General features: G+C 38.3%; 1 protein-coding gene and 1 long non-coding RNA gene across 4 annotated transcripts in view; both read left to right on the forward strand.

The window, feature by feature from the left end:
* The first annotated feature begins 716 nt into the window (after positions 1-716).
* ahr1b (aryl hydrocarbon receptor 1b) lies at positions 717-50,767 on the forward strand. The gene is made up of 11 exons (XM_056265868.1): positions 717-1,482; positions 3,255-3,442; positions 30,149-30,264; positions 40,071-40,160; positions 41,824-41,950; positions 42,530-42,663; positions 44,998-45,200; positions 45,338-45,447; positions 46,039-46,180; positions 46,352-47,861; positions 50,416-50,767. The coding sequence occupies exons 1-11, from the start codon at positions 1,442-1,444 to the stop codon at positions 50,575-50,577; spliced, it is 2,823 nt and encodes a 940-aa protein (XP_056121843.1). The 5' UTR covers positions 717-1,441; the 3' UTR covers positions 50,578-50,767.
* A 9,465-nt stretch (positions 50,768-60,232) lies between these two features.
* The window catches only part of LOC130100416 (uncharacterized), an 8,831-nt gene continuing 3,296 nt past the window's right edge, over positions 60,233-65,767 (forward strand). Inside the window, exons 1-2 of one of the 3 annotated variants that reach the window (XR_008808873.1) lie at positions 60,233-60,299; positions 63,876-63,951. This is a non-coding gene — a long non-coding RNA (uncharacterized LOC130100416). Of the gene's footprint in view, positions 60,300-63,255; positions 63,952-65,767 lie in introns of those variants that run through there. The other 2 variants (XR_008808872.1, XR_008808871.1) reach the window with 2 other exon arrangements.

Genomic DNA, 65,767 nt, shown 5'->3' on the forward strand with positions numbered 1-65,767 from the left:
TTCGAAGTGTGGATCCGCGCACACTCTAAACAAAGGCTAATGCCTGAATATTGCAAACAACCCACGCGCTTTGGAGGAGGAACTACAAACACGAGTAAAAGGTGTTTTTAAAAAAAACATGGCAGATATGCGCGACCGACGGTGAGAGGTTTAGATAAAGGTTTGAGTGACTAATCAAAGTTTAACCTGGTAGCAAAATATTAATTTATTTTTATCCGTGCTATATTTCATCAGCAACAAAAATGTGGACTTTTCTAAAGATTCGTTTGGCCCTTAACTTTTACCGGTAGGCTAATTCATTATGGCCATCATTATGCATTAATATGAGGAGAGTTCTCTGCATGAAAGACCCGCAACTGCAGATCAAAGTGCTTCTGCATTTCTCTCCGATACGATAGGGAATGAAATGTGGAGGATTTTATCTTTGACAAGATGATTGACAGGTCTTCGCGACGGGATGCGTGTAACTTAACTAAGCGACAGAGTAACCGTTAAAGACGCAATTGTATGACGTGATAGTCCCAAAGCTTGTCTAGCTTCTGCTACACACTTAAAAGTATGCACTTTTTCTTCACAAAAAGAGTACATACTTTCAGGGCGTAGTATAAGTAGGCGAATTGAGACGCAGTAATCTCATTAATATTCATAAACAAGTCGTTGCGCCTAATTACAAACGTATGCCTTTTTCAGCAAATCCATTACGCTTATGACCAGACCACGCGTCACTATTCACGAGCGAGAAATCGTAATTTTGAACTCCGTTGACCAATCACGGGAGACGTCTGACGTCCTGTATCCTAGGAGATTTTTCCCCTTTGCCTTTAATGCCTTGGCCTCTGATGCTCTGCGCGCGCTCCTGCGCAAATCTGTGCCGGTTGCCTGGTCAACCAAATGCGCGTGCCCCTGCAAGCTGATGTCGGGGGCGCGCAGTTGGAGGACTTAGTGGAGCAGCTCGGCCAAAAAAAAAAAAAAATGAATTAGACACGAAGCCTGGAACAAATTATGATTCTGGGTTTGATTTATTTTGCCCGTTCTGTGTAAATACAGATTATAATGTATTATTTTAACCAAGTAAATGACTTTGGAGAGCTGTTTACACAAACTCGGCCGCACTGAGGATGAAGAATATGATATCGAGGACCTGCTGTCACTTCTCGTATGAACGCTGAAATATATTTGAAGAGGAATTACACTTTTTGCATCTCTTTTTTGGCGTTTTAAGTTTATAGGACTGATATTAATTGCAGTTTGGTCATGTTGTAGCAGTAGCTTTGGGTGCCTTTTTGCACAATTGATAAAATATAATATTTATTTTAGAATTGTAACACTCATTGCCTGTACAAGAACGAGTGGGTCTTCGGGATTTTACTATCTGTTAGAAATCGTGGGTTGAATTTATTGGACCCGAAGAGTTGGATTATAGCCTACTGACGCCTTAAACATGTATGCAGGACGAAAAAGAAGAAAACCAGTGCAAAGAGCGTAAGTGATACAAATAAATGTGTGTGTGTGTGTGTGTGTGTGTGTTTGTGTGTAGGCGTAGTGAACACTGTGGTCCATAATTAGATCATACAAACAAATAATTAGTGTCATACAATTTTCATTGAAAATTGCTGTTGTTGAAGTTTTTGTTGGTCTTTCTGACTCAAAAAAACTCAACAGTAACGTTGGCTATAGTAAAATATACGTCTGACCCACATCGCATGTGTAATCTTCTCTCTAGGCCCATCTGTCTAAAGTAAATATTTATATTTACAGTTATTATTCTATTTAAGGTCATCAACGCATCACTGGTATGAGTTTTACAACCCAGTGCTGCGATATTTGTTTTAATGTACAGTAGCCTGCTATGTCCGTAATGATATAGTTTTCATGCACTCTTGCTCATTTAGTCAACTTATATACGTGTTTTTTCCTTTTCGTTTTCAATTTTTGATAAAATGAAACTATCAGGTAGACCTACAAAAAATAGAAATACATTACATTTCGTGAAATTAAATTAAGTTAAACCCCAAATTATGTTGTGAACATTGCTGCACGCAAATATTTTATTATAATGCACTGTATATGTTATATATTTTATATAATGCAGTATGTTGTATTTGTTATTTTATCTTGCATAATATTTTATTAAAATTATTATTGTTTATTTTATTGTGTATTGGAATTTTGCGTATAAATATAGGCCACATAAATAAAGTCACATTTTTATTAGAACATGATTTTTTTGAAAAAGATTGTTTACTAGATTTAACCTAGAATGTATATTGCTAACAATTATATTTACTGGTAAATATTTCTTTTAATAATTGTAATAAAACACCTTAATTAGCCAATATATAATTCTGCCACCTTTTATTGAGTTTAAAATCACTTCATTGCTGAAGTGTAAACCAAATAGATATCATAATCTTATATTACATTTTGCATACCGTTCTTATTTTATACTCTTAAATAATAGATTCACAAATTATAGCTATTTGTTTAATATTTTAAAAATATTTAAAAAATATTTTGTTTATTTTTAAGATTTCAATTAGCCAATCACTTTAGTGTCTGCATTGATTGTTTCCTTACAATTTCCCCTTTTTGAATTCATATATCTTTAAAATGATCTATTGACGTCTTGTGTTTATTATGATACATTTTGATTAGAATGAAATCTATAATGTAAATCATATTTAGAGTAACAGGCAAATTATGTTTTATAACAGCCCGTTGTGTGTGGTTCAGGTAAACCATACGAAGATGGCAATATCTAAAATATTTGGACAGTCTTTGGTCACCGTGAGGAAAACAGCTTATAAATCATACAGAATTATTATTTTTTTAAATGTAAAAATGCAGAAAGTTTTCTGTGATGGGTAGGTTTAGGGTTACTGGATAGAATATACAGTTTGTACAGTATACAAATCATTATGTCTGTAAATTCCTCATAAAACATGGAAACCCAACGTGTGTGTGTGTGTGTGTGTGGCTTTTACGTTGGGGTGGTGGTGACCCAATTCGTGATTATTCGTACAAACTAAGATACACACACATTTCCTTAAAATCAAACACCGAGAACAGCACAGACCCAACAATAGAGTAGGAAAGTTGACAATTGAGTCAATTTAGTAAAAACAGCTTGTGGGACACTCTGAATGTGGCTTCAGTATTTTCATGTTGTCCGTGATTTTGTCCAAACAGACCGGGTCATGAAAAACGCTGTTGCATGTGATTTTAAGAGTTGGTTCTCGTGCTCTCGTACTCAGGGTGAAGCAGCCCCCAACTGAAGGGGGGAAGTCTAACCCGTCCAAACGCCATCGAGACCGGCTAAACTCCGAGTTGGACCGGCTGGCCAGTCTCCTTCCGTTTCCCGAGGAGGTCACGAGCAGCCTGGACAAACTCTCCATCCTGCGTCTGAGTGTCAGTTACCTGCGTGCTAAGAACTTCTTCTCTGGTGAGTTCACGTGGAGCTTGATGACTTTGTGTGTTTATTGGACGAGGTGTGGGTGGATGTGTGTAGCTGAGACTGACAGTGATTGTTGTAGCACTTTACAGGACAAATTTGTAGCACTTGACAGGATTGTGTGTAGCACCATAATAATACGGGGTCAGGCATAACAGTCTGCTGTTTAGACACAGTGGGAAAGATCATCATTTGAGTTAAGCTGAGGACAAATGAAAATAAAAACGACTTAAATGCCTTAATTAATTATAGACTGACACGTCATACACTTACTGAATACCTAAACAACTCAAATAGATAGATTGATAGACAGACAGGTGGACAGAGAGATAAATTAACAGATAGACTGGAAAACAGACAAACGGATAGATAGATAGATAATTAAATGAACATACAGATAGATAGATAGATAGATAGATAGATAGATAGATAGATAGATAGATAGATAGATAGATAGATAGATAGATAGATAGATAGATAGATAGATAGATAGACAGATAGATAGACAGACAGACAGACAGATAGATATAGAGAGATAGAGATAGATAGATAGATAGATAGATAGATAGATAGATAGATAGATAGATAGATAGATAGATAGATAGATAGATAGATAGATAGATAGATAGATAGACATACAGATATAGATAGACAGACAGAGATAGATAGATAGATAGATAGATAGATAGATAGATAGATAGATAGATAGATAGATAGATAGATAGATAGATAGATAGACAGACAGACAGACAGACAGACAGACAGACAGACTGACAGACAGACAGACAGACAGACAGACAGACAGACAGACAGACAGACAGACAGACAGACAGACAGACAGACAGATAGATAGATAGATAGATAGACAGACAGACAGACAGACAGACAGACAGACAGACAGGTATAGATATATTGATAGATAGATAGATAGATAGATAGATAGATAGATAGATAGATAGATAGATAGATAGATAGATAGACAGACAGACAGACAGACAGACAGACAGACAGACAGACAGACAGGTATAGATATATTGATAGATAGATAGATAGATAGATAGATAGATAGATAGATAGATAGATAGATAGATAGATAGATAGATAGATAGATAGATAGATAGATAGATAGATAGATAGATAGATAGATAGACAGAGAGACAGATATAGATAGATAGATAGATAGATAGATAGATAGATAGATAGATAGATAGATAGATAGATAGATAGATAGATAGACAGATATAGATAGATAGATAGATAGATAGATAGATAGATAGATAGATAGATAGATAGACAGAAAGACAGATATAGATATATTTATAGATAGATAGATAGATAGATAGATAGATAGATAGATAGATAGATAGATAGATAGATAGATAGATAGATAGATAGATAGATAGATAGATAGATAGATAGATAGATACTGTAGATAGATAGAAAAGTTAACCTTAAGAAAAATAAACAACAAATATGTAAATTAATAAATGAACAGATATATAGAGAGACAGGTGGGCTGAAAGATAAACGAACAAATACATAAACAAATTATTATATAGATTCATGAATAGATAGACACAAACAGACAGACAGAGTGAACAAATACATGAACAGGTCAACAAACAAGCAGATATTTAGGTAGTAAACATTGTCTTTTTTCCCCCCTAAATGTGTATTTCTGTTCGCATATTTACATACCTAAGCTGATTGGATTTGTTTTGTTATTCTGCTTGTTAGTGTCACGTCTGTGAAGCTCCGTCTCCCTCAGCAGTATCATTTGTTTGGTTTGGGGGTTTGAGCGTAGAAAAGCGCCAGCATCAGCACTTTAACCTTCGTTTTCTGTATTCACACACCAAGCTTTTGGCCGAAGCTGCTGTTGCCCGGTTTGTCCATCTTATGAAGGGAACGTCATAACAATACGTCAACATCGTGTGGGTTCTGCAGCTCAAGGATAACTCTTTCTTTCCGTTCAGACAACAAATGACAAACTCGGAGCAAATTTGCGTCTGTAATCGCAGTGTTATTATATGTCATTGTCTCTGTGACTCTGGAATGGAGCGTGGACGTGCTGCGCTGCACTGCGGGAACGGGCCTCCTCTGAGGCATGAATAATTAAACATAACGAGCTTAAAGAATTTATAAAATGGAGGGGTGTGTTTATTTAAGGAAGTGGGGTTTAAAATGGCTGTTCAGGTGAACGCGAACGCATGATTGAGTGATATAGCGTGTAGCTGCGCTTATGAATCATCTTCTGTTGGTGCTTTATAACAATGGCTGATTGTTCAATGATGCCACTGACAATTACAGTCGTTGCGACATCAATGACGAGGTTGTTGATGTTATTGCAAGGATAATTATTATATGAATTGTCATTCGATTTACTTTCAAGCATTATTATTGCTATCCAACAAGAGTTTGATGTCTCGAAGTAAACAGGCACTACATTATTTAATAAACATTACTGAAAACTGCTTAAGAGCTTTTTTATGTTCAAATATTTTCACATAAAAAACATTCATGGGTTGATTTCCAAGTGAAACAAATATAAGACTTGATTTTATTCATCAGAACTGATTGGATTGTGAAATAAAGTCTCTATATGACAGGAAGTTGGAAGGGAGGACTTGGTGATGTCATCAGAATAAGGAAAGTTGTTTTAGAAGCGGAGCAAGTTCAATTTAAATGAAAAATTACAAAGAAAAAATACTTTATTTTATTTTTAGGATGTTGTGTTCTGTCATAAAAAAATTCCCGCCATTTTGAATTGTTCGAACTCGTCCTACACTCTTCGGGCCCTAATTTAACGATCTAAGCGCGTGGTCTAAAGCGCATGGCGCAAGTGCACTTAGGGCGAGTCCGAGCCTACGTTCCAGTCCAAAATTGTCATGCCCTTCACTCGATTACTTCCCTCCGTCTCGTTCACTCGGATGTACGTCATTGCGTTTTACAACTTGCGAGTGCCCACTACGGGCGGAAACTGCAATGGGCTGAATTGGAACGTCCTACCTAGGCCCTTGATCACTTGGAATCAGCTATGGAGTTGATTTATTATTTACAAGAATTTGTTTAATGCAGCATACAAATGTATATAGATGTGTTTGGGCTGTTTTAAATAAAAAATATATATAATTAATATATCATAGAGTTGTTTGTGGTGGTGGTGGTGATTAGACGAGATGTGCGGTGACGTCACAACAATCGTGTTGCATTATGGTATATGGAGATGCCTGAAGTGTACATGTGAAGTAGACTCTGTCCATATAAACTTCACAAAGTGGAACGCACTTCAAAATGGTGGCAGGGATTCCCCCGAGGGGAAGTGCTGAGGGAAGTTCACAAGTGCGTGTCTAAGGCCCGGTCCACACTACTGCGTTTTCGTTTAAAAACAGAGACCTTTTGCTACGTTTGCACCTCCTGTCAAGACTAAAACGGAAAAAACGAAGACCAAAAACGGAGAAGTTTAGAAACGCTGCAGCTCCGTTTTGCGTTTTGAATCTCCGGAGGGCGTTTTAGTGAAGACGGGACAAAACGGTGGACTTTAGAAACGATGACGAAGAGGCTCACGCTCGGCTCTATGATTGGGTGTCATCAGTCATGACGTATCCTTCCCTGATTCGTCAGCCACCCATCACATGTCAATCCGTTTCCTGTTTACACCGGCACGCGCATGCCCAGTGTTTGTGAATGGTCACGTGATCCGCGTTTTCAGGCGTTTTAATCAAGGGGGTAATCCATCAGCCGGAAGTTGAAGCCTCGCGGGAGCCGCCATTGTAGCAGACCATCACCTGCTGTTAGCATCCCATTGACTCCCATTCATTTTGGCGTCACTTTGACAGCGAATAACTTTACATCTGAGGCGTCCAAAGACTTCAATTGTCCATTATTCATTTCTAAAGAAACACGACAATGTATAAAATGTTCCATTACTTTGTATCTTACGTTATAGCCCCGTAGAAGCAGTTTTTTTTTAAAATAGGCTAAAGATTGCGTCATAACCACGGGACTTTCTGTCGCACAATAGAGACATTACCGTATAGACAGGAGGAGAAGCTCGCAGGCAATCTTTAACTGTCTATGAGGCAATCAGGAGGACATGGAGGCACAAAGTCAAGGTAGAAGCCCATACATAGAGAGTCTATAAAAGCAATGGGACAAAATATTTCAACAACGTTTTTGAGGAATTAGGTGATTCAGATTTGTCTTGGCACAGCTACTATAAGATTTTCAACTGTCAGACTGTCGTCACGCTCAGTTTGAGCCTGCGCAGTCGCTCAGAGATCAGACAGGAAGTGCAATAATCGGGCTTCAAGTCTTCTCCGTTGAAATCAATGGGGTCGCTCTGTCCATTTCTTTTACTGTCTATGGTTTTAATGTGGACGGAGATCAATTCTAATACGCAGCTAAAACGCTGGTGTGGACGGAGATCGTATTCGTTTTAATTCTCCGTTTTTAAACGAAAACGCAGTAGTGTGGACGGGGCCTAAAAGTGGACTGGAACGCAGCCCTAATGCACTTTTGCTAGTTTAATAACGGAAAAAAATGGTTGCACTCGCTAATGGTGGATGGTGGATTCGCTATTTACATGGTGGATTTTGCCAGCAGGAAAGCTGAACGCTTCTCCAGAGAGGAAACGGATCTGCTCGTTCGCGCAGGTTAAAACATCTACGGGACAAAGTGTACGCGCGTTGCGGACCTGCCTATAGGCACACATTACTAACGCGTTCTTTAAATAACAAAAAAAGTATTGCACCATTGACTTTAGACCAGGTTTCAGTTGATCAATGGCGCAGTCTATTTCAGTTGCCTCAAAATAGCAATGTGCCAACAATGCGCACAAATGGGCGCAAATGCATTTGCTATTTAAACAACGTGGCACAGGACGTGAAAATGATAACTGCGTCAGGCTATCACAAACTAGCAAAAAACACTTGCGGCACCATGCGCGGGGTGTATGATAGGGCCCTTCGTCTGATTTTCACCAAAATTGCCTCAGATCATCATCAGATCCCTCTAGCAAAAAGTTATAAAATGATTTTTGATAGACTAAACCAATCTTGTAGCTCTTCAATGAATTTGGCGAAGAACACGGAAAAATGCTTTGGCTTATATTAAATGACGATACTTGGTATCCGTCATTACAATCATGTACAATATCACTGAGAAATTGAACCTTTTTGTGAAATAGTCGGATAAATATGCTTAGCGACTGACTCTGGATCAGCGTAAACGCTTTCTGATGGCCTCATCTGGGAGGGAGGGAGTTTTGTATGACTGAATGTAGGTCAGTGTTTGCAGCACTTATAATGCCTCAGGAAGCTTTCTGTGTTATCGGAGAGACGGCGACTAAAACAAGACCCCAATTAGACTCGCTCATCTTCTTAGTGCACTTCTTAGTGTTGTTTTTTCTCTCTCTTTCAGTCTCTATTTATAGTCTTCAACTCGGGGTCATGGAGCCAGCTGTAACATTCCCCCTCTCTCTTCTATCCTTCAGAGAAACATAACATAATTTGTTATGCGTAAATAAAACATTATTTGTTATGAGTAAACAGACCAAATGCTATCTGACGTGTGAATATTACATTCAAGCTTTCTGTAAAATGCCTGTAAAAATTGGGAAATTAAGCTAGATTCTGGAGTTTACTATATATATCTTTAATTCTCTGGTTTTCTGTCTTCACGTGCTCTCAATTGGTTTTAGGAATAGTAATACTTCGGACAAATTAGCTTTGATTTTTTGTTATCTTGGGGAGTTTTCTGTTTGTTTGTTTTTAGTTTGTTTTGGTTTCCCACTAATGGATTTGAAATGTATGAAAATTATTATTATTATAAAAAAAAAAAATAATAATATACAAAAAGAAAATACTTCTGTGACCAACATTTGTCATTCTGCCAATAAATAAATAAATATTAAACAAATAAATAATACTTCTGCTGCCAACAATCATCATTCTGGGAATTAATGAATGAATACATACATACTTTTGTGGCCAACATTTATCATTCTGGTAATAAATGAATGAATGAATAAATAAAACTTCTGTGTCCATACTGTCCAACAATCATCATTCTAGGGGTAAATAAATAAATCATTCTGGCGATTTCAAAAATGAGTGAACATTTAAAAAAAAAGATTAGACTTAGAATGACCCATGAAAGCTTAATTCTAATGCCACATTGGGATTCCGATTTCCGCCTAGAAGATATTTTCCCCATTTTTTGTGATTATTTGTATAGCCAGGTTAACGCGGGGCAATCCTTAATCTTTGTATGCACGACGGATACCTAAGAATTAGGACTGAGAACCAGATGGCATCAGAGGAGCTCTTCATTTTGATCAACTTTAGCCACTGAAAAGTGCTTTTTTTTACCCTATCTCTCTGTTTATTTCTTTATCTCTCCTCATCCAAGGTTCTTAGCATTTTTGCCTGTTTTTTAATAATCCTATTTTTAATTCCAGAAGGATATCTGGGGAAAGAAATGTGACATACAATGGTAGGGTGTGATTTAGCTAGGATGTTACATCTCCAGTTTTGGTTCATTTGTGAATTAATTTAGCAAGCAAGGCTAGCGTAGGCCTACTGCAAAATATGCACATGAATCAAATGGGTTCACTCAGTTTGCACACTGTACAACTGCAAAAGTGGGTATGATTTTGGTCATTTTGAAGAGCATAAAAGACCCCCCAAAAAAATGCCTCTCCCTGGTCCGTCTCAGAAGGGCTGCATCATGGGAAGTCTGACTCATATGAAAGCACAGGAGATGAGCTAGCGAGACATTAATTACGCCATGATGGATAGTGGATTGTGAACTCCATCTTGGCAGGTCTCTACTGATTTATGGAAAGCTTATGGTTATGACATTTATTAAACAGGCAAATAAAAACACGTGAATTTATTCCCTCGTTTTATTGCCTCGTCGATGTCTTGCCAGCATTCATTAGTCAAGCACTGATTAGAATGATTCATTGTGTCATTAGACATTCCCAGAGAATCATATGCCTGCGGTTTGTTTAGTTCAATGCCGCAACAACAGTGTTGTGTTGTTTTAATATTTGGCTTAAAATACACTTAGATGTGAACAACGCTGTGATTGTAAGCGTATTAAAGGGATTATCACATTTATGTGTATGGTTTCGATTGCGGACATAGTTTTTCAGAGTTACTTATTTTTGGTTTAGATAGTTCTCATCATCCGAGATCAAGATATTGTAGTCCTAAACTCTTATGCCCATATGTCAAGGGAAAACGTATCACAATATATGTGTTTTATTGATTTTGTGGCATTTTTTGTTTACACAGTAGCTCGTTGTTGGGGTTGCATGGCCGAAATGTGTTTATCCTCAGTTGAGCTTGGCGATGAATATTGGCAGGCATTTAAAAACAAAATAATAATAACATTGGCAGGCATTTCTTCGTTTTGTTTCGTTTGAACACTGGCAGGCATTTCTTTTGTTTTATGTTTTTTGTTTTGTTTTGTTTTGTTTTGTTTTGTTTGAACACTGGCAGGCATTTCTTTGTTTTGTTTTGTTTGAACACTGGCAGGCATTTCTTTGTTTTGTTTTGTTTGAACACTGGCAGGCATTTCTTTGTTTTGTTTTGTTTTGTTTTGTTTAAACACTGGGAGGCATTTCTTTTGTTTTATGTTTGGTTTTTTGTTTTGTTTTGTTTTGTTTTGTTTTGTTTGAACACTGGGAGGCATTTCTTTTGTTTTATGTTTTGTTTTTTGTTTTGTTTTGTTTTGTTTGAAAACGAAGGCATTTCTTTGTTTTGTTTTGTTTGAACACTGGCAGGCATTTCTTTTGTTTTGTGTTTTGTTCTTTATTTTATTTGAACACTGGCAGGCATTTTTTTTGTTTTGTTTTGTTTTGTTTTGTTTTGTTTGAACACTGGCAGGCATTTCTTTTGTTTTGTGTTTTGTTTTGTTTGAACATTGTCAGGCATTTGTTTTTTGTTTTGTTTGAACGCTGGCTGGCATTTCTTTTGTTTTGTGTTTTGTTCTTTATTTTATTTGAACACTGGCAGGCATTTTTTTTGTTTTGTTTTGTTTTGTTTTGTTTTGTTTTGTTTGAACACTGGCAGGTATTTCTGTGATTTATATTATACTTTATATGCCAAGTTCATTAATTCATATTCTCTCATTAGGCACAGCAATATTAAATATAATAATATTTTTTATTATTTATTATTGTTACTATTATTATTATTTTATATCATTGAAGTGTATTGTAGTTAATATGAAATATTGTGACTAGTCTCACTGAATGACTAACGCTTCGCCCACTCTTTCTTAGTAAAGTAATCATCCGTAGTGAAAAGGGATGTTTTGGAGTAAGACAGAAATCCCTGCTAAGCGTAAACATTAGTCCAGTCTGGCCAGTGTATTAGCACAATTAGTAGCTTTACAAGATCTCTCCTCTAATCATCAGCCTCCTTGCCAAAACTGACCTCTGATCGCATTTTCCACAAAACGTCTTCTTCACTGAAAAAAATGATTCTGACCCCTTGTAAATGTTACATGTTTTTATCTGGTTAATTTCACTGATTTTAATGTGTTATTTAATCCTACTTATTTTTTATTATTAATTTTCAAATTCACTGCCCTTGTTTAAAACAAGCTAATTTTATTAAATTAAAAGTAATTAGAAAAAAAATATGTTTAATTTAAAATTGTGGCAACAGATTACAGGTAATATGATTAATTAAATTGAACACATTAGAATTGAGTAATAATTAATCAAAATAATTCCTTAAAAGTTAACCATTTTCAAACTGAGAGACTGATTGGTTGTCTGAGTAAAATGAGCCCGCCCCCTCGTCTCTATTACACTGCGATCCAGTTCAATACAAAATCCCTATGCATTTTAAACAAAAATATCTGATTAACAGACAGACGTCAAAGAAGAAGTAAGAAGTCTTTATTTTTATTGCCAACATTGAAGACACCTGATGTAAACAAGCAGAATCACTGAAGGAGAAAACCGTAATTTTGTGTTACCATTATGGAGATTAGTGTTTGTTTTAGTTGGCCTCTTGACCCTAAAAATCATATACTTTAGATTTTATTTGACTGCTGTACCTGAGTCAGCAACGACTTCTGAATCTCAGCAATGGTGACAAACTGATCAACTCTGATCATAAGTTCATTATGTATTCATGAAGCAATGCATGATGGGAGCTGTGAATGTCTTTTGATTGGTGCACCCAGAAAAACTGCAACATGCTTTATAATTGTCACTGTTGTTGAGATTCACAGGCTGATTCTTGAAAAAATTGAGTAAATTCAATTCAAAACAGTTTAGCTAATCTTATGAACATAATTAATCTGAAATTACTTATAAAATTTAAGTACAACCAATTTACAAAATATAAGTACACTCAACTTAAAAAATATATCTGGATTTAGATACATTTATTTCGTGCAACCCCTTGACATAATAAAATTAAGTAAATTCAACATAACATTTTTTTTCAGTGTGCAAAGATCTCTTCTTAACTAGTTGTCACTGCTTTTACAGCAGATTATGTCACACTTTACGCAAATACTGTTTCACTAACTTGAATACACAGGAAAATCCATAATATTATATAACTGTGACATCCGAACATCACTTGCAGCGACATTTTGTCGACCATGACAAAGATTGACCATGACAACCTGATTTTCAAAAAAGGAAAATCAGATGTTCCTAATTCATTTTAGTTTGGAACTGCAAATAAAACCAAATAAATAAGGCTGTAAATTGATTAAAAAAATACTAAAATGAAAATGTAATGCTGATTCATATAATTAATTAAAATTAAACACACGTGTATATATGTTTAATCGTAACTCATATATTATCATTTATTAATTTATATTTTGTATATATATATATATATATATATATATATATATATATAGCCTATATATATATGAAAATTTTTTAATTCATAAATGATGATAATATATGAGATACGATTAAACATATATACACGTGTGTTTAATTTTAATTAATTATATGATTCAGTATTACATTTTCATTTTTTAAATTGTTTTTTATATATATATATATATATATATATATATAATTAAATTAATAAATTATGATAATAAAACCATACAAATAATATAATAATTAACATAACAATGTTATTATTGTTGTTTATTTTTTATGATTTTTAAATTATATTGGATAGATAGATAGATAGATAGATAGATAGATAGATAGATAGATAGATAGATAGATAGATAGATAGATAGATAGATAGATAGATAGATAGATTTGTGTTATTATTATTTTTTTAATTTTAAGACAAATTTGTAATAATTTACATTAGCGTTTATAAGATCTCTTGCCATCATGCCCAAAGCTTTCTTTCTTTTTCTCTCATGAATTGACTGAATTGGCACACTTTTTCTTCTTTGTCCTTTTCTATTTCCCCCGTCGCTGGTTGCTAGGCGCCCCATTCATACAATAACAAGAATTTTCTCCGCAGTGAGAGACAATTAGACACTCTCTTCAGTTCAAGAAAGTGTGTCTGTTTCCTTTCACCGTGGTGGTCCGATCCGATGCCTTTTAGGAGAGTCTTTATCTTGGATTAGTGTTTGTGTATCAGGAAACGCTCTACTGTTCACCAAAACACACTTGCATTGACTCATTGGGGCTACTAAAAGGGTGAATTGCACAAAGAACCGCTAACAAAGCTGGCTTTTGTTCAGAGATGGTGGAGTTTAACCTCTCTTAGGACTCAGAATAGCCTAATTGACATCCTGGTGTTAAAAGGTTAGAGAGTTAAAAGATGAGAAGCTCCTTTGCCTTTAAATTGGATTTGATAGACTTAACTGAACTCAGTGACCAGAGTTCAGGCAGAAAGCATGATCTGTGCGAAAAAAAGATGGAGATATTTTGTATTTTAATTACATTAAATTTCTTGTCTATCTATCGATCTATCTATCTGTCTGTCTGTCTATTTGTCTGCCTATCTATCGTCTATCTATCATCTGTCTACCTCTCTCTCTTTCTGTCTGTCTGCCTATCTATCTGTCTATCTATCTATCTATCTATCTCTGTATGTCTGTCTGCCTATCTATCTGTCTATCTATCTATTATCTATCTATCTATCTCTGTATGTCTGTCTGCCTATCTATCTGTCTATCTATCTATTATCTATCTATCTATCTCTGTATGTCTGTCTGCCTATCTATCTGTCTATCTATCTATCATCTATCTATCTATCTCTGTATGTCTGTCTGCCTATCTATCGTCTATCATCTGTCTATCTACCTCTCTCTCTCTCTTTCTGTCTATCTGTCTGTCTATCTATCACCTGTCTATCTACCTCTCTGTCTGTCTGTCTATCTATGTCTGTCTGCCTATCTATCGTCTATCATCTATCTACCTCTCTAAATTCAATTCAATTCAATTCAATTCAAATAGCTTTATTGGCATGGTGAAAGAAATCTTTACATTGCCAAAGCACTCATAACACTATACAATACAAACAAATAAATAAATAATTATAAATAAAAATTAAAATAAATAAATAATAATAATAATATTAAAAATCTTCAATCTTCTAGTATCTATCTCAGTGTCTCTAGGCGTACAGTCGGTAGCTCTGTCCTGCCGGAGGCTCTTTCTTCGTGACAGGACCTCATATATCTGGCAGCCAGGTTTGAGCTCGCTGGGCTTTCTCCTAGCAGGAGTGGGAGTTTGTCCATATTAGATTTTTGGGGGAAGTCCTTCTGGTAGGTTGTGAAAAGGGGATAGAAAGTGTCTCTAATGTTTTTATATTTGGGGCAGGATGTCAAGAAGTGTAGTTCTGTTTCCATCTGATTCTCTGTGCAGTGAGGGCACAGTCGCTCTCTCTCTCTCTGTCTGTCTGTCTGTCTGTCTATCGTCTATCTATATATCTATCGTCTGTCTATCTATCTATCTATCATCTGTCTGCCTATCTATCTATCTATCATCTGTCTGCCTATCTATCTGTCTATCTATCTATTATATTTCTATCTATCAATTCAATTCAATTCAAATTGCTTTATTGGCATGACTGTACATATTACAATATTGCCAAAGCTTGTAACACATAGTATAATAATAAAGACATAAAGAATAATAAAGTATTATAACAACTTAAATTCAAATTTACAAATTAAATTAATTGCACAAATTAACAATGTAACAGGTTATAATTTCTGTGAACATTTGATACCACAGTGTTTTAACATATATATATACATACACACACATTACTGAGGGTCACTGTGGTGGACATTAGGGAAACACACTGAGGTCAGTCTCACACACATACACACATTTACCTGCTGTCTCTCAGGCTGTGGCACACACACACGTATCTGGCAGCCAGTGTTGCGGTCTGTCCCTCTCCTAGTAAGATCTTTATCTGTTCTACTTCAGTCATGGCTGTAAAGTTCTGTATTAAGTTATTAAGTTTGTTAAAGTAGAGGTCTCTGACTGAGCTGTATCTGTGACAGTGAAGGAGGAAGTCTATCTCTGTATGTCTGTCTGCCTATCTATCGTCTATTATCTGTCTATCTACCTCTCTCTCTCTCTTTCTGTCTATCTATCATCTGTCTATCTACCTCTCTTTCTGTCTGTCTGTCTGTCTGTCTATCTATCTATCTATCTATCTATCTATCTATATTTCATCTATCTATCTATCGTCTGTCTGTCTATCTATGTCTGTCTATCTATCTATCTATGTATCTATCTATCTATCTATCTATCTATCTATCTATCTATCTATCTATCTATCTATGTATCTATCATCTGTCTGCTTATCTATCTGTCTATCTATCTATTATCTATCTATCTATCTCTGTATGTCTGTCTATCTATCTATCTATCTATCTATCTATCTATCTATCTATCATCTGTCTGCCTATCTATCTGTCTATCTATCTATTATCTATCTATGTCTATCTATCTATTATCTAACTATCTATCTATCTATCTGTCTATCATCTGTCTGCCTATCTATCTGTCTATCTATCTATCTATCTATCTATTATCTATCTATCTATCTCTGTATGTCTGTCTATCTATCTATCTATCTATCATCTATCTATCTATCTATCTCTGTATGTCTGTCTATCTATCTATCTATCTATCCATCCATCTATCTATCTATCTATCTATCTATCATCTGTCTGCCTATCTATCTGTCTATCTATCTATTATCTATCTATATATCTCTGTATGTCTGTCTGTCTATTTATCGTCTGTCGATCGATCGTGCGTCTGTCTGTCTGTCTAGCTATCTATTATCTATCGTCTGTCTATCTATCTATATCTATCATCTGTCTGTCGTTCTATCTATCTGTCTGCCTATCAATCTATCTATTTGTCTGTATGTCACTGTTCTTTTTGTTTCTTCCTGATAATCTATCTTATCCATCCATCCATCCATATTTGTACACCTGTTTGACTTTCTCTCTCTCCCGCCTTGCTCATCTCGATGAGTTGTGAACGAGCCATGAACGAACGTTGCCAGATGAAAGTGTTTTGGTAGAACAACTCCAGAGCTAATCCACTTACATTCATGCCGAGATCCCTTTGAAAAAGCGAGAGAACAGGGGGAGGGCAAGACAGAATCGAAAGAGGGCCTGCAAAAACAGTCTGGCAGCCATGAACTTTTGAACCCCTGGCCAAACTAGGTGAGGTTGCTTCACATCAGGAAAAAAGAGAGAGCTGATGGAGTTTGGCTGAGAAAATGTGGGCGGGGCTCCGAGAGCTGCTTAGAGGAAAACTAAAGTTTTTGTTTCCAATCTGCACGTATGAGGTATGAGTATGAGGACATTTCGACCGCTAGTAAAGAAACTACTTCACATTAGAGCCAGAGGAGCTGTGTTTGTCTAATGGTCTGATATGTCAAAATCATTTTCACACTGGATGTCGTACATTGTGTTGTGTGTCACACGTATTTGTACCTTCAAGTATTTGATCGGACATTTTCTGTTCCTCCGAGGTGAAACTCTTTAGCCACTTTTCCACTGTCGAGCCAAAACGTTCTCTTTACTTATCCGTCCCATTCCGTGCCGAGATCCGGCCCAGCTGGTTTCATTTTCCACTGTGGGTCTGATAACGGCCACTCTTTGGGATGTAATACAAATGCATCAGTCATTGCCTTGGTAAAGCAAGAGTTTATGTGATGTAAATAGAGACCGCGTTAGAGCTCGTTCACACAGAACGCGTTTTTGCTTTGAAACGCGGGCAGTGGAATGTGAGTTTATATCAGGCAATTTTGAGTCAGAATTGCAAGATGTTAACTCGCAATTGTGAGGAAAAAGTCAGAATTGTGAGATAAAAAGTCGCTATTATCTTTTTATTCCAAGGTGGAACAAGCTTCCATTGTAATGGTGCTGTGCCGAACCAAGCTCAAGTGGAAAAATAACTGAAACCATCCCTTGGTATTCTTAGAACCTTTTGGCCCACTGGTGGAACAGCGGCTGTTGTGTTGTGTTGATTGAGAATCAAAAAGATGCATTTACTTAGCTGCGGAATGAGAAGCACTTTTCATATATTATATTTTTATGTAAACATTGTACCATCATGTGGATTATTTTGTTTATCATTCTAAATATATGATACTATAAGTACACTGTAAAAAATAAACCGTAATTTTTACGGTAAAAAAACGGCAACTGTGGTTGCCAGAACTTTACCGTCAAAAATACGGTAGCAACGTTATTGGTTTTTACAGACTTAACTTAAATTTTACAGTAATAAACCGTATTTTATTATCTGATATAATGTTAATTTCCCGTCCTATTGAAGTATTAATATTTGTTTTATACCATTGTAATCAGGGATGTAGTGGAGGCTAAACGCACCTAAACGCCGTTTACGCACCTCCCAATATTCGGAAATAGCGTTTACCCACCTCCAAAGTGCGTTTATCCACCTCTAAATTGCGTTTATCCACCTCTAAATTGCGTTTATCCACCTCTAAATAGCTATAAATTAAGCTTATCTCGTTTTAGTTTCATATTGTTAATTATTAGTTTCATAGGTTGTTAAACCTAAGACGAACTCTTTCATATTGCGCTGCATTACTGTCAGTGTTGTTGACTATTACTGACGGTTAGGTTGCGCTGTTGACGCTCGCGCAGCCTCTCGAGGAGAAATCTACACAAATGAGCGCACACACACACTCAGTTAACAACATACTGCCTATAAAAAATCTAAATGTGGAGTTTTTATATTTTTAACATATGTTAAGCAACCTTAATTATTTTTCCTGAACACCATCACGATTGAAAATGTGACATTGATTTCCTACAACAGTTCAATAAACAGTTAAAATTGAGTCACTTTTTAGATGCAATTGGCTGTTTTTGTTCTGTTTCAGCAGCGAAAATAGTTCCAAACAAAAATCACAGCAGAACCACGGCGCATCTCACAGGAACACTCTTGTTTTCATTACTGAATGATTCAGCATTTTGAACGAATCGATTGAGTCAAAGATTCAATGACCCATTCATAAACATCTGTCTCAATCTTGAATGAATCAGCCGTTTGAACAAATCGTTTGAATGAATGAATCAATGACTCACTCATTAAGACGGTCGCCTGCCGCCACCTACTGGCGGTTTCGTGTTATGTTTAAAAGTAGATCATTCTTTCCAACGTTTCTTATTTGTAAATTTAAATCAATTTCATAACATTATTTTATGCAATTGTAATTTTTCAGTGTAAATGATTTAATTTGATCAGCCCTATAGTGTCTTATTATTCGAAATAATTGAATTTATTTATCAAATTTAGGAATTTAAAATGAAAGATGAAGCATACATTTAATAATATTGGGGGAGGGGATGCCCTTTAAAGGTGCAAATATTACAATATGCCGATTTAAATATCAAAGCTAATTGAATACTGATGAGAATATTGTTTCAGAATAAATTAACACACAAAAAAAAAATCCGGACGAGAAACTTTTTTACTCGGACAAGTGAATGACAGATTTACTTGTCCAAAGGACAAGCTTATGAAAGGGCTTAATGTCGAGCCCTGCCTATAGCAATGTCATCAGGATACACATACACCGGTAGGGAGTGGCCCACCTTACCGGGTGACCACATCGTGGTCCACCAGAATTTATAGTTTACCCACCTCTGATTGTAATACACTGACAACCACCAATCTCAGCAGTGATGAGAGTAACAAATGTAATCATACAAGCTCATCACAAGCAGCTCTTCCACAAGAGAATTAATACTATTATAGAAGCTGCACAGTGTAATTCACACTAACACTAAACACCATCATGGTAACATGTTGAAATTTTTAAAAATGCAGTAAACATTAATTTAACAACATTAAATATAACATGAAACCCTAATGTACATAACTGATTAGAAAAAGAAAACTATGAAGAAAGCTATTTTAACAAAAATACATCAAATGTGAAGTGTCATGCAGGGAATTGTGGGAATGTCAATTTACGTTTTTTCACTGTAAATTATACAATGAGTTGCTCTTTTTCACTTTCAAAAACTGTAAATTTAACGGTATTTTACAGTAAAATTACATTAAATGTACCATTAGATCTATCACAGTTATTTACCGTATATAGTAACCAATTAACAGTTTTTTAACGGTCTTTTACCGTTAAAACCACGATCATTTTTTACAGTGTAGGCTAATAGTATCATATATTTTTATAAATTTATGATATACTTTTTTATTTAAGATTCCATAAAAATGTATTTCAACAAAAATACTAAGAATTTTATTGAAGTATCTTTTTAAACCTATTTTTTTTTTCATGGAACTGTCAAGAATGTATTAAGAATTTACAAAAATGAAAGCATTTAAACAGTCAAATTATCTATTTAAATATAATTTATTTATTAGTCTGTTTTATTGAATCTATTTTATTTCCATGTTTGCAGGATTTTGTTAGTTTTTATAATACATTTTATTTTCTCCATCTGTGTCTTTAATGTGTAATATTGTCCATCCATGCTTTCCCAGCAAATAAAGAAGCCCTTTAGGTCAGATAGTTCCTTAAATTTGTTCCACATGTCCATACTTAAAAACAGCGGGGAAAACGTAACTCTACTCTTTCTTCACATTCATTTCATTTTATTAGGTACTTTAGTGTTACGATCATAATGTGAGCTCATGCGCTGGTCATTTTAGCTGGTTTGGCACAACTAAAGACAGCTAAAGCTAAGCTAAGTCCTATAAATTTCAGTGTAGACATTGATGGATCCAAGCGTTAGGCTGTACTTTGTGTCTTTTGGCTACTTGACAGCTGTCGTTTGTTTTTAATGATGTTCGTTTGAAATATATTGTTTATAGCATATAGTTTTGTTCTCTTTGTCTTTTGTACTAAATCTGAAGCTTGTTTTTTTTTTTTTTTTTTTGGCTAAAACATTTCAATATGCTAATGGTAAGCTACATGCTAGGTGGGTTTGCTTTAATGATCATGGCAGCCATCTTCTCAGAAATAACCACTGGAATGGCACAACTTAGTGTTAAATGTCTTGGTTAGGTGGCAGTCTGGTTAATTCGCTTGGAGGAAATATAGCATGCATGGTATTTAAGGGTTTTTAAAGGTAACTGCTGCCCCGTAATGCCCCACTAATTCAAAGATCTCCTCTTGTGAATATTTGTGTGTGGTTTTGTTTGTTCATCTGCTTTTCCAGGAATGGCGTGAGCTGTGATGTAATCAAATTCGCTGGATCAGATACGCTGAATTGCTACATAACAGGTTCAAAAGAACCGATTCACATCTGAGCTTAATTGTCCATTCATTTGGACAGACATTCTAAGTATATTTGTATTTGAAGAGCTAGATGGCTCCCAGTCAAGGCCAATGAAGATATTTCAAGTTTGATCAGTTTATAGATCAGATACCATGGTGATGTCAACAAATATGAATTTATGACTCCAGTAGTTTGATCTAATGGAATGAAAAACATTCTGTTACTGAAGTATTTGAACATCTGTGATGTATTAATTGAAGCCAAAGGTTCACATCTTTACAGCTCGTTTTAAATGGGAACCGACATCTTTTGGACCTGTTTTATTCTTTGACCCTGCCAAACTATTTCTTGACTACGCGAGCGGTGGTTGATTAAGCTGAATAAATTGCACAACACTCAACATTTAATTGAATTTATTATACTTTTTTGTTAATGATTAATTCATTTATTGTTATTTTTAAGGCTGTCAAAAAATTGTGAATGCGTGTCAATTTAATTCAACAAAACTCTACAGTTACGGTAATTTATTCTAATTGATATTTTATTGATTTACTTTACATTTTTTATTATTTAATTTATTGTTATTATTATTGTTTTATTTATTTATTATTATTCATTTTTATTAAAATTTTAAATTTTATTATTAATTTAATGTATTATTCTATTATTTTTAGGGCTGTCAATTGATTAATAAATTGATATAATATATTAATATATTTGCATACAAATATTTGATATTCACAAACTGTTAACCAATTAAAATATTTAATTGTGATTAATTATATAATTTTGTCGGTTCCCCCAAAAAAACCTCCCTAAAACCCATTAAATGAATTTCCTTGTTGCATCCTAGTAAGCTTTACTGCAGCCAACAAACAGTTTTATTGTAATCAGGAGTGTTTCTGTTTACAGCAATAAAACTACAGTAGAGAAGGCCAAAAATAATCCATAAGCAGCCCCTGATCGAGCCTCCGTCTCTGTTTGATGCGTTTCCACACATTGCCACCCCGCTGTCACACTACAATAGATCGGAATGTGGATTTCTGCTTTGGGGAGACACGGAGACACACACACACACACACACACTCACACAGTTAGGAGCATATCCAGTGGATGGACACACTGTGTACATGTACACACTTTATTTCTAACTGTGTGTGTGTGTGTGTGTGTGTGTGTGTGTGTGTGTGTGTGTGTGTGTGTGTTGTGACTACAGCTGGCTTTCTGCAGTGTTTTTGTAAAAGACAGATGTTGTTTGCTGGTCTCCAGCTGTTAGACAGAAACATGCACACTAATGATTCTGCTCTATATATCGCTAGCTGAGGACCCCTCACCTGTAGAAGGGATGGTGGGATGAATTTATCAGTTTTATTTTATGCACAATTCTTAGTTGGGCAAATGTATTTTTTATTTTGTAGTTTATTATTGTTTTTTATGGTTGGCAACCGATTAAAATATTTCATTTTTCATTAATTTTTATTGCATGCACAATAATTTTATTATATATTTTTTTATGCATAATTATTCAAGTTAGGCTTTTATTTATTTTTCATGGCTGTCAACTGAGTAAAATATTGAATGAATCTTTCATGTATTTTTATTTTATACATAATTCTTTTAGTTAGGAAAAAAAATATTATTATTTTATTATTGTTTTTACGGCTGTCACAAATACAACCACAAATATTATTTCCCTACTGTCAATTGGTTAAAATATTGTATTTTTCATTATTTTAATTTTATGCATAATTCTTCTATTTTTTTTTTTTTTTTTTGTATTATGTTTGACTGAAACATAAACTGATTCAAATATAGAATTAATTCTTGCATCCATTTTTATTTTATGCATAATTCTTCTAAATTAACTTTTGTTTTTAAGGCTATCAACTGACTAAAATATTTAATTGCAATTATGTAGTCAATATACACACATCTGTGAACGTACCTGTATATCAGTTGAATTCCATATTATAACTTACAATTAGGGTAATATATTATTTTGTTATAATTTATATATATTTTCTTAGATTTTATTATTGACATATTATTTGCTATTTTTAGGGCTGTCAATCAATTAAATGTTTAATCGTGATTTATCATGTAATCTTGTCACAGTTAACATGTTTATTCAAACTGAATTAAAACAGTGAATGAAAAAAAAATTGTTATACCAGGACTTCTAAAAATGCTCATATGTGCAGCTTTAAACTATTACTTCTCATCAGAGTTCATCAAACTCCATCTTAAATGATTCAGTAGCCATTACATCCAGTTCTCACACTTGCTACCTGTCATTGAGGTCATTTGTCCTGCCCTCCGGCACAATCCCACCCCTTCATGAATAAATCATTAATATAATAATTATGCAAGATTAATGTTAACATAATTGATGGTTTGGCATCTAATTCTGTTTCTGGGTTTCTTTTTAGGCCTGAGTGTTAATGTGACTAGCATGCTAACTGTGTTGGACAACAAAAACCTAAACCTAAAACCAAACATTTTTAGTTCATACTTTTATATTAGCGTCTACTAATTTTAATCTATGGTATGAAATATCGAGCAGTAGCAATGTTTTTAGTGTCAAGTTTACATTGCTTGTTTGTTTTGTTTAGGGGTTTGTATGATTGAGTTTAGCTACGCTAGCGTTTAGCAGTAAGAATACTTGCTTAGTGAACCTTTAAGCCACAATTGACTGAGATGTTGCCCAGAAAAGAGGGATAGAAGGGGAGGGAGTGAAAAAGAGAGCGAGTGTGGTGTGTCTTCTCCTTGCGAGTCGTTCATCTGTGTGCGTAAAGAGACGTGTCTGTTGTGATGTTTTTATCGTTTGCTGGCTGTCGCTCTCTATCTAGAGCGCTCCGTTCAGCAGGCCCCAGCAGAATCTTCCCTGATCTTCTCAATCCCTCGAGCCACTCGCAGACGTCCACATCTGCTGCCGTGATGTCATCAACACGTGACACGCCGCTCAGAGGCTCGTGTGTTAATATTTGATACCCAACATAGCCTCTTTCTCTTTATGCCTTTCTCGTTCGCTGGTTTTATCTTCCTCCCGAAATAAAAGGCACCACACAGCTCTCCTTCCTCTCACAAGCTTTTAGCTGTAACAAGCATTAGAAAGAATGACAGATGGAAATTATATTGAAATCTCAGCTATTTCCCTCAGCTGTTTTGACCCTGTAAGTATATAGTAGTTAATATAAAATATGTTAGTTATTTTGATAAAAATAATCTTATTTTATAAACTATATATTTACTGTTAGTGGGATTATAACAAATTGAAAGAAATTGGGAACAACAGCAACTCAGCCACGAAGTGGTAGGCCATGTAAAATCACAGACTGGGGTCAGCGCATGCTGAGGCGCACAGTGCGCAGAAGTCGCCAACTTTCTGCAGAGTCAATAGCTACAGATCTCCAAACTTCACGTGGCCTTCAGATTAGCTGAAGAACAGTGCGTAGAGAGCTTCATGGAATGGGTTTCCATTAGCTGAGCATCCAAGCCTATCATCACCAAGCGCAATGCAAAGCGTGTGATGCAGTGATGTAAAGCACACCGACACTGGACTCTAGAGCAGTGGAGACGTGTTCTCTGGAGTGACGGATCACACTTCTCTGTCTGGCAATCCGATGGACGAGTCTGGGTTTGGCGGTTGCCAGGAGAACGGTACTTGTCTGACTGCATTGGGCCACGTGTAAAGTTTGGTGGAGGGGGGATTATGGTGTGGGGTTGTTTTTCAGGGGTTGGGCTTGACCCCATTAGTTCCAGTGAAGGGAACTCTTAATGCTTCAGCATACCAAGACATTTTGGACAATTTCATGCTCCCAACTTTGTGGGAACAGTTTGGGGATGCCCCCTTCCTGTTCCAACATGACTGCGCTCCAGTGCACAAAGCAAGGTCCATAAAGACATGAAAGAGCACGTTTGGTGTGGAGGAACTTGACCTCAACCCGATTGAACACCTTTAGGGTGAATTAGAGACTGCGAGCCAAGCCTTCTCGTCCTACAGTGCCTGACCTCACAAATGCTTTCAGAAGAATGGTCAAAAAATCACATAAACACACTCCTAAACCTTATGGAAAGCCTTCCTGGAAAAGTTGAAGCTGTTGTAGCTGCAAAGGGTGGGCCAACTCCATATTAAACCCTACGGATTAGGAATGGGATGTCATTAAAGTTCATGTGCATGTAAAGGCAGACGTCCCAAAACAAATATTGTGTGTGTGTGTGCGCGCGCGCGTGTGTGTGCGTTTGTACTTAAGAATAAAATAAAAAACATTTCAAAATAATTCAAATAATAAACAACTGTGTGTGTGTGTTGTTGTTTATTATTGTAATTATTTTGTAATATGTTTTATATTTAATTCTTAAGCATAAAATGTATTCTTAGTTCTTTTTTTTTTTAAATACATTTGTTTATTTTAATTATTTGTAATTGTGATATGCATTTGTATATAAATACTTTTGTTAATAGTACTTACCGGTACTTAATCATTAAAAAAAATAAAAGTTGTTTCTAAACATAAAATCAATATATTCTCAACCAACATTTTTTTTGTTTAATTATATTATTATTTATACTTTATTCTTTTTTTCTCTCAGCTTTTTTGACCCTGTCAGTAAAACAATATATCAAATATTTAAAATCTTAATTTTTGTGTGTGTATATATATATATATAGTTATAGTTATATAATAATATTGTAGTACAATATATATATATATAGTTATAGTTATATAATATTATTTTGTACAATATATGTGTATATATATATATATATATATATATATATATTCTAACTTTTTATTTACCCCTCTTTATCATGCTGACATTTTGTTAAAAATAAGTATTGTAACTCTTTATTTTTCCTATTTATTATACTGACATTTGAACTTCATTCATATATCCCCTCGGCTGTTTGGACTCCGTCGGTAAAACCACAAGAAACCAAGCCAAAGCATTTAGTGCAGGTTTTCCAGAGTCTCCGTCCCCAGAGACTCGATGTGCAGTGACCCGCAATGGGCCCGCTACATAAACACAGTTAAACCCCATAGCACAAGCATGCGAAACGGCCCGGAAACCCTCTGAATCCCCTCCGAAGGGAATGGCTATCTCATCTGTCACCTAATGTACGACGACATTGTTCATTTCAAGTCCTTTAGCGGACTTTAAGAAAATAAAGCCTGTTTTTAAGGCCATCAAGATTATTTTGCGATGCAAAAAATGTAATGGTCTTATAAATAGTCATTATAGACGTTTTACATGTGTTGACGTGTTGGTCATTTGCTTGCGTAAATGGTGCAGTGTCATTGGCATACATACATGGTGTGGTTGCGTGCAGAGTTGGGTCTGTGTTTGGCTGTGGCCCTTCACCCTTTGTCTCCAGCTCTATGAGACAGGAGCTAAAGATCATGGGAAAAAGGCCTTAAACATCCCGTCGGTCTTTGAAGCATATAAGAAGGATTGTCAGGGTCACCGAAACAATCTTAGCCTCCTGTTTTCATCACTGCCACTAACTGCTGCTATGCTTATTACGGTCATATCAAAGCCTAATCTTCTGAAATATGCTATACTAAAAACATTTGTGTGATTGACTGATACTTTACAATACTTGCCTATAGCTAAGTGCGCACATGCTCTGTGAAGGTTGTTTGCGAACATTCAAACGCACTACATCAAAATGGCTGCCTTGGCAAGATACTAAGGAAAGTGATTATAAACAACCGACAAAAAAACAAAACAATTTTTGTGTGTATTGTGTTGTTATATTGTTTATCAAACAAGATTATTGAAGTGAAAAACACTTACTGCTTTTACTTGAAAAATTACTGAAAATGTTTGAGCTAATTTTAACTTAATTTTACACTACACCATTTTAAACTAAAAACATGAAACTTTGTATGCGTTTTGGCCGTTCATTTTTATGACAATGACGTTTTGGTGGCCCGAAAACGCAAGCTTTTGAAAGCAGGTTTCAAAGTGCACGTTTTTGAAAACTACACCGACCGTTGTCGTCTCCGTGTAAACTACAAAGAATGTGAATTTGTGAAAACGGTTGACGTCATACATATTATGTGTTCAATTTATTGTGTTTCTTTACAAAGTGAAATCGCCAACTACTGGCCTGGCATTTTAGCCGTGTAAACGGGGATCGTTTTGACAATGTTGTCGTCTGTACATGAAAAAAGCAAAGTACATGCTAATATTTAATAGTTATATTATATAATAATAGATATTATATATAATAATATCTAAATAATGTTTGAATTCATATTATTATTTATCAAAATGTTTATTTTAATTTTAAACAATATTTTAATAATAATTTTTAAATATTAACATGAATAATTATGTGTTCAATATAATAATGAAATTTAATATGGTATTGAAATTAATTTTAAGAATTGTAAAATGTCTACAGACATCAGTTTTGTTTTTATTGCCAATATTGTTGCTTTATTAATCTTAATTGATTAATATATCTCGCAAATGAAATTAGTTAAATTGTTTCCCCTTTTGTTTTACCCAACTATTGCGGCATTAAATCCAGTGTTGTTATCAACTAAAACTTTTTTTTAAATGATTTTTGATAATTGAAATGAAGCCAAAATAAAAGAAAATCTAAAAGTAAATACTATTAATAAATACTATAATAACATATAAATAATACTAAAATAACATCAGCATTAAAGCTGATTCTGGACTTGATTAGCTCCAGAAGAGCATCAGTTCTCCATGGGGAGACCAAGATTTAACAAAAAGATACATTTAAAAAAAAACATTGTTGAGGCCCCCCTAACGTGATGTTTTGTTCAACGCAGCCCTCGGCCTACAACGAGCTAGTGTTAAATGAGTTTGGCTCCCGTAGCGCATGTAAACGCTGATATTGGTCGCGCTTATTTCACGCTACAGCAGAGTCCATTGTGAGGCTTTTTGAAGGGTAAATGGGAAACACACTAAAGCAGCGGTGGTCGAACCGCTTTATTAAAAAGTGGTTAAAGGGTGCAGGCAAAATATGTGAAGACGTTTTGTGTTGGAATGGATTTAAACAGGTTGATGAATTAAGTTTATTTTTATAACCACTTTACCAAATAGTTTATTCAAGTTTTATTCATGTTTGTGCAAAAAAAAAAAAAAAAAAAAAAAAAAATATATAGGTTAAAAACTCAATCTGAGATCAATTCTCTGAAAAAAAAAAAAAAAGTCTTAACATCAGAGTCTGTAATATCACAATTTTCTTCTTGACTGGATCCTAATGTTAAGTGAATAACGTCAACCTCATTTTCACTCATTGCATCATGGCTCGGCAGGGGTCAGGGGTCACGATAAGTTGTGCGTCGGGGCTATTTAAAAAGGGTCAGAGGTCGGCAAAGGAGAATAAAAAGGGGCCACATGTAATCGTCAAATGAATTTAAATTCTAGTTTGCATGACATCAAGAGGCATTTGCTTGAACGGGATTCCGGTTATGGAAATAATTGGCGCAAGTCGTAGTTCAGCTATTGTGGACGTTTTTGGACGATATCAATAAACAAATGTTCGACACTGTGCTGAGTACTTCACAGGTTTCATATAAGCCACAAGATGCTAATAAAATATGACACATTTGCTTATGTTGTTGCCAGGCGGTTATGAGCGAGAGCGAGGTGACCTTCTCTCACCGTGCCCAAATGCGTTTTCCACGTATGTTCGCACAAGTGAGAAGTGCTTCCTCTTCCCTTATCTGTCTCTCTCTCTCTCTCTGTCTTTCTCTCTCTCAGTAAAAAAAAGCTTTTCGTGTCCCTGTTCTCCTGGCCTGTCTCTCTCCATTTCCCCTGTCGTTTGTAGGTCAGTTCCTCCTTTAATGCTCAAAAGAGTTTGTCTTGTCCTGAAAGAGGGACACACAGACCAAATCCATTACTGGCCGAGATGAAAACAGCACAGAATCGTTTTTAGAGCACACCGTATTAAATACTAAATACCTTGAAAAGAAAGTAAGATGAATCTTATATAACAATTAAAAACATTTTTGGATGTTCAAATACTTTGTCAGTTTAATAATACATTACCTATTTGTAGGTTGAGATCCTTGAAAAGTTAAAACATGGGGTCTCTTTGGCTAGCAAAACATTGCTCTGTTTGTTTCCGACCAGCCTGGCATGGCAACAGTGACTCAACCAATGGCTTGAGTTAGGGGCGGGGCTTTCTGTCTGCCTGGCCAATGGCAGAGTGTGTGGGAAACCTGTTATTTTTGAGTCATCTTGAATATCTTGAAGTGAATATAATATAATTGAACTGAACTAAACCTCAAATGAGACCTCTTTGATATCTGAATTGTTTCTCCTTTACTGTGAGATAAAATTGAGATTAAATAAAGACATCTGTGTACGATCCCCTGTTTGTAACATTATGATTTGATTCTTGTGTCTCCTTCAAGAAGTCTCAACAAGTTCTCATTGATTTTGTAAAATCTGTACTAAAGTCAGAGATCTCAATTTGAAAACAAATATTTCTCATCAAAGACAACGTGAGCTATGCTAACCATGTTAATTGTATATCTCTGTATACTCTTATTGTCTGTAAAAATAAAATCTAATTTGTGTCTGTTTACATTTATCTTATTAATGAATTTTGTGAGAAACACCTGAGACAAAGTGAATGAAATACATGAGATCTCCATTAAGTCACATGAGTTATAAAAGAGCAACATTTGAGCCTTTTTTTCTTCCGAGAAGTAAATACGTGAGATTTGTGTTATTTCCGTAACCTCATAAGTTTGAGAAAGGGTTACGCCTACTTAGAGGGTTAATTCACCCTGAAATGAAAATTAAGTCATAACTTACTCACCCTGGTGTTGTTCTAATGCCATATGCTGGAATAGACAGCACGTGGGTGAGTAAGTTATGACTTAATTTTCATTTTCGAAACGTAATAGTGATACTTAACTTAGCAAACACTACTAAATTTAGTTGTATACTTAACTTTCCCTTTCTTGCTCTTTCTGTCAACAGTTGCACTGAAAAACCACAACTGCAATGGTTTGTCGGCCAACAACAGTAACCGTGACAACAGTAAAGCAACGGGATTGGTTGACGGCTGGCTGCATGAGGGAGAGCTCCTACTACAGGTCAGGAGTAAAAACACACGTGTGTGTACATGTTTATGGCGTTCCTGTGCCTTCATAGCATGTTATAAAGAGTCGTTTAAAGCTATGCCCTTAAGGAAGGAGAAAAGGAAGGAGAGGCTATTTCTGCCCAGCCTTGTTCTCGTTTCAGACACTTAGGCATGAATAATGCACAGACAGAGCTCTCATGTATTATAAAGGAAGGATAAAATAAGAGGTAAAAGTATTCTCTCATTTTTTTTATACTTTGAAAGTTTTGCTCTGTCCATCCTGTCACAGCAGTTCTGAGAAGTTTGAACCACCTGTCCACTCACGGCTACACTTTTTCATTTCCTCATCTATGCTCTCACATTCTCTCTGCCTCTACTTTTATCTTTCCTTCCTGCTGTTTCTTCCTTCCATCCTTCCTTGTCTACACTTTTTTAATTTTCTCACTCATTCTTTTACATTATCTCTGCCCATATTCATTCTCTATCTTTTCTTCCTTTCTATTTCCTTCCTTCCTTTACTAATTTTCCTTTCTTCCTTTCTATTTTTCCTTGCATTTTCTTTGATCAATCCATCTCTTCCTTCCTGCCTTCCTTCCTTTCTTCCTTCTTGTCTATTTATTCCTTCCTTTATGCTTGTCTTCTTTCCTTCATTCATCTCTATTTCTACCTACCTTTACCCTCATCTTCTTCGTTCGTTCGTTCCCTCCTTAATTCCTTCCTTCCTTAATGTCCCTTCATTCTTTTACTCCTTTACCTTGTTTCCTTTCTTCCTGTCTGTTTTTCCTTACATTTCTTTTATCGATCCTTCCTTCCTTCCTTCCTTCCTTCCTTCCTTCCTTCCTTCCTTCCTTCCTTCCTTCCTTCCTTCCTCTCCTTCTCTATCTATCTATCTATCTATCTATCTATCTATCTATCTATCTATCTATCTATCTGTCTGTCTGTCTGTCTGTCTGTCTGCCCTCTCTACCACTATTGTTTCTCTGCTTCACTCTCTCTCCCTCTCTCTCTCTCTCTCTCTCTCTCTCTCTCTCTCTCTCTCTCTCTCTCTCTCTCTCTCTCTCTCTCTCTCTCTCTCTCTCTCTCTCCCTCTCTCTCTCTCTCTCTCACTCACTCACTCCCCTGTGTTGTGTATAGTTGTGTGTGTTGGACTGTGAATGATGCAGTGGTACATATTTGATAGTAATGCTTCCTGACTGCTGCCCCCCTCCCCCTCCTGCCCCACGAGAGCCCAGTGTGGGCTGTTCTGCCGACCAACAAGCCGAAATATTTATACTGAGTGCTGCTACTTGGCCATGTTTTCTGAGTGTGTTTGGCCCAGGTGTGCATGTATGAAGGAGTATGTGTGTGTGTGTTGGCATACAATGCAGATGTTCAAGCAAATGAGAGGGGCGCTGGAAGATATAACCCCTAAAACTGCTGTTCGACTTATGATGGGGTTACGCACTCTGAATCTTGTGGCTTATTGCTTTATGTTAATACACTGCAGGACATTTCTGTGTGCATATAATTTGGCAAAGGCAATCGTAGATTAATGTGGAAGAGATTATTTTTTGTGATGTATTGCTTTTTGCCTCATCATATCATGTTAGTTTATAGGATTCAGTTTGCATTTAGAAAGCAGTGAGTGGTTCTAGATCAGTATGTTTGCAACACAAACATAAGCCTACACAGCCTACATAAAACATTGATAGGATTTCAAGAGAGCCCTTATTTACGCTCAGACGGAAGTCCCAGAGGATGCACAGTGTTTGTCATTTTTCATCTTATTATGACTGTTATAAAAGTAACCATTTTCAACAATATTACAGTATTTTAGTAGTATATATTTCTTCCCTGATGTCAACTTATGTTAGCCAGGATTTTAGAATTTAGTACTAATTTAGTTTTATTTTATATTTAAGAGCCCTCTCGAAAGAATTGGGTACTTGTATTCAAATAAATGCACTATATGAATGAATGTATATGTATTGTGCATTTGTTAATTCATTTATTCTAACATACTTATTTGAGCGTTACACTGTTCAACCCTAGCCCTAACCTAACCTTGATTACCAGTTCACAGCCAGTGCTCTTGGCTTTTATCGACAGTGGATTTTTACAGTAAATGTTTTTGTAGTGTCTGTGCTGTCGATGCATCAGATTACTATAATCACACAGATCCACACTCAGAGCCCACCAGATGGTGATGAGGTGTAAAATCCCCTCCACAAAAATGCACACAGCACAAGAGCACATACTCACACAATGTATTTAATGGCAGCATGAAATGGACAATATTTACTTTCTCAATAACTGTCTGTGGGTTTTTTAGCATTTTTTTTTTTTTTTTGGATCCTTTCATCAAAATCTACAGTAATACCACTTTTTTTTAAATGTAGTCAATATTTGGCTGGTTTAGCATTATCCATTTGTTTTTCTTTGCAGACAACACACATATACTGTAGCTTATATTTCTTAATAGATCTCATTTTATGTTGTTTTATATTGGAGTGAACTTTTAAAATGGGGCTTTTATTTTGAAGTTGTTCTTTCTTCATGTCATTGTTCACTAATTCCAGGTATGTTTAATCATTAGTTTCTGTGTATTTATAGTCCTTATATTTTTGTTTTTGTCTAGCATTGGTTATTTGTAACCAGAATTCTTGCGTTTCTTTGCTAGTTTTTTTTTTATGTGAATAAAATCATTTAAATGAACAATTGAATGTTTGCATCCTCCAAAGGTTTTCAAATTGCAAAACCCCTACCTGTGAAACGTACTCGGCGTGCTCTGACGTGCCGAGTACGTCAGAGCGTGCCTAAATGGGCGTGGCCTAAGCCTATAAATATCGCTCATTTCGGCCAAAATACCAGGTTTAAATCGACTGAAGTGACACATCCTGGCAGATTGCAATAGTGTGGCAGGCTATGCAATACTCGTTCCCTACTCTCAGGGAACCGAGGTTACATTAGTAACGTTAGTAACGTTAGTAACGTAACCGAGTACGTTCCCTTTCGAGAACGGTCACGTGGGTCAGTGGGGACGCAATGTAAAACGCCGCACATTAGCAATTGGCTGAATTAACTCGAGCCTAGGGAAAACACCCCGAAGCTCAACAGAACAAGTATAATGACACTAACCGGACAGGGTCGGGTTCATGAATAAAAACTGGGGCTCATAACCGTCCTAGGACTACTTGTGCTTATGGACAGTAATATGCTAGACAGATAAAAACCAGACACCGTCGGGTTAATGTCATACTGATAGGACCTTGGCCTGCAGGCAAGGAACCTCTAGATTATAAAATCTGACAAATGTGGACGGCGAGGACCAACCGGCCGGCGCACAAATATCTTGAATTGGTACACCACTGGACCACGTCCACGATGCGGCCATGCCTCTCATGGAATGGGCTTTAGCGCCTATGGGACAAACCTGGCGCACAGAGGCGTATGCCAGCGAGATGGCGTCCACTATTCATCTGGATAGTCTCTACTTCGTGACCGGAGCCCCTTTGGTGCGGCCGCCGAAGCAAACAAAGAGCTGTTCTGACTGCCTGAAAGACGCAGAACGCTCTAAGTATATTTTTAGAGCCCTAACGGGACAAAGTAGATTAGCGCCACCATCATTCTCAGAGGGTGGGAGTGCTAACAGAGTAATGACCTGCGCTCTGAACGGGGTTGAGAGCACCTTAGGTTCATAACCGTCCCTTGGCTTGAGAATGACCCTGGAGTCATTTATCCCAAATTCCAGGCAGGAGGGGCTCACAGAGAGCGCCTGAAAATCTCCCACTCGTTTAACTGATGCCAAAGCCAACAGCAGAGCAGTCTTCAGCGAAAGTGGCTTGAGATCAACCGACTGTAGCGGTTTGAACGGGGGACCTTTCAGACCCTCCTGGCTCCTTTGAGAAAACGGACGATAAGGCCGTTTCTCCCCAGGGTCTGGCCAGCCACAAAAGCATGGTGAGCTGGCATGGCCGCCATGTAGACTTTGAGCGTGGATGGGGAGCGACCCGCATCCAAAGGCTCTTGTAATTTCGGCGTCCGAATTAGTCCTCGTGGTATTAGCTGTAGCGCTAGCACAGGACTGTGAGAGGGCGGGGTCCACCTCTTCCTCAGACGCAGCAATGGAGAGGCTGTAGTGTTCTTCATCCGATCCGCCGAATGAGACGAGGCCCGTCGCATGAGGGGAGGGGCGCTGGTCTGCCTGAGTGAACAGGACCGGAGAAGACTGTGATGGAGAAAGCGAAGCATCCGGGGACGTGGCCGGCGTGGGCTCGCTTAACTCCCTGTGCTCGGGCTGCCGTTGGCTGCGGCGCTTCTTTTTCCGTGGCTGAAGTAGCGCCGGGAAAGGAAGATTAGGAAGAGCGGTGTCACCATCTTGAAAGAGAGCTAACCGCATCCGCAGCGTTGAGATGGGCAGGCTCTCACAGTGAGAACAGCCCATGGCAGAGAGTGCAGCTTCAGCGTGGGCGGGTCCCAGGCACCTGGGGCACTCCGCGTGCCCGTCATCCTCGTGTAGACGAGCTCCGTACAAGATGCAAGATGAACGAGGCATTTGAAACAACGCCTCGTTAGAAATTTGCTCTTTTACAAAAGCTGAGTGTTGCAGCGTGAGCACAAGAGCAGCAGTAAAAGGATATATGTAGCGTTGTCTCGCCGGATGGCCACAGGCCCAGTGTCTTTCAGAGTGCATAATCCACAAACACTTAACTATAGTAATATTAAAGGTATTTCACACTATGGTTCTTTGACGATGCCTCGTGCTGAAGAGACGCTTGCGAGCCATCTCTCCCCCGAGTCATCGTCATCACTGAAAGCCCCGATGTTACCCACCAAGCCATTAAAAAATACATCTTTATTGATGGGTAAAGCATATTCGGCAGCAGGTCAGGCCGCGGCATGCTTGCACACCATGTCTATTCTCCAAGCATACCAGGCTGACCTGCTGAAGGACATTGACGATTGTGAGGAAATTAGTGCTGACGCAATTCGAGAATTGCGTTGCACGACAGATTTATCTCTCCGGGCCACCAAGGAGACGGCCAAATCTGTTGGCCGATCTATGGCAGCCCTGGTGGCCATGGAACGCATTTTATGGTTAAATCTTTCGGAGATAAAAGATAGAGATAGATCTATTCTTCTGGACGCCCCGCTTTCACCCACAAATCTGTTTGGTGATGCTATTAATTGTGTGGTTGATAGATTTCAAGAGACTAAAAAACAGTCTGCTGCGCTCCAGAGGTTTCTTCCCCGCCGATCTAATGTCCCTGAGGCTGCTCGTGTTATAAAGGTTGAGCAGCCTCGTCCGTCTACCAGCTCCTCACAGCAGCACAGAGTGCAGCAAAAACAGAGTGTCGCCAATCGGGTTCCCCCACAATCTGGGGATCCTGGGTGGCGGTCGAAATCCAGGCCCTTTAGGGGGAGACAAGATCTGAGGACTGTCATTACCAAGAGAGCTTGGACAAAGTCAGTCTGTCAGACTTCTCAGGGTGGTCCCCTCCAGGGAGGAACGGTTTCGAGGAATCGTTTCTCCGTGGCGCCCTCTGGGGGGCGATTCTCCGAGGAGAGTCGCAGCGCTGCCACTTCGGTTGTTCCCTGCCGGTTCGCCGCTTCAGGGCACCGAGGTGTCAGCGTCCCCATACGAGGAGGAGGATCGTAGAACGATCAGTTCGGTTGCTCCCTGCCGGTTCGTCGTTTCAGGGCACCGAAATGGTTGTTCAACCAAATCCAGAGGCCAGTCTCGAGAGACTGGTCCCCTTATCAGAATTTCTGGCAGCGTGGAAACTTCTGCCAGATATTTCTCTATGGGTCCTGCGTGTAATAGAGAAGGGCTACAGAATTCAGTTCGGTTCTCGTCCGCCCAGTTTTCAAGGGGTCCTTCCCACAGTGGTGGACTCCCAGCAGGCTCTGGTTATGGAACAAGAGGTACTGACACTTCTGCAAAAAGGGGCTATAGAAAGGGTTTCTCCTCCCAACAGAGAGTCAGGGTTTTACAGCCGATACTTCATTGTCCCAAAGAAGGATGGAGGGCTGCGTCCTATTCTAGATCTGTGCCAGTTACACAGCAGAGTTCAGAAACTCAAGTTCAAGATGCTTACACTCAAACAGATTGTATCTCAGATTCAGTCCGAGGACTGGTTTGTCACAATAGACTTGAAGGACGCGTACTTCCATGTATCTATCCATCCTCATCACAGGAAATTCCTGAGGTTTGCTTTCGGGGGCGAAGCATACCAATATCGGGTTCTTCCCTTCGGCCTAGGTTTATCACCCCGCACCTTTACAAAATGCGTGGATGCAGCTCTGGCTCCTCTGAGACTCCAGGGCATTCGCGTATTAAATTATATCGACGATTGGTTGATTTTAGCTCAGTCCGAGCTTTTGGCAGTTCGATATCGAGATGTCGTTCTGGCCCACATAAAAAGGTTGGGGTTGCGGCTCAACACCAAAAAGAGTGTGCTCCTCCCAGCTCAGAGGACCACTTTCTAGGTGTATTATGGGATTCGACAACAATGCAAGCACGTCTGTCGCCTGTACGTATTTCTGCGATTCTCACAGCTGTAAAGAATGTAAAACTAGGCCAGTCACTCACTGTAAAACAGTTTCAGAGACTGTTGGGGCTCATGGCAGCTGCGTCCAACGTGGTTACTTTTGGCCTTCTGCACATGAGACCCCTGCAGTGGTGGCTCCGGACCAAGGGGTTTTCTCCGAGGGGAAATCCGTTTTGCACGATCAAGGTCACGCGGCAATGCCTTCGTGCCTTGGTCATGTGGAAGAAACCTTGGTTCCTCGCCCAGGGCCCAGTGCTGGGGGCAGTGCTGGGGGCTTCTTGTCGACGCTTCACGCTATCGACAGATGCTTCCCTCACGGGATGGGGGGCGGTCATGAGTGGCCGCTCGGCGAAAGGTCTGTGGCAGGACCGTCAATGTTCCTGGCACATAAATCGCCTGGAAATGATGGCGGTATTTCGGGCTCTCAAATACTTCCTGCCCGACCTGAGGGGTCACCATGTTCTGGTCCGCTCGGACAACACCTCGGTGGTCTTGTATATCAACCATCAGGGGGGTCTGAGGTCACGTCACCTTTGCAAGCAGGCCCATCAGATCCTCCTATGGGCCCAGCGGAAATTGTTATCGATCAGGGCGGTTTATATTCCGGGGCATTTGAATTTGGGAGCGGATATCCTGTCGAGGCAGGGGCTGAGGCCCGGGGAGTGGAGGCTTCACCCCGAGGTGGTGGAGCTCCTTTGGAAGAGATTCGGTCAAGCTCAAGTCGACCTTTTCGCATCATTAGATACAACCCATTGTCCTATGTGGTTCTCCCTGACGTATCCAGCTCCTCTCGGACTGGATGCAATGGTGCAGGTGTGGCCGAGGCTGCACTTGTATGCATTTCGGAGAGGGTTCGCCGGGAAGGGGCCCATCTATAATTATTAGCCCCTTACTGGCCGACTCGATTATGGTTCTCGGACCTAGTGTCCCTTCTAGACGGCTCTCCTCTGGAGATTCCAATCAGGAGGGACCTGCTGTCCCAAGCAAGGGGCACAATATTTCACCCTCATCCGGAATTGTGGAAACTGTGGGCCTGGCCTCTGAGGGGGCCCGGCTCATAGAATCTGGTCTCTCGACTGAGGTCGTTGAGACCATTCTCCAATCCAGAGCTCCTTCCACGAGGAAACTATATGCACTGAAATGGAAATTGTTCTCCACCTGGTAGATCCCGCTAACTGCCCTGTCGGTTCAGTTCTTGATTTCTTGCAAGTCCGTTTCTCTGCTGGGTTATCTCCCTCTACTTTGAAGGTATATGTGGCCGCTATATCGGCCTACCACACCCCTCTGAGGGGCACATCTCTTGGGAGAGATCCCCTTATTATTCGTTTTCTCCGTGGTACATTGAGGTTGAGACCTGCACTGCACTCTAGAGCACCGGCTTGGGATTTGGCCATTGTACTTGAGGGTCTGGCCTTGGCTCCCTTTGAGCCTATTGAAGAGGTTACAGAAAAGTTCCTCACTCTAAAAACTTTACTTCTCGCCATTTCTTCAATTAAAAGAATTGGAGATCTGCCAGCCCTGTCGGTTGCTCCTTCATGCTTGGAATTTGCGCCTGGTATGGTGAAGGCGTTCCTTTACCCTAGGCCGGGTTACATACCTAAGGTCCCTACTAATGTTGCGGGCCCAATAGTGTTGCAGGCCTTTTATCCTCCACCTTTTGTTACCCCAGATAAGCCACTGGGGCGGCAATGGCTCAGTGGTTCATGTAGGTTGTCTGCGAACCGAAAGGTTGGTGGTTCAATTCCCGGTTCCACCTGACCAAGTGTCGAGGTGTCCATGAGCAAGACACCTAACCCCAGCTGCTCCCGACGAGCCTTGCATGGCTGACACCGCCGTCGGTGTATGAATGAGTGTGTGAATGGGTGAATGTGAGGCAAATGTAAAGCGCTTTGGTGGCCATTGGGTCTGTGAAAGCGCTATATAAATGCAGTCCATTTACCATTTTACCATTTTTTACCAGATCAGGAAAATCTTAATCTGTTATGTCCCGTTCGGGCTTTGGATGCTTATGTTCACAGAGCTGCCCTGTGGCGTAAATCTGAGCAGTTATTCATCTGCTTCGGGTCACCTAAGAGAGGTTGCCCTGCATCTAAACAGGTAATGAGCAAGTGGGTAGTTGAGGCTATTTCACTTGCTTATGAGGCGGCCGGACACCCTTCACCTATGGCTGTTCGGGCCCACTCTACCAGGAGTATGGCTGCCTCTAAGGCTTTAATTTCGGGTGTTTCCCTTCATGACGTTTGTAATATGGCAGGCTGGTCCTCGCCACATACATTTGTTAGATTTTATGACCTAGACCTCTCCACTCCAGGGGCTAGGTTGCTCACTTCTTAGGATGCGCAAGGACTTCATTCAGAACGGGCATTTGTCATTATGGCGTATGGGGTTCCCACCGCGTCTCAAACGCAGCTCGAGTTCCCTTGAAAGGGAACGTCTCAGGTTACGTATGTAACCCTGGTTCCCTGATAGGCAACGAGACGGTGCGTTCGCCAGCCATACTTCCTGCATGCCCTGATCGACTTGCTTCAGCCTTTCCAGAAGCTGTCGCGGTCTGATTTCAGGGTTGCTTTATAGCTTCCTGGTCTATGACGTCATCATTGACGTCTCATGTTTCCATTGGACTGATTTTACACGTGCTTTACGACGCAATCACGCAGAGCGTTCCCACCGCGTCTCAAACGCAGCGTCTCGTTCCCTATCAGGGAACCAGGGTTACATACGTAACCTGAGACGTTTTCCCACTGCGTATTAGCTACACAACACGAAGTGACCGTTCTCGAAAGGGAACAGAAATCAGTATATATTTATACGGCTAAAGTTCACTTGAAATCAAGATTGAAGTTTTGTGGCTTTTACGTAATACACATCTGTTAGCTGTTAGCCATCATATGCAGACAACTTTACTTGTAGCGCATATAAGCAATTAAAATGTATAATATTTTTCTTCCGGGAAAATGTTGCTCTTCCTTGTTAAATTGTACCTGAACAACACCTAGGTAAATATAATGACTGTAACGTAAACAAATGCCCATTGAACATTTCTCAAAATATTGTCATTTGATATGCCTCGCTCCAACTTCCTGTTTTAACAGGAAATACATCTACACAGGAAGGAAAACTATACTTGTCGATCCATTTTAGGGCTCTTTAGAACGTAGAAGCATGTAGAAACGCACAGAGAATCAAACTAGTCCTTCATTAAAAGCAAGTTGTCCATCTGACCCATAATGACCAGTAAACTAATAGTTTTATTTTCTGTGTTTCTTTGTTCGTTCATGTATGGTCACAGGCGCTCAATGGCTTTGTGTTGGTGGTCACTGCTGAGGGGATTGTTTTCTACTGTTCTCACACCATCCAGGATTATTTAGGATTCCACCAGGTAATTATCCTTCTCAACAGTCTCTTACATAAACACATTCGCTGCGTCCAAAATCGCGTTCTGTCTGAGTAGGTAGGTACTACATTTGAATTTGAATTTACTTCTCGATGGTTAAAAAATATGCTCTATATAGTAGGAATAGGAGTATGAATGAAATTCGGACATACTACATCCGTCATGTTGTTACTGTCACGTGACCTTCCAGCATCAGTTGCGTTACTTCATTGCCATTCATAAATCCTCTCCCGTGGCCTCATGGGATAGTAAAGTGTCCATCGAATGCACACTTCAGAATCTCGCCGGAAGTCGCCTACTGTTTTTCGAATACTATGTATTCTGACACACTACTCTTTTGGCGTACACTGTTTTTTTTTTTCATAATATATAGAAGGGACGTATTTGATTTCGGACACAGCGATACTGTATTTATCATACAGTCACTGTTATAATACTAATCCAATATACAGCTAGGTTAATATCATTGGAACCTGAATTTTGGGATTGGATAATGCCGTTTATCTCTTCATGAAATACTAACTAAACATATTTAAATGAAAAATGTTTCTCCATATTATGTTCCGACACAAAATTTTAAAAAGTGTAAAAAAAAGAATGCTGCTTTGTTGCATTTCTTTTAGTGTGAATTGGCCTTTATTTTGAAGTAGGCTGCTTATGCAGCTAAATTATTTCCAAATCAGGCGTGATGTAACAAGTTTTGCATGGCGTGTAATTTGTCTGTTCACATTGTAACTAAGGTCAGGACACAGTTTTAATCTGATTGATAAGTATCCCCTGTACGACGTACATATTCCCAGAATCAAAATGACGTCAGGCTCAGCTGTTGGATAATCATTCTATACTTCTCATATCTATTCTTAGCACACACACACACATATATACTCATCAGATCTGCCTAATACTGAATAATACTGCGGTGTCTCTCGAGGAACAGCTTGAATGCAGTAGAAATTGAATGAGCTTAATCAAATAGGCTTTACTCTGAGATTCAGCCTGGCACGGTGTAATCCAATTCATCATAATTTACTTATGAATTATCCAACTATGACATCACTTTACTTATTTATTTTATGTGCTTACACTGTCCTCCTTTTGTTCTTATATATATATATATATATATATATATATATATATATATATATATATATAGTAGTGCTGTCAAATCAATTAATCGCGATTAACATAAAGGTTTGTAAATATATAATATATGTATGTGTACAAATGCATATATACTGTATATACACATACACACTCATATATATATATATATATATATAGCATATCCAAATATATGCATTCTAATATGCAAATCAGCATATTAGAATGATTTCTGAAGGATCATGTGACACTGAAGACTGGTGTAATGAATAATTAAGCTCTGCATCACATGAATAAATTACATTTTAAAATATATTCTAATAGAAAACAGTTGTTTTATATTGTAATAATATTTCATAATTTGTATTTTTGATCAAAAGCATAAGATACTTCTTTCAAAAACATTTAAAAAATCTTGTATATCTTGTTGATATATCTGTAATTGGCCCTGAAATTTTTGTTGAAAAAACCCCATAAAATAATGTTGCATCCTTTCAACATTATTTCTCTCACACTGTCCCTCTTCATTTGTCCCTCGATCACCCAGACGGATGTGATGCATCAAAATGTCTTTGATCTCATTCATACTGAAGACCAGCAGGCCTTCAGACACAACTTGCACTGGGCTCTGAACCCACCTCCAACCAGCAAACAGACAGAAGAATCCTCACAAGGTAAGGAAATATATCATTTTATATCATGGTAGCACTATATATTGTTTTTTATATAGTTAATTTTGCTCGAAATTCAGCGGAAATGTGCTTATGTATCAAATAACCATGTGGCAGTGCCTATGTTTTGATAAACCAGTGAATTCATGTTTTATAAACGAAAGGGGTTTCATTTCATTCCTTTTTTTATTTGGAACTTGATGGACGCAAACCAAAACATATGATTATTCATTACAAATTATTGATAAAAGACCCAAATAATTTAAACATATATTCAAATGAACAAGTTTAGAGCACCTGAGTTAGAAGAGAGTAACTGAAAATGAAAGAGAGGGGGTTTTTTTTGTTTGTTTTTTTAAATAATGAGAGACGAGGGTGGTTTGACCTTTAGTGGAAGCTCCTGGAGTTACAAAATAAATGTTATGGTCACTAAAACGTCCATTTTAATTAAGGATAACAGCAAACAGAAAGGATAAAAACAGAAATGGTGGTCATTGGATAATCCAATGATGACCCCTTGTTGAAAAATTCTAGACACGCCACCAAGTCTGAAAGCGTGTCTTTCTTCTTTGTTTCTCTTAGATGGAGATCCTGCCCCAAGTATGTCTCTGGTGATGTGCAACCCTGACCAGCTGCCTCCAGAAAACTCCTCTTTCCTGGAGAGAAATTTTGTCTGTCGTTTCCGATGCCTCCTAGACAATTCCTCTGGATTCCTGGTCAGTGTCAACTAGCTAAGCTGGGCTAAAGCTTTCCTTTGGCGCTCTAAAAACCCAACGAGTTGTCTACATAGGAACTGCTAATGTAATATTAGGAAATGTTCATATGTTGGAATATATCTTGCTATTCAGAGTCTCTAAGCCCCGATGTTCCAGATTACAGAGTGTGTTAGCATCTAGGTTAGCACTTGTGTCGGATTGCTGCCAGAGATCAGAATTGTTGGAACACCTCTGTAATCCCTCTTAAAGGAGCAATAGGGTCATGGGGAAAAGGTTTTAATTTGTGCTAGAAAAAATTAGCAAAACAACAAGAAGTACAAGAACCTGTTCCAGTTAGCCTAAATTGAAGCTAATTTGAGGAAAATCAGACTTTAGCTATAGAGTGCAACAGTGACCACTGACTCTCTCAGCAGTCTTTATTCCGAAAATATTTTTCCCATTCATTTTCTCCAGCCAGACAGCTGTCTCTTTCTTTGTTAATCTTGGCAATGCAGTAGTAAAGTAAAGATATCTGTATGACTATGCGTGCAAAACTCTGCAGGATTCTCTGGACTCTTAGCCTTTATTTTCTCAGTCATTTACGTTTTTTCCTCTCCACTCCATCTTTACCAAATCAATCTCCCTCAAGAATAGCATGACTACACTTAGCTTGTCAGGAGTGGAAAGCTAACAGGGGTCTCCCTGTGTGCTTAGAGAAATTCATTAGTATGAACTATAAATACAAGCAACCTCAAGCTCTTTTCCATTACGTTTATTTATTTATTTTTTGGTCCGCTTGGTATTTTAGAATGCAACCGTTAAGTTCTCTTGGGAGGTTCACAATGAAAATGCAATTATGGCCAATTAGCTTCCACCATCAGTATTTAGTTGACACACCCCTAAATCGTAAAGTCGCACTGAAAGCCTTATTTGTGTTTGCGTCAAATTAAATATAGACATCACTAATGTGACTAATGCGTGTCTCTGTATGAATACTTCATGAAGTCATTGCCAAGGGGATGTTTACACGACACCGTTTTCAACTTTTTGGCCGTTCATTTACACAACAACCATATGTTGGGGGCCTGAAAAATACAAACATTTGAAAACAGGTTTCAAAGTACAAGTTTTTGAAAAGGATACCGTTATCGTCCACGTGTAAACTACAAAAGTGTGCATTTTTGAAAACGATAACGTCATGCACATGCGTAGTTTACGTGTTCAGTCTATATGTGCGTAGTGTTTCTTTACAAAGTGACATTGCCAACTACTAGCCTGGCAGTGGCAGCAGAATACAGTGTTTTTAGTCATTTTTCTCAAATCTGCAGATTTCGCAGATGTCATCGTTTTTACAAACGTATTTTTACGAATGCGAAAGATGCAAAAGAAAAACTTTACCGTTTTTAGTACATCGTTGTCGTGTAAACATACTATGAGGCATTTGTTGTGTAGCCTTACATAAGCAGGACTAATTTAAATCAGGTATTGCACAAGGCGCCACAAAATTTACAAGCCTTAAAGGATTAGTTCACTTTAAAATGAAAATTAGCCCATGATTTACTCACCCTCAAGCCATCCTAGGTGTATATGACTTTCTTCTCTCAGACGAATACAATCAGAGTTATATTTAAAAAAAAAAAAAAAAGTCATATACACCTATGGCTTGAGGGTGAGTAAATCATGGGCTAATTTTCATTTGAAAGTGACTACTCCTTTAAAGGAATAGCTCACCCAGAAATGGAATGACATGACAAATAGGTTGTCGAGAGTGCCTTCCAGCCATGAAATGTGTAGTGGGGTTTTTTTTTGCGTGTGTGCATATTTATAGATGACACTAAATAAATCACAGATGACATACATAAAATACTCACTCGTGGATGTCATAATCTCCGCCAATCAGAACAAAAGGTGTAAGGTTTAGTAACCAGTCACAAAAAATGAAAACATTCAGATATGACACATTCTAGACAGGTCGTACAACCTTTATTGATGGATGACCTAGCTTGAACTCTATTGCCACATTGAGTCAGAGACAAATTATGTGGTTCACCAAGGGTATGCCAACAAAATCATTAGCTCCAACTGTGTATGTACATATGCATTACATGTGCATTCATGCAAATGTAATACGACATGGTTTTTTGTTTGTTCTGCATGGCATATTGTTGTTATTCTTTTTGTTGTACTTGCCATGTATTTTAAATATTTTTAATTAGATGTTGTTAAGTTTAAATTTTAGAAGTTTAAATACAGTACATCCTCTTTGAATATCAAATTCCACTTTGATATTTTTCACGTTATGCAGTTTTGTATAGTAGATATTTCAAGGTTTGTTTTCATTTATGCCCCTTTAAGGCCCTGAATCTTCTAGGGCGTCTGAAATTCCTGCATGGACAGAACAGACGATTGGATGACGGAGGCCAAATGCCACCCCAGCTCGCCCTGTTTGCCATAGCAACGCCCCTACAGCCTCCTTCCATAATGGAGATCCGAACCAAGAACATGATTTTTAGAACCAAACACAAGTTGGACTTCACACCAATGGCCTGTGATGCTAAGTAATGATGATCAATTATTTAATTATATACATATATACAAAATAACATGCACTGTGTAAAAGTGTTTTTATCCTAGTCATACGGTATCTTCGTAATACCATATTAAATGGAACATTTTGGTTCTGCCTGTGTTTTAGGGGTAAAATCGTTCTTGGCTACACAGAGGCAGAGCTGCGAGTTCGAGGTTCAGGGTATCAGTTCATCCATGCAGCCGATATGCTCTACTGCGCCGAGAACCATGTCAGGAGTAAGATATTCCGATTTCTTCAGATTTGTCATCTCAGAGTTTTATTGTTCAATTCAGAAAGAAAGTTCAATTTAACCTTCAAGTTCAATTAACCAATTATGTGATTGACTGAATTGAGATTCAGAAACAGCTATGTTGAACTGTCTTTCTGCTGATGCATGCTGACATAGTTGCCAAAGGCTTGGTGTCTAAAATAAACTATAGTGACACTAAAAGACATTAACCCTGTTTGCTTAGACAAATACTTGAACAAGTGACAGTCCCCTCATTCAGTGTGGTTCACAGGAGGCGATTGATAATGTCAATTTTATGGGCAAGATGTGTGTGGATTTGGTGAATCCTGATTTTCTCTGCTGGTTTACTGCAAGAGTAAAAAAGAGACAAATAGACAGAGTAAGAGAAAGGAAGAGGAATGTTTTCCCATAATCCCATAGATTATGAAGGAGAATGGATGAGTCATTAAGAGCAGAGAGACATGTGAACTAGAGCCCTAAATTCAGTATTGAATATGGAACCAACAGTCTATAGCAGATTAAGATCTGGTCTATACATTTCAACTGGGTTTACAAACTGTTGCATTGTCCTTTGCAGTGATCAAGACTGGAGAAAGCGGCCTGACTGTGTTTAGACTGCTTACAAAGGACAACCGTTGGAAATGGGTACAAGCTAATGCTAGACTTGTCTACAAAAATGGCAAGCCTGACTACATCATTGCCACCCAGAGGCCGCTTGTGTGAGTAAAAGGCTAATACCCATTTATACTTCTGTTAACAGTAAACAAAATGTTTGTGTTGCATGCTAGTGTTCACCTTTGAACTGTTAAATAGCATGGCAAATTAGCAAGAGTTTGATGAAAGAACTTTTTACACGTCCACTGAAAAAGTTATTGTATTTATTTATTCAGAGAAGAAGAGGGCGGAGAGCATTTGAGGAAGCGATCTATGCATCCTTTCACCTTTGCTACTGGAGAAGCTATGCTGTACCAAATCAGCTACCCCATGCCAGGCTTCCCCGACACCCTTCAGGGCAAAGGCAAGAACAACAAAACCAAAAAGACAAAGGTGGACAAAAGCTCAAAGGATGATGTGGACCCAAGTTCTCTGCTGGGAGCCATGATGAGACAGGACGAGTCTGTTTATGTTTGCCAGCCTGCTATGGAGCCTAGAATGTCATTCCACAGTAGCCTCTTCAATGAGCAAGGAGAGACTAGCACTTTCTCTTCTTCTGAGAATGAAAGTTGGAATCCGGTGCAGAATGGTGTAACTGTAGTTTCCAAACAGGAGCCATCAAGTTTTGACCCACTACTGGCAACATTAGATTCTCTGTCCCTGGAAACTGAGGAGAGCTGCTCTAACAGTGAGCTATTCAGTGCCCTGGAAAATCTTGGACTCAACGCAGAGGACCTGGAGTTGCTGCTTCTGGATGAGAGGATGATCCAAGTAGAGATGGAACCGGATTACATACCATCTCTGAATGATCTTCTCACCAACAACGAAATCCTCTCCTACGTCCACGACTCTCTGGAGAACCGGATAGAGGACTCGGCAGATGCTCAAAACCCTGCCGCAGCATTAGATTCTGTTGAACCCCCAAAGCCATGTTCTGCTTCCGACTCAGCTCCTCAAGTTACTTCCTCACTACCTGCTCCTCACGTCCCTTCCTGGCCTCAAAAACAGATAGCACCCATAATTCATCTCTCACAGCGTATGCAGCAACATCTCAATGGCCAGTCGGTTTGCCATAAAACCGAGAGTTGGATCCAGGCGCCAATTCCTCAGGTGTCTACAACAGACTCTGAGACTACTACTTTTAACCAGCATGATACATTGTTGGTGAACTCAGTACCAGTTGAACACAATGGTCATTGGGTCTCTGAACACACACAAGCCAACTTGAACTCTAAACTTGGTGACAAGATAACTAGTAAAGCACAGCCACAGCAATGGCAGCACAGCCAGTTGCTTGTCCCATTCCAGTATAAACAGAAAACAGTTGAAGATAGTGACACCCCTCCGAATGGGGTCTACGGTGATCCCCAGTGGCATGGATACAACTTCACAGACCAATTGGTCACAAATCGACCTTGTTTTCCCAATGGCCAAAAGGCACACACACAGACAATGGGTACCCGTGTTGACTGCAATATGACTGACAATTCAGGGGTGGATTTTACAATGAACAGCAGTTCAGCTGTGGATGCAGGGCAGTTTCAGGCAGCCATGGCCTGGTCTTCGTCCTATCAACAGGGTTATCAGAAACAGCAGCAGCAGCCAAAGTTCGCACCCAATTATTACGCCTCCTATACCAAACAGAACTCCTCTCTGGAGCATATCCTGGGATTAGTCACACCTTCAAACCTTCCCTCATTGACAGATTACGGCTCTGAACTGACCCATGACACCACCCACAGTAAGGTAAGAATTAAAGAAGATGCCCTCCAAGTAGGAGGATTGGACACCCCTGTCCAACCCTGTTTGGTATTGACATTGTCAAGTTTGGTATAGATGGATAACACACTAGAAATTGTGTCAATTTGTCTTTAACATTTCATATAATGATAAGGTTCCTTCTGACCACCCTTTACAATATTCCATTTTACATTGTTTGTGATGTTGAGACAACTTGGATTGTCTAGGATAGTAGTTTAAAGATATTCTGGGGTCTAAACCCTGACATGGCCCACTCCACCCCCTCCATATTTCTCTCTCTTTATTTCCATTGGCCTAAATGCTCACTCTGACCTAATTGTGCTCTGTATAAGAGACCAAGATCTGATGGGTCAAAGCTAATGTGCTGAGATTGCATAATACACAGTGACAGACCTACAAAGTCTTGTCAGTCTCTGGAGAGTCGCTGTGGGGCCCCACACAGGTGGATGTTTGCTTTGCCTGCTGTGTTGCTTTATCATGGTGACTGTGGTTAAGATTGTAATCTTCAGCTTAAGAGTGTAAGCTTCCAGGTCAACCCACCAGCATTTTCCGCTGTACTGATGGCAGCCAACTGTAGCATCTAGTCTATTGTAAATGGGGAGCCCAAGGCTATAAAGGAGAGATAGAGGAAGAGAAGCCTCCACAAAAGGACCGCTCATGCAGCAGGCAATATTCTGAGACCATGGGCCCCTGTCTGCACTCATTTATCCAGACAGTCTTGCCTTTCCACATGTAGGGCACCATGCTGTTGTTCTATAGGGATTGTGTTTTCTGTAGATTGTAAGCAGTGCTTGCTAAGACAACTTTGGTGCATAACATATCTGTTGTTGTTTGTGCTACAGACATAAATTATATCTAAAATCATGTGGCTTGTTGAGGAAGAGGGGTGCTATTACTTTTATAAGCATTTAGACTTGCACTTCACCCGTCAGATAACCAAAACATATGAAAAAAAAAACACATAGACTGAAGGAGGGACCAGAGTCATATCTAGACCTCAAAGATTTGGGGTGGGCTGTTTTGACTTGGGCCTGTGAGTAACAAACTAGCAACATGCTAACAAATCATGCGGAACACCTTATCAGTTGCACTTCAACGCCCTGACATTGTGGTGGTGACTTTTGCACTGTTTATTGGCTAGTTTTTAAAGATGCATGTTATGATATAAAAAAAAGAAAATGTGAGCAACTTTTGATGACAAAAAAGAGGGATATGGATAGAAATAATATGGAAATCGGAATGAGGATGAGGATGTTAAACAGAGAAGTGAATCATTGATGAAAGGGCAAGGCAAGACAGAAAGGGAGACAATTCAGTCTATGTCCAGCACTAAATTCTGGGCTTTGGGTATGTGTCTGTATTCAGGGTCATTGCTCTCAGCTGAAAGGAGAATAGAGCTTAAATGCCCAGTCAGGCATGAGCAGCTATGACCTACAATCCGGCATCAACATTACCTCATGCATACTAAAACTGCACTTTCAAATACTAGCTATTGGAGCTTTGTGATTTTGCCAGGGATTTACTTATCATCTGCACACCATTCCTTCATCATCCCAAAAATGAATGAATGAATAAATGATTTTCTATTATTCCTGTAATTGCTTGTATCCAGTCTTGTCTGTTCGGTGTTGATCCATGTTAAAACTCTGAGCAGAATTATTAGTGAGGGTTAGAATTATTGCTGTTATAAAGCTAAACCAAGTTTATGAATGCATTTCAAAGTCTATCTTGAATGTAGTTATTTTTGATGAGTTAGCTTCTAAAAACAGCAATTAGTTTGTGTTTCTATATGTGATCCTGTTGAATGTGTAACGGTACATAGGCTAGTAAGAGCTGTGCATGTAAACCTCACTTCCCTGGCCTCAAGAAGCGCGCTAGCGACTGACACTAGTGGCTGCGGTCTGTAGCGTTCTTGTTAACACACCCACTTCCCACACCGGTTCGAATCCCACTCGGAGTGGGCCAAGTAGTAGGACCGTTTACAAATGCATCTTTTGAAGACCTTAAATGACCCCACCAAATGCAACATCTGTTTTCCAGCTGCCATTATTAACCTACTTAAATAAGCAACCGCTGTGCTAGTGGCATAAGTGAGCTCTATAATTTAGGTCAAAAGTAGAGAAGTCACTAATGAGTAATGCTAATGAGTTGTCGTGGTTGCTTGCTGTGGATTTTTTGTTCTGTATCAACACTATATGACTCTTAAAAGCTATGTTTAGCTAACCTAACAGAAGCCATGTGGTGCATTTTATATTCAGATTTTGGACATTTTGAAGGACAATGTTCATTTATGAGATTCACTCAAACCTTTTTAGCTAGATACATTTGCTGCATTCGCACCATGTCGTAAATACGAGATGACAACACGTGATGTTCCGCCAAATCAATGGCAAAATAAATCGTGTTCCACACGAAAGTAAATGCTTTTTACAAGTCAGAATCTCATAATTACGACATGGCGAGAACGGACCTTTTCACTTTTAGCTAGCTTTTTAGCTAAATACTTCTAACATTTGTGTTTTTGTTTGTTTGTTTTCAGATGGAGACAGGCTTTATACTCAACTCCACTAGTGTGGCCTACTCAGGAAGTTGTTTGGTTCCCAACGGCAATGCAGTGCCCACACCCGGCAACAGTCCCCACCCCCTTCCTGAGCCCCTCCTACCTCCCCCAGACCCTCAGACCACTGGTTTATACCTCTGAACACACTTGATAAAGATCCGTCCGTAGAGATGCCACCAATCACGGAAAGACTATCAAACAAAACATTTTAAAAGAAAACTTGACTTGCTTACCAACTTGAATTACATTAATTTAAATTCAAATGAGCCAGATTGACCTCTGGAATATCAAATACTCCACCCAACATAATGTGATAGTATTCTCATTGATTTTTTTTGGGGGGGGGGATTTTTTCTCTAAGTGTCATTATTTACTGCTGCTTTGTGAGATGTAGGGAAATGTTCCAGTTGGCAGATGCAGTTGATCACAATTTGTGATAATCCGTCTGTAACAGGTGCGTGTTTGAACATACAGTATGTAAGTGTGAGTGTGTTGACGCCAATTGCCAATCATTGGGCCTCATTCAATGAACACGAGCTGTTGTTCGTAAAATCATGCTTGCGTGACTGTAAATCACGTCGAGAGTATATGCAACGTATAGCTCTTGCAAAACTGATTGTCCTGAATCGCAGTAAATGACTTTGATGTTTATATGAACAGAAGATTGGGATGCATATTTATTTATGGAAAAAAGCAAGTGTGTAACCGACTGTTTAACGAAAAAAGAAATGCGAGATGTCAATAATAAAGCAGTTAGCAGTACGAAAAAGAGTGAGACTCCTCTAGATGTCACATGTAGATCTGAACCCTTCTCACTGTTACATTTTGTGAGATTAGATTATGGAAAGATGATTCTAGATCAACTTTACGAATCAACTTACCTTTTAGATACAGGTGTTCATGTGTATAGTGATTCCAGAACCAACCCAGTCTCGCGACGAAGGCGTAATAATTTGAATTAGAATCGGGCAAAGTCATAAAATTTGAACATACAATTGACTTGTACATGTTCTATTGACTTTAAATTGTTTTAATTGGTTGATTTGTCTCAATTGGAATTTTGTACAAGCCAACTTGTAATATATTACAAACTTGTTTTGATTTGTCTCATTGTAAAGAAAATCGTACATCCCTTTGTACAATGCTGTATTTACAGACATTTCTTATAAGAGTTACCACTGGCTCATCTATGGATTCAAATTTCTTTAACACGTATATGAGAAAACAATATGACAATCATTTACAAAAATGTTTAAAGAGTACAAGTTTGTAAATAGTCAAAAAACTTATTTCATATTGTTGTAAGCACTATTTTAAAGAGCACTGCAACCTAACCAGGTTTTACTTTTTCTCCGGCACAAGATGTAGGCTTCTAGAGAGATGTTTTTTGGAGTAAATATTGTATAATTTTTTCAGGTAATGTGTTCTGTTTGTATATTTTAAGAAGAAGTTTTACACTTTAAATAAAAAGAACATGGTGCCATACTGGTAAATTTTACTTTCCAGAATTTAAATGTTTTAATATTTGTTTAGAAATTATGTCATCCATGTCAATGATTTGCCATGTTTTTTTTTTCCATGTTTGATTTTTTTTAAATCACGTTTGGATTTATTTTAATATTCTAACACACTGAAAGTAGGCGAGACGATAGGTACAAATGCAGTTCTGTCTTTTTGTCATTTGACTGCTTGTTGAAATGTACAATTTGGTCCTTTAATTAAAGAATTTGTGCAATCACAACAGGTCTCACGATCATTTCTTCTGAATCTTGTCATTTGAAAAAAATTCTTGGTTTCAAATTGTGCATATATTACGTATTTAACAAATGTTCTCTTCCTATGATCCCAATTTGTATTTATTTTCTACTGAAACCAAGGAGATAAAGTTACAGCATCTACCAGTACAGGCTAACGTTTCCTGTTGCAACAGGAATTTGGGGCAGGACATAATGATGGGTGTGTCCTACAGACAAACACAGTGTTGACCATGAGTCACCATGAAATCAGAATCAACTATTCTTATTGTTTATTGAATATTGCAGCATTTATTATAAATAATTTATCTGCACACATCATGATTTTTGTTAAATTCATGTAGCCTCGTAAACTTCTAACTTGCTAATCAAAATACCTTCAATCTCTCGTGCAGCAACATCTCTTCTCTGATGACGTGTTTACTGGTGGGAGAGCAACCTGTCACTCACATGAGATCGACCAATAGCAAACCACAATGATCCAATGAATTCCCATTGGACAAAATCAAGTCCCGCCCTACATTTTTTCTTGTTTGAGAAACATTTCACTCGGATATACATCACAATAAGGAAGAAAAGACTATCGCAATTTCCGTTTCATGATGACTTTAAAGTATTGGAGTGTTAGCTTAGCAACATGCTAATGTTAAAACTTGTCAACTGTGAATCAAATCTTTCTTCACTTCATGAGCACTATTTGCGTAACCCGTCTAGCCTACGTGAAGCTCTAAATCGTTTGTTAGGTGAACGATAAAATTTTGAAACAGCTACATTAGTCACTATTACAACACAGTTTAACAGCATTCGTAAACTTTCTCCGTTTTTAGTGGTGAAATTGCTACGGAATGCACATTTACCCATTGCTGTACAATTACTCATTTTATTTTACCTTTAAATGAAATTCCTGTTCAAACTCCCTGGAGTTCCAAGTTCCCAGAGAGACTCGAGAGAGGAACAGGCCTGGACTTATGTTGTGTTTTGTTTTATTATATGTGACAGCAGTCGTCCGTGAGGGGCTGCTGTCTTTACTTTCGTTTTGTTGTTTGGTTATTTTACATTATTAAAGTCTTTGTATGTTCGCCAGTTCCCGCCTCCTTCTTCCCACAACGTCTTACTTTGCTACATTCGGCTTGGTGTTAATGCGGCCGTCTCACAAGAATGTGCCTCACCAGTTTCAAACATTTCCTCTCAGCGCTTTTATCCTCAAGTCTGTATTGACCGTGCCACGGACAGAACGAAATGGCTCCCTTTTCACACCTAGCATGGTGTGAAGAACAAGGCTGGCTGAAAGCAAACAAACATGTAGGGGTGGGCCAGATCGCCACAGGAGACTACACAAACTCCCACCTGAAGAAGTCAGCAAGTGCCTGAAGCGGTTGGGAGTCGAGCTAAGACAACTTATTCACCAAGAAAACAAAATTTCAGTCTGTTCCTCGCACTATCCAATGCTAAAATCTACCTAGAAAACTGAAGCAAGCGCAGAGAAAATATAGGCCTAGTTTATATTTGTGTTGTCATATGGAGTGCAGCTTCTAAATAATACAAATCTCTCTCTCTCTGTATCGGTGTGTGATTTATGTACACTTGTGACATGATCAGTCGCTCGAGAGGAATGCTAACACTCCTCCGTCTCCCTTTAGCCTTAGCAACAGAAGCAGACAAAACAGAGATGTAGAGAGAGGGGAACAGAGATCCCTGGAGATGGAGCCAGACAGGGAAAGAAAGACCGGAATGGGAAGAGGAAGTGGCCCGGGGCTAGAGAGGAAGGGACACAAGCGTTGGAAACGTGTCAAGAGAAGGAATGGAAGTGTTTATAATTACGATAATACATTGAAATAATATGGTAACCTATATTATTTACAGTTTGCAATGTCAAGTAGCATAACGGACCGTTTTTGTATACAGTTAAAATAACCAGAAGTAGATGACAGAGGAAGCCTAGCACATTCATGGCCTCGCCCGTTTTTACATAAAAAATAAGGTGGATAGGCCAAGTCAGGGTATGTGTTATTAATTTAATAGAATTAAAAGAACAATTATTCAACATAAATAATTAAAAAACTTATTTCAAGTCAATGAATAAAAAAGTGTGGTCGGTTAAACTGTAGGCTACAATCGGAGATTTGGCCTGATTGAAATATGTGGGTGGCTAACTAGCTAGCTAGCTTCCTTCTAAGGCAGCAGTAAGTGGAAGTGAACCTTATGTGACTGATTTGGAACTCCCTAAACAGGAAGCGCACTGCAGACTTGACTCACAATTGACTCCTGTAGAGTTTGGTGTTAGCATGCGGCTAAGCTAACGACACTGAAACTCTCGGTTTCACAGACAGTGCTTAAGTCTAGTACCAGACTAAAATGCATGTTTGAGCTGTTTTAACTGAAAGCAACTTGCACTGACAAATGTCACTGCCATTGTTTTGTCGATGCACACCAGTAATGTTTTTTTAAGGCACGATTATAAGAGCTACTAAAATGTCCTTATTTGAATAAGGCCTATCCTGGGTTAATCTAACTAAACCAGCCTCAAAGTTTAGCATACATACGTATTGGGTAGTTAATTTTAATTTGACTGATCTCTTTTTTCTGTCTATGTGGTTGAAAGCACATGAGTGTCATCTCAATGTGCACAGGATCACTTTTAATATTCAGAAAGACTAGCATTCCGACCATTTAGCATTTATTAGTAATGTGCTCACTGCTTTTAAAGGAAAAGTTTACCTAAAAATTTTAATTCTTTAATTTACTCACCCTCATGTTTTTTTTTAACCCTAGCTTATCAGCCATCTAGATCAGCTAATGATCATAAATGGCAATATATTATAGCCATTTTAAACCAGCTACCACCTAGTCCCGCTTGATTTCAGCAGGGTTGAGGAGTTTTTAATCATTTCAGGACAGATTACATTCAGACATTTTCCAGAAATAATTTTTCTCCCTAATAAATGTCAGACAAAAATGCCATTGTCATAAAACATTCAACTATTTTCAGATGCTACAAACAGTTTTCAGATGCACACAGTTATGATTGTAAACAATGTTTGTTTTTATTGAAATGGTTTAAACTCTTTGATTGTGCTTTACCACGTACCACAGAAAATTACCATGGTTTTTGGATATGGTACCATGATTATACCCTTAATTTTTGGATATTATATTCATACCCAGGGTTATGTTATGGCAGCTAGCAGCTAGTAAAAAGTAGCTAGCTACCAAGCTAACGCCTCCTGATGTGTAAATGAGCGGTTTCTAATCCTATTTAGTGGATTTTATTCCTGAATATTCAAGTTGTGTTGTCCTTGGATTGGATTTGATGCGTTTTATATCATGTGAATGTGATATAATTAGCTGTGGTAATATAAGCAGCAGCACACAGACTAAATGTGATGTCTGTTTTGAAGTTTAGGAAGCTAAAGGTTGCTAAACATTCAGTGAGGTGAATATTAGCTTATAAACTTTTTTACTGTGGTACAGTACCTAACCATGTAAAAACATTGTTTATGAATATGGCAATCATTCAATATTCTAGCATTTATCAAACTACTATAATACTGTAAAATTTCTAATACTATAGTATTGCTATCTGATTCACTGATAGGCCTACCATGGTATCACCACAGTATTTTTTTGTAAAGGATGTTGTCTTTCTCTCTCGCCGCCTGGCTCTGGCCCCAGACTGAGGTGTCTGCTCATGTTTGGAAGTGCGGATGAGTCGAGTCATCTCCTCTCCGGGAACCCGCGGGCTCCTGTTCACTGTCTGCTTGACTCTCACGCAAGGCTGTCTGTCATGTCCCTGCGCTACACACCCCAAAAATCAGAAAGAGCGAAATATTTCATTTATTGTTGCCCAGCGGTTCATTTACAGGGAAGTAAGGTGATGTTTCTATCAAGCCTTCGCTTTCCCAGGCCTGGCGTCTCTTCACGACGTGTTAACAATGTTGCACGTCTATTTAAAGTTTTGTTAGCCAATAAATGCACACCGCAAAGCCCGTTTCCCAGACACCGATTCAGTTTAGTTCTGGACTAAATTGTGCTATCAACAGGGATTTTTCTTTAAAAGTAAAGAACTTGGGTCGTTTTCACAGATAATTGAACTTCTTATTCTGAACCTAAAGTCCTCAAGGGTCTCTTTTCCTCAATACATTAGCGTCAACAACACTAGCACTGTGCTAGCATTAGCCATTTACTGTGCCTCAGTAACAACTCAGCACTCTGTAAAAACTAATTTGAGAAAATGGCAGCAGTTGATCACTTCGACTAATCAATGAGTGGAGTCTGCATGGGTCAACTAGTTAGAGATTGGCCTTTCCCTCAGATATTAAACCGTTTTGTTGCATTGTCCTTGGTATTTTCAATGTTTTCATGGCCACTTCACTCCAAATCACCAAGAAAGACTGTTGCTTTACAAGACACTTTTACATCCTCTCTCTTTTTCTCAACTGCCTTCAGTTTGTCAATAGTTATTAGTTCAACTACATCTCTCCGGCCTCTCTTTTCTTTCCAGCTCAATTGATTTTTTTCAGTTTGCTGATGAAAGGGCCGGCCGGCGCTATCATAATTCAACGCAGTCCTCCGAAAGTAGGTGACTGAGCACCATTGTGCGCAACGCTTGATTCTGGCCTACCATCTTATGCACCCTTCAAATCAAGTTATTGTATTTCCAGTGTCATAGAAACAAAATTGCACCATGACGTTATTACGGCAACAGGGAGTTATGTTCAAATCCACAATTCTATTCTCATTGAACTAATCGTGTTGGAATTTCTGGGATTATGAATTGACTCTGAAATTGTTTTGATTGTAAATATTAGAGGCACATTCACAATTTTTATGAGAATTATTAGATAGTTTATTTTATCTAACATACAATTATCTGAGCTAGTTTAAACACATAAAATCAGAGCAGTTATGACGTTTTTGGCTGGATGTAACGAAAAATTGTACAATGCTATAATTCAATCTACTAAATTGATACCTCCCTTCTTTCTTTCAAAAACCCTTTTAAACACATTCATTCTCTGTAAATTCATCTGCTTTTGGTCTGTAATCTTTTTTTTCTAATCTAACTGTGTAAAGCGATCTTGAGCTTTGGAAAGGCACTATAAAAATAAAACATCATTATTATCATTATTATTATTATTATTATTATTTGTAGTATTAATTTAAATTTTGTGATTTTAATTTATCCCAAAATTTTCTTGCATTACAAAAAATGACAACACAAGATCAAATGCAGGAATTAAATTGTACAAGCATGTCTCAAATGTAGAGTTAAAAAAAGAGCATTTGAGGCAAACCTCAAAGAAAATTAATAGCAAATAAAACAGCTCATATCATATTTGTTTATATAATATTTCATATTAATTCTCTGAATATTTCTATATTCTCTGATAAGGCACCTTCTTATCTAAAATGTGTATTCACTGGTCAGTCATACAGTGTTTTTATTATTATTATTATAGTATTACAATATGTATTCATATTTTTAATGAACTTTTATTTTTATATTTTCAGTTTTCATTTTAAATTTAAAATCTTGTTATGTGAACTTGTCTTGTTCTAATTAGCTTTATTTTTTTATTATAGTATATATATTTTTTTTGTAATTCTTCAATTTATTTTATTTCAGTTATTAATAGTTTTCATCTTATATTTATCAAATTTATTTGATTGGTTTTCAGCTTTATTTCAACCAGAAACATTTTTAATTTGAACGTTTAGTTAACCATAGCAACACTGCTAGGAAGGATTTATCTACTAACAGAATGTTATTGAGCCTGACACACACACACACGCGCACGCGCGCACACAAGCAAGTATGGATTTGAAGCATATTCGACTGTTGCAAATCAGTGGGAGTCACCATGCTCTGTCATCCGAGACGAGACACGGAGAGAGGGCGAGATTGGATGGGGTGTTTGAGGACGAATGAAGGTAAAAGATCAATACTGGAATCAAAGGTGTGTGAAGAGCAGAAATAAAGCGTGTGTGTGTGTATGTCTCTCACACTTCCGCTAGTCCTGTTCCCATCTCGGTCTCGTTGATGGCTTGTCCAGTATCGTCCATTATAGCTTCACTCTCTCAGCAGGGGTCACAGCAGCAGGGGTTTATGTGTGTGTGTGTGTGTGTGTGGAAGCAGGGCACAGTTTCAAGGGCGAGTCAGGACATTCTGCCCGCGAGTTACCCCTTCTTACAGACCAGACTTTAGCAACGGATTTATGACTACAAGAGACATATCTGACAAATTTGTATTCTATTAAAATAATATAAAAATACAAAAGATGTCCAATGTTCCAACACTACGTAAAAAAATAAAAGGTAATTTCGACTTTTATATCATTATTCTGACTTTTTTCTTCAGAATTGCAAGTTCATATCTCGCAATTTGGACTAGCTATATATCACAATTCTGAGGGAAAAAGTCAGAACTGCGAGATATTAACTCACAATTGAGAGAGAAAAAAGTCAGAATTATGAGATATAAACTTGCAATTGAGAGCAACAATTCTGAATTGTGAGATATGAACTCGCAATTGAGAGAAAAAAAATCTTAATTGTGAGATATAAACTTGCAATTGAGAGGAAAAAATCAGTATTGTGAGATATAAAGTTACAGTTGCAAAAAAAAAAGTAATAGTGAGTAATAAGTGAGATAAAAAGTCGCAATTAGGGCTGTCAAGATTCCTTCATTACATTTGATTTCTCGATTGCAATTTACTGGCAAAATAGGCTACCTGAAATGGCGCAATATTACACCATTTTCTAAGGTTTACGATAAATTATAACCATTTAAAAATCATAATACAGCACAGTGCTATTGTGAAATCACAAAGTCTGCGATTCAATTAAATAAATATATGTGCTCTGCGTTTCAGAGTAAACCGCGGCGCTTTCTCTTTTTACATGCGTGCAGGTGCAGCGGCTCAGAGCGGCTCCGTTCACAGCAAACGCTGCTCCACACAAACTCAGTCTCTGCATGTGCTGTTTGTTTGGGTTTCCAATAACGTGCATTTGGGAACACATAAAGTCTGACGTGCTTTTGTGTTTCATAGCGAAGTGTTGCACTGTGATCATGCACATGTGGGTAAAGAAGCGAATCAGCAGCTCCAGCTGGGAGTTTGGGCTGTTTATAACGTTCATCTGGGTACACTCAGCTGGTATAGATTTTTATAGTTTCTGTATTGAAGTCTATATAAGGGTACAATTTTAACAGGTATAATTTGCTATTAAGCTACACTTCTGATGTATTTTGTTTTACATTCAGAGGTCATTTTCTGAGGGAGTTCAGGTATGCTGTACATTGACCTTTCCCGAGAACATACAGCAAGTGAATATTGGCCGCCAGCTTGTCCTCCGAGTCCCCGTGCCACAACGACTCCAGTCACAGTCACGGTCCGCCACGTTTCACAGGACACAGTGGAAAAACGAATATCAAATATTAATACAGCCCGTGTCCCAGAAGACCAACCATGCCTCCCACTCCTCTAACCAGACTCCATCTCTTCTAGAAGATTCAGTTGAATACTGGGCCTTTTTAAGACTTCCACCATATATGTAAATGACCTCTGTTCATCTGTTACCACTAATGAGACTGACTGTTTGTGGCTCCTCTGTTAGACCCCAACTGACCAATAAACTGTTTGGCATCTGCCCTTGGCCATTTTAATACTGTGGTATCCATTCTGACCTCTCCGTGGGATCTTAATTATGTTTAACAGGATCACTGTGTTCCTTTACTTTAGCAGTAATGACCGGTTTTTAGAATTCCAAGCAGAAGTTATATAAATGATTCACCCCGGACTCAAATGCCAGCTTATTAAGACTACAGCTGTGCTTTAATAGAAGCAGCAATATCTTTATTAGGAGTTCTGATTAAGGTAATTATCACTATAACTACCACTCACCAAACCCCTTTCTGCAGGTTACATCGATACGCCAGTAGGTGACGACAAGACTGTCTTTACGAGCGACAGACAGTTGATGGCATCCATTGACTTCCATAGTAGGAAAAAAAACATACGGGTGCGTTAAATTCTAGTCTTCTAATTAAATTCATCTTCTTTTTTGTTCAACAGAAGAAAGAAAATCTTACAGGTTTGGAACAACATGAGGGTGAGTAAATGATGACACATTTTTTTGGGGTGAACTATCCCTTTAAGGTTTTTTTTTTTTTTGCTGTTGTTAACTTTCATAATGTAGTGACCTAGACACACCAGATGAGTAAGTCTCATGATTGTTCAAATACCCGAAGGAAACGTAAACAAGGAAAGAAAAGCAAAAGACTCACTCACAATATTTTGATAGGACTTCTGGACATTAACACTTGTCTTGACTGCACTGATTTGTCAACTGTGTCAACATACTGTAATACACACACACACACACACATATTTATATACTATATAGTACATATTTCCATATATTTATATTTTATAAAAACGGGGGCTGTCAAGAAAGATCCAAATATTTACAGGGGAAAGGATTTTTTCAAGAGAAACTAGATGTTCCTCCTAAAATCGTTATTTCTTCCATCACTGCTTCTGTTTTATTGTCTTTTTGAGGATACGAAGCTCTCATTTTAATTGTCCAAATACTTATGTCAAGATCCATTAATTTTGATGCTAACATTTCAGCGTTCTGCTACGCCCAGACACTGTGCTAACCAGACAGTATTTATTCAAAACGAGCTCGATTCCCATTCTTAGTCATCTGAACTGGTTTCCCGAGGGGAAACTTTCTCTGAAAAACAGGAAAATTGTTGCACAGTTCAAAGAGGACCCGTTTTAATCAATCCAACAGTTCCCATGAGCACAGAGTGGGGCCCCAGCAAATTCTTTGCTTGTACGTCACAGAATTTATTTCCTACAAAACGATTTAGTCTAAAGACTGAAGTCTGCTCTTATCTTAAGGTCGCACACCTCTATGGAAAACAGCAGTGTGCAAGTTTATACAGAAGACAAACATGGAGCCACACTCAGGGTTTCTCTAACTTTGGGCGTTTTTCCCAGCTGTTGATTTTTATTGAAATGAACACATTTCAACATTCTTCTTTACAAACATCAGAACCGTCTATTGTGCCTTTTCGGATATTACCTTTCATGTAGTGTGTAATATAGATTTTGGTGAAAGTAAAAGGTCTTCAAAGTTTCCAAAATCAAAGTGCACAACAAATGGAGTTATTGTCTCCCAAAAGAAAGAATCAAATCTAAACTGCCTGGAACGAGTTGTTAGTAATTCCAGTCTCAATTCCTGTTACAAACATAATGTAGGTTTGTAACAAATTTGCATAATGGAAGCCTATTCTTTGGCTACCCGCGAACAACTTTGACCCGCTCTCAAAATTTTTATTTGTGGTATCACAGTGTATCAAGTGCTGAGGAAGCTTTGGAGATGAAATCCAGATATTGTAATGGACGTTTAATTTCCAGCACGTGCTGTAAGCAGTAGACCAATCACAACAGACTGGGTCATCTGACCATTCAGAGCAGAGTAGACCAATCACAACAGACTGGGTCATCTGACCATTCAGAGCAGAGTAGACCAATCACAACAGACTGTGTCATCTGACCATTCAGAGCAGAGTAGACCAATCACAACAGACTGGGTCATCTGACCAATCAGAACAGAGTAGACCAATTACAACAGACTGGGCCATCTGACCAATCAGAGCAGAGTAGACCAATTACAACAGACTGGCTCATCTGACCAATCAGAGCAGAGTAGACCAATCACAACAGACTGGGCCATCTGACCAATCAGAGCAGAGTAGTCCAATCACAACAGACTGGGTCATCTGACCAATCAGAGCAGAGTAGACCAATTACAACAGACTGGGCCATCTGACCAATCAGAGCTGAGTAGACCAATCACAACAGACTGGGCCATCTGACCAATCAGAGCAGAGTAGACCAATTACAACAGACTGGCTCATCTGACCAATCAGAGCAGAGTAGACCAATCACAACAGACTGGGCCATCTGACCAATCAGAGGAGAGTAGACCAATTGCAACAGACTGGCTCATCTGACCAATCAGAGCTGAGTAGTCCAATCACAACAGACTGGGTCACCTGACCAATCAGAGCAGAGTAGACCAATCACAACAGACTGGGCCATCTGACCAATCAGAGCTGTAGTCCAATCACAACAGACTGGGTCACCTGACCAATCAGAACAAAGTAGACCAATCACAACAGACTGGGCCATCTAACCAATCAGAGCAGAGTAGACCAATCACAACAGACTGGGCCATCTGACCAATCAGAGCAGAGTAGACCAATCACAACAGACTGGGCCATCTAACCAATCAGAGCAGAGTAGACCAATCACAACAGACATGGGCCATCTGACCAATCAGAGCAGAGTAGACCAATCACAACAGACTGGGCCATCTGACCAATCAGAGCAGAGTAGACCAATCACAACAGACTGGGCCATCTGACCAATCAGAGCAGAGTAAACAGTTAATGGGCCCCATTGAGTAAATAGTATGGTCAATCATATCTTATATGGTCAATACTATAAGTCAATGGGGTCCATCAACTGTTTGGTTACCGACATTCTTCAAAATATCTTCTTTTGTGTTCAGCAGAAATGATTAGCATGTGAATTGCCTGTATAAATGACAAACATTTTGGCCTTTAGGAAAATATCTCCACATAAATTGCGGGAAACCAAGTAATTGTCATCATTCTTGGCAATATGCCACCAGTAATTTCCTGAAAATTTAATTAACCAAGACAAAAAAAAAAAAACACCAAAAAAAATCTTTCTGCTTTGTGTTTAACATTTCTCTATCAATATGACTTAGCAAAAATACAGCATCTATCCAAGCATGTTTTTTTCCATGTTTATTTGAATCTATCAAAGGCGCTAAGATTTACAGGCTACAGCTGTGCTGCAACCAATAATGGAGACACAAGAGTGACTTTTTTTTGTTTTTAGTCTCTCTAAAATATCTTTCACCCCACACTGTTCATACTACAAACATTAATAATACCTCAAATCATGCGGCTCGTTGAGAGAAAAAAAATCCTTTAGCCACTTACCAACACATTAGCAACCAGACACAGAACAGCATAAAATACACTTAGCATTAAGCTAACAACCACTCAAAATCCTTCAAGAACATAGAAGCAAAAACAGAAGTTTAAATAGCACTGTTATCTTTTTAATTTCAAGCTTTGGAGCAAAATTCTGATCTAAACCAGCCTTTCTTTTCAATTATAAGCAGAACTTGCTCAAAACAACATGGCTAACTCATTCCAGATTGGCAGGCAGGAGAGAACTGCTAATGCCACTTTACTCTCACACAGGAGCATTGTGTGCCAATTTACGACATTTTACACCACAGAAATTTAAGCTTTGTGGTCAAAACAGAGCGTTTCTGGACGTAGTGTACTCGATGCGAACTGCAGATGTAAACAAGTGAATCAGTGAAACTATGCATAGGGCAACAGAAAAACGGGCTTTATCCTCGAAGGTAAACAGTGAGGGAAAATATCTTCTATCTTCCCTGTTTTTCTTCCAACCAAACAGATGAGCAGTCAATTAGCGACGTCATCATGATGGAGGCAGATGTGAGGCAGTCGACGGAATCTAAATATTTGCCCATGACTTATTTCGTGTCCTCGCTGATCTTTCATTTTTGTTCCGTTCTTTGAACCATTTCTTCTTCTTTGTTTTTCAGGGTTGTTGCTGTTGGATGTTGCTGAAGTTTGTCAGGTTTACGACCTTTCCAGTCCTACTCCTTAAAGGTATAGTGTGTATTTTTTTCAATGTTTAATGTACTTTTACTGCTAAGCCTAACACAGCAGCAACATTGGCTCAACCAATAGAGTGCAACTGTGCCCGCCCACTTTTTTTCCCATTCATTTCTCCCATAGGGATTTAAAAAAAAGTCTTCACTGAAGCGTTTTAAGCCATGAACCAAGCTACGAGGTAATTCATTTCGTTTGAAGTCTATCGGGGCCTTTAGCATTAGCATCTAGTTATACAGTATATTGTCTTTAATATTTTTTGGTTTGTACATTTAAAAATGTGTCAGCTTCAGTGTTTTACCTTTCTTATTATTTCAGCAAAAACGTCACAAGCTCCACCTCCGCTGCTGTGCAAAGGATTGTGGTTAATAATAATAGGCCAAATAGCATGCTACATGCTACTAACTATGCATAGTGTTTGGGGTAACGCATTACAAGTAACGTCAGTTGCGTAATCAATTACTTTTTTCAAGTAACTAGAAAAGTAACTTTTAATAGTAACTTTCCCCAACACTGCCTATGCATATAAGCACATCATCCAAGCTCTTTTGCGTTAGTTTCAATGTTGGGACACACTTATCCTAACTCTGCTAGAATAAAGAACTAGCAGGCATGCAACAAAAATTTAGACATGTAAATGTTGTCTGTTATAGCATTCAGACAAAAATCTTTTACCTGTAAAAGTAAAAAGCACATGGTTTTCAGTTTAAATACAGTTCTGTATCCAGTGGCTTTCCTCTCCTCTAGTAACCTTTTTCTTTGTCGCTTTCGATCCTCTTTTCCCCTGCAGTAAAACACGAGGGGTGTTACATTTGATCTGTCTGTTTCAGTAAGTGTCTCTCTCTCTCTCTCTCTCTCTCTCTCTCTCTCTCTCTCTCTCTTTCTCTCTCCCAGCTGAGCTCTTGGCATTCCTGCCCACAACATCAATGTCATTAGTTCAAAGTCTTTCCTTTTTTTCACCGGACAGTCTGTCTACCATGGGATGTACAATCCTCTCTATCTCTATATCCCCTCTGCCCCAGTTAACTTATTCCACCAGCGTAAATGTAAGTAATCAGCTGTCGCGCAGCTGTTTTTACTCGCAATTCTGATTGGTCTGCTTTGATTGAGTACTGGAGCCCCCTTTCATCATTAATTTAACATAAGGACATAAACATCGCCGTGGATTTGAATTAAACTGTTGGACCAGTGTCTACTTGGATATATTTTAAATCATTAAGACCCTACAGTATAGACCCTACTATACTTAAAATGCCTTTTGGTGATTTGGTGGCTTTGAGTATGAGTAATGAATAGGCCTACCATGGTTTTACTGATAATACCATCACTGTACCATGGTCTGCAAACAATACTCTTTTGTAAGGGGATTTGACTTTCCACTGAACCCTCTGTTTTTACATTTAACTTCATTACCAAACATCTGATTCATCCTGTGACTCATTAGAATCGGATGATTTAAGTTCATGTTCACCGTTTTTGAAGCGTATGTTTACAGAACGGCTGGATGAGACTCAGTGAGACAGAGAGAGAGAGAGGGGGGTGGTATTTTAAAGCTTTGTTATAAACATAATCTAATGGGTGGTCTGTGTTTTTGTGCAGTTATCTATGGCCCACTCATTGCGCCCGTTCCAGGATCTCTGATGTTTTTCTGCCTAGTGCAATGATGTTTAAATGTTAAACGCTGTTGACCTCTGCTGGTCGGGAAGTGAACTGCACAGACAGCATTGATGCCAGCATGACCTCTGGTGGCACTTTATGGACAACTGCTCATATGAACATTAAAAAAAGAGCAGAAAGTGGTACTTCAGATAGATAGATAGAT

Source organism: Rhinichthys klamathensis, unplaced genomic scaffold (genome assembly GCF_029890125.1).
Source record: "Rhinichthys klamathensis goyatoka isolate OS25496 unplaced genomic scaffold, OSU_Roscu_1.1 h1tg000241l_1, whole genome shotgun sequence".
In the NCBI taxonomy this organism is placed as follows: Eukaryota; Metazoa; Chordata; class Actinopteri; order Cypriniformes; family Leuciscidae; genus Rhinichthys; species Rhinichthys klamathensis.

Excerpts from the sequence above, each read along its gene's own strand:
- ahr1b (XM_056265868.1), top strand. The coding sequence starts at position 1,442 with ATGTATGCAGGACGAAAAAGAAGAAAACCAGTGCAAAGAGC. Across the intron at positions 30,265-40,070 it reads AGGGAGAGCTCCTACTACAG|GCGCTCAATGGCTTTGTGTT; the intron begins GTCAGGAGTAAA and ends GTATGGTCACAG. Across the intron at positions 47,862-50,415 it reads ATGACACCACCCACAGTAAG|ATGGAGACAGGCTTTATACT; the intron begins GTAAGAATTAAA and ends GTTTGTTTTCAG.